This window comes from Megalops cyprinoides, chromosome 22, assembly GCF_013368585.1.
Source record: "Megalops cyprinoides isolate fMegCyp1 chromosome 22, fMegCyp1.pri, whole genome shotgun sequence".
NCBI classification, from domain to species: Eukaryota; Metazoa; Chordata; class Actinopteri; order Elopiformes; family Megalopidae; genus Megalops; species Megalops cyprinoides.
The window spans coordinates 22,242,238-22,314,326 of NC_050604.1; the positions used below are offsets into that span (position 1 = coordinate 22,242,238).

At 42.0% G+C, this 72,089-nt stretch overlaps 1 protein-coding gene across 1 annotated transcript; it reads left to right on the plus strand.

Moving 5' to 3' along the window:
- Window positions 1-17,805: 17,805 nt before the first annotated feature.
- On the plus strand, window positions 17,806-56,914 carry vegfc (vascular endothelial growth factor c). The gene is made up of 7 exons (XM_036517036.1): window positions 17,806-18,298; window positions 35,111-35,324; window positions 35,741-35,931; window positions 38,997-39,136; window positions 48,508-48,617; window positions 51,220-51,541; window positions 56,518-56,914. The coding sequence occupies exons 1-7, from the start codon at window positions 18,185-18,187 to the stop codon at window positions 56,624-56,626; spliced, it is 1,200 nt and encodes a 399-aa protein (XP_036372929.1). The 5' UTR covers window positions 17,806-18,184; the 3' UTR covers window positions 56,627-56,914.
- Window positions 56,915-72,089: the final 15,175 nt, after the last annotated feature.

The window sequence follows — 72,089 nt, forward strand, 5'->3', positions numbered from 1 at the left end:
ATTAGACTGGATCATGATACAGTACATGTGCCGGAGCTGAAGTTCTCAGCATACTTCCATGGGGTATCCATCTTCCTGTAGATTATTAAGAGTGAGCGTCAGTTTTATTACCACTGACAAGACAATTCGGCCTTAATGTCTTATACGTGTGCATGCTTCTCACTCTAACCCTCTGAACCCGTGGAGAACCCCCGAATCTATTCCCATGTGTCAGTACTGAACAAGCTGTACTTGTTATTTTTATCCCCTCATATATGCTCCATATATCTGTGTCTGAATTCACCTGTGTATATATGTATGTGTATGTGTATGTGTTTTACAGCTGGGATGTGATGAAAATGAGTGCTGACAGATGGTCCAGTTGGGAATTGCTTTTGGCCAGGGGCAGCTCGACCAGCCCGAATCGAGCTCGTTTCTGCATTCTCCCGGTGGTCCGTAATTTCAGCTCTCGGCCCCCTCATAAAAAGCATCCTGACAGACCGAAACGCAAAGGCTCATCCTGCGCGACGTCGATTTACGAGAATTAAAATCCAAATGTGTTTTACACAACCCCCCCCTCCCCTAACACGACGACTGCGACCTGCAGTTGCACAACCACCTCGGTTATTATTCAAATTATAAATCACTCGCCGTCTTTAAAATGCTGGAGCGCAAATTAAACATGTTCTGTTTGCTCAGAGTCAGAGTTATAAACTGCAGGAACATCCTGTGAGCACAAGCAACTGGCCACAGTGACGTTTCCTTGGTGACAGCATGTCATCAAGCCAGAGACAACACACGCTAATGCTAATCTGCTAAACAGCCAAGAAACTAGTTTGCCATCACCCTCACTTTTGTGTTTCTGGTGTCTGACACACACACACACACACACACACACACAAAGAAAAAGTCCACCAAAGGGTGACCTTTTCACAGAATTATAGTTATTTATCGGCGGTTAAAGTCAAACGTTTTATGTTAATCCAGCATTTTATTTATTGCACGTTTCCATGTCTATAAAGTGTTTTATATTAGTCTTTAAACTCTAATTAGCAGTAAGGTGAAAATAATTACAGTTGCTCCAAGAGGTTTTTACTTTGATATTATACAGGTCTCATTTAAGTTTGCCACAGAGTGACCATTAGGAGAAATATTAATAGGCAAAACAATACCAGCAATGTAATGGGCCTTAAAAAGAGTATTGTTAGTACTTGCTGTGAGATTAAAGGTAATTATTTAAAAACACTACTGCAATTTAACACAAATGCTATTTTGTTGGGGTGATACAGTATTATATTTCTAGGGGAAGTAATTTTTTCTTTGTGCTACTCAATTTGATTTGAGAAACCATTAAAAGTTGTTATGAGGGAGAATTATTACCAAAGGACTGAAACATATTACTTGTATAGAATTGTGTATGACTTCCCTGAAAGTTTGTATGTATTGCAAAGAGCTTAAAATTCTTCAGATTTCTGTAAGAGGTCACAGGAGTGTTTAAGTGCTATATTACAGCATGACAAGTAAACATAAGCGTTCATCCTTAAGGGAACTAATGAATTTTGAGTATTTTTTCCTTGGATGTACAGTGGAATTTCTCAGAATCATTTTCTCCAGCCTCAGCTGGTCCTGGGTAGGCTTCTAAAAGGTTATAAATGAGTCTTCAAGGAAGGCTGGTTGTAATGTCAGTTTAAAAACATATCCTTTATGCAGTATTTTTAAACATAATGCATTGATTTATGTATACATATAATATACATATTTATATACATAAATACAACAGAACCCCAGGGTAATGCATGGATTATATACATATATGCAATATTTATAACAGAGAATATAACCAAAAAATTTAGGGAAAAACAAAGGTGCTCTGATTCATTGATCCTACAGTTTCTAATGTAATGGAACACACGCAGAGGTACGAGCTGAAATTACCTACAATAATGAGCAATTCGAGAACACAGAACACATCATTCTGACCTATTTTTGTCACACAGTATAATTGCACACGCTTTTTCCATATAAAACGCTTTAGCAGTTAAGCCTGTAAGTGTTTGAAATTTCACATCAACCTCACAGCACACTGTGCTGTTGTCATGATGGCACTTTAAGAGGCCTACATTCCAATTCCAAAGATTAAGCTATTCATTCAGAAAATATGAGCGATATAAGAGTTGGAGGATTCCGTAAGGAATTTGCTCCCAGAAAGTAATCTTTGTCACGGCTTTTAGTTGATTTCAGGAATGCACGCCAGGGGATCAAATTTGTTGTGGTTATCATTACCTAATGATCATTTCCTAAAATGCAATTTCTTTTGCGGCTGTGTTTTATGAATTCGTCTCAATAAACTTGCCATTACTGCATTATTTGACCATGGTGAATAACTACTCGGCCAAATTACATTTGACTTTTATGGAACCTAATTTCCCAGCAGAACGGATAAGCATTGCTTTGTAATGATTGCAAAAGAAGGTCTCTGTTAATCAAACCTATGCATGTACACCTACATCCATTTGCACATCATTTATCTCATTTGTTCATTGTGAGCCTAGTTCAGGCTTTGCATAAGCCCCAACATAAGCGGTTCCCTGAAGAGCTCTACAGCTCTGTTACCACTATGCAAATTCTGACATGGCCACTTAAGTGGCCCATGTGGGAAATGCATGTCTGAAGTGGTGGTTGCCTTAAATGGTGGTGTAACTCATTTACAGCTGAGATATACTCTGACCTGACTCTCATTCTGTCTCATTCTGATGTGTTACACTTAAGACACTCTGCAACCTGTGCATCTTGTCACATTCCATAGCTCCACACTGTTGTCCTTAAACTTTTGAGCATTTTTTTTTTATAAACATGATATTATATCTAAGGTCTGAAAGACAGAAGCACACTTGGCATGTAAAATGTGTCAATAAGATTGTAGGGAAGCTGGCTGATACTTCTCTCATAAACAAGTCAAAAGAACGAAAGGTTAAAAGAAAGCAATAATTTATTTTAAAACCAAACAACGAAAATAAAGGAACCCCACCCTATGCAAGTCATTAGCAGGGATACAGTGAGCCTCTCTCCTGCTCTGCAGCCACACCTGTATTTAATCAGGCCTCAATCAGTAAGGTGTGGCTCGTTATCCAATAGGCTGGTACCCCACACAAACTAGCACACATGCACACAACTAACAAGTGATTGCCACAATTATCAATGATTGACATCAATTAACAATTGACATTTAGGCTAAGGAAGAGGTGGTGAAGGCTCTCCTTCACAAAGATCCACCCCATGGATTAATGAATATAGAAAAAAAATCACTATTGTGATGAGTTCATTTGGCTACCATATGTACTCATTGAAAAGTTTACACAGATTAATTGGAGCAAATAGATTATAAAAAATAAAAAAACCCTTTCAGATCTGTCCTGTAGATGGAGCTATCAGTTTCTTGGAGTGCTCTCTGTTACATCCACTAATTACATTCCCATCCATTGCAAAACTCACAACCAAAGTCTTTGGGAAAAAAGAGATTCAGTTCTTATTCTGGATGCTTACAATACTGCGATGAAAAGGGCATCTGCTGACATTTTCCTTGGCCCAAACTGTGCACTGAATTATAATGAAAAACCCATTAATTTTTAGTGGTCTCAGTGTATTATTTAGCTCATGTGCTAAATGACACGACGTTAATTAACTGTAGTCAGTGGTATTTACATATCATACTCTTATTGTATTACACAATAAACAACAGATGACATCATATTCACTGATTGCAGAATTTCAGTGCATCTATAATTCTTAGCATTTTTTTTTTTCATTCAGAATTTTCAGTGATTTTCCAGGGGCAGCAGAACTACAGGTTTGATCTTGGTTATTTGTCTGTGTCTTACGCCAGCAAAGTCCAGCTGGGCTGTAAATTTTGTAAATTGATAACAACCCAAGGATTTTTCGTAAATATAACACAGGTAGTTTTATTATCTGGCTGCAGAGAGTGCCTCAGGATAAACCTAGCACTACATCAAAATGTTTCTGTGAGTTACAACCAAAAATGAAAATAACAATGCGCTGACGCATGAATTCTGTGTCAAAGGAATTCAGCCCCCTGGATACAAAAGAGAAACGTTTTGTTTCATCTCAAATAAACTTTACTTTTGCCTATGTCTATTTTCACCCTTAAGCAGAAATTTGTCTTGCATCGCAATCGGGTGACTTTGGCAGGCAGCAACCAAACAAATGCATGCTACAGGAAGTAGCCATTCAGAGGAGCATTGTTCATAAATTACACAGTACATATATGTACGCAGATTTACCATGTAATGAATGCATAACCTAAATAATAATTTACCTAAACGTAAATATGTCTTTCTTTAAATTAACACAGATGATGCCGGCTTTTGCTGCCATGGTACTATTACATAGTGCTGCCACGGTACTATTACAATGGTGCTGCCACGGTACTATTACAATGGTGTTGCCACTCTCATTGTCCCGGGCAATCAGTTTGTGTGTGTGGGGGTTATTACTGATCGGCCAACAGAGGAGGCCCCAGAGCTGAAATCCTGCCTAAGGAGATGTATAATCCAGAGCAGTGCATACTGGGAAATGGTCTGGATTCAATTCAGACTGAGGTCTCCTAGAGCAACACAAGTGGGCCTTCCTACACAGAGCCATGCGGACAAAGCTGGTCCAAAAGGGCTGACGATCAATAGCTAATCGTGTAAAGCCTAGCTGCTACCCGCGCTGGAACTCAGGGCCGCAATTAGAATACATCGTGTCAAGGCGGAAGGGGGAAGCCCCCTCTTCACCCATTTAATCGTTAGATCTTGGTTCAATTGATGCAGATTAACATTGGTCATTCCGTACATATGGAGAGTGAAAAGCCCCTGGCCTTTTAATAATGTAAGATAAGAAAATAAAGCAATTCATTGGCTTTGCCTGACACGGTAGGAACTCACCTCGGATTCTGCCTATAAGCCTGATAATCTTCAAAGCCTCATTTCAGGTTGCTTTCTCCATAAAGCATAAAGATGACCCACTCATTCAAACAAATAGTGCAAGTGAACTCAGTACTGAAGAAATGGTGGATGTCTGTTCTCATGATAAAGCCATAGGCAACTGTAAAGTCACAGAGAAAGAAGATAAATATCACTGAGTTGCACCATAAAGATGTTATATGAACTGTGAGCACGAATAATATAACTGTGACAACTGCGACTAATGTCTGTGTATTCATAAGAAACTTGGTTTCTCACATTAAAGATTGAGGAAGGAATTTCTCATTACTCAACTAGGGCTTAGAACAGAGGGTTTGTTTCTCCCAGGGGATTAACATGACAGACTTGGCAACCCTTCCTGGGAAATGGCCTACATAACTCTTTCACTCCATGGCAAGTCTGAAGTGCTGATTTCACATTCATAAGGGTCTGCACTGTCCCACGTTTTTGAAGAAAACTACTTGTTTTGTCGTACTTCTGGCAGCCATAAATTACAGCCCATAATGCAGTCTCATTACAACCTTTCCCATTTTCTCCGAGCGCTTTTTATGGTCTGAGCCAAAGAATAAAACGTCCTGAAAACAGAGTTTGCGTGTCTGTATGTGTGTGCGTTCTTGTGTGTGTGGGTGTGTGAATAATTCAGATTGATCATTCTGCACCCTCATGTATATACATTAAAGTGCTGTTTTATGTCCTAAGGATTTTATTACGATTTCACATGATTGTGGCTTTAAGCCTTTTCCCCTGTGATAGCACCATAAAACAACATGATTGTCTGGATGTGTGAGAAGTACATTGCCCAAGATAAATGAACAGATTTTAGATCTTATAATTTTTTATATTATTATTGATAAAATATGGCAAAAAAAGAGGGTGGCTTCTCCTGTGAAGTCTTTCTGGTGTCAGCAACGTCTGCTGACACCAGAAAGGGGGGGATGACAGTGGCTCAGGAGATAGAGCAGTTGACTGGGGATTGGAAGGTCCCTGGTTCGAATCTGGCTCATCCTGGCAGAGTGTTGAAGTGTCCTTGAGCAAGACACTGAACCCCCAACAGCTCCCAGTGGCCAGTTGGTAAGCCTGTATAGCAGCCTCTGCCACTGGTAGGTAGATGTGAGGCATATAACTGTAAAGTGCTTTGAGTACTCAAATGAGTAGAAAAGCGCTATATAAATGCAGTCCATTTACCATTTGCTTGCCACTGGTGTGAACCTCCTATTGTGTCCTAAGTGGCGTGGAACACAGCTCAGCATGACTGATACCACCTCACTCCAGATTGTGGCTGATGTTTCATCAGACCTCATTGATAATGGTTCCTTGGGGTAACAGCAGGGCCGTGAGGTGTGTGTGTAGGGGGGGGATCCCTGTGGGGTTTGGCAGTGGAAAGCGCCCTGGGATTAATGATGTAACGCTTCCCGAAGCGCCACTGACCCATGGCTCTGTAAATAACCTTGGCAGTGCTGGGTTCTCCATGAATGGCCTCACCTGTGTGAGCGCTAGACCGAGGCTTCCATTCAGCCCATGTGCGCTTTGTCCGTAACTCAGAGTAATGATCTGAGGCAAGCTTTTCTCACCTTCCGTATACTCTCTCAGCCAGCCTGTTTAGGGCAGCAAATAAAAGACACACTTGCTTAAAATTGTTCCAAAATGTCAAGCATTGTTGTTTGATTGAACAGAGCCCTTGTTAAAATGTGCCGTGTCAGAAATGGCTGTCTTTTGATTTTGAAACTTTTTTGAACAATAAATGAAATATTGCATAGTTCCTGTAGCCACTCTCACGTCCCTGGTTTAGGTACCATCCCTTAAACCTGTTACATTTGGTACCGACCTGAAGGGCTGCTTGAAGTTTCAAGAGTGATTAAATCAAAAACAAAGCGAGCAGCCTTGCCATGAACAACAACAACCTCCTTGGTTGAAACGCTTTGAAACTTACTGAAGAGGGTGGAAGCATTACGCCAACAGTTTGAACAGCTCCTGCTTGTTTTGAATGCGGCATACGTGTACGTGCAACTCCGACAGAAAGATGCATATTACTTTGGCTGCTCACCGTACGTCGTTGGGGGGGTGGGGTGGGGTGGGGGATGGGGGGGGGGGGGGGGGGTGCTAACACAAATCCCATCGCCACGGCAGCAGGCCCCATTCCACACTCTGCTGGCACTGGCGTTGGAGGGGCCTGATTATATTCCCACCTCATCTGAGATTAGATAGCATGCCAATGCCCTGGGTAATCAGTGCCTGGATGAGCCTCCAGTATCTTTAAGCCAATTAACGCATCTTTTCATGTCTTCATGCCTGTTTGAAGCGCAGCGATTTGGACGGAGTACTGAGAGTGTTTATATCTGAGCCGGGTTAAATAGCAAAGGATAAGTGATGCGGGGAAGGCAGGGGTGTATGACGGGGGCGAATGGGAATGGCTAACATACGAGAGAATGGCCCCGGTCATGTGAATTCCAGCACCTGACAGACAGCTACAGCAGTACAGTACTGCATGCAAGCTGGTTCAAATGTACACACACATTACCGTATTAAACAAAGGACTCTCCTTGGTGCAGCCCCCGTGCATTTGTCACAAATTAAGACAAAAGTTAGTTTGTTTCAGACACTTTCGTGACATTGAGTTTGCAAAGTAACTAAACAGAGCACATTTTCACACCAGGTATAATGAGCTACATTGAAGAGATGCATCTTTAAAGAATGCCCTTACAAAGGCTATGAGATGGAGACAATGGCAATTTACTACAAAAGAATTTTGCATGAATAGATTATAAATATATATATATGTAAGAAAAAATATAAAAGCTAAATTTTGCAAGAAGCAGGGTGCACCAATCTTTTATCTTCATTACATAAAGAAAAGTAAAAAAAAAAATGTGGAATAAACTGTTGTTCAAAATAAAGGACTAACAACATGCAGCTGGACTGGAAGTCTGTCTTTGTGATGTTCAATTCGGTCCTTATTATGTGACTGACATGCATGGCTTGCCGCTTAATTAAGTTTAAATAAATGTGTCCATCCTATGACCATAGGAAGCTGTCAATCTCTGGAGCGCTGAGCGGTCAGAGCTGCTTACACAGCTGTAGTTTAATTTGTGATCCCTCAGCTCGATTGCATTCTGGACAGGACGGTCGTGGACAAACAGTATCGAATTGTAACATATCTAAATAGAAGAAAGGGGGCCAAAAGTGGCGAGGCCGAGGTTTTATTGGCATTCCTGTCCTGCGGTGCACTTTGGGATTGGATCCTTTTTTGGCAACAGCGATTCGATTTCGCATGAAGCTCATTTCGTATTACCACATTCTTCTTGCCCAATGACCTCTGTGAAGGCTGAGGACACAGAACCTCTGAAAGCAGTTATGACATAAACCCAAAGCAGGCGAGATCATGGGTCCTCTCAATGCATCTCAAGGACAAACAGCCCTGCTTATCGCATAGTTATTAGCAACACTTATGCACTAAAGGTACCTATGATGGATGATAATCCATAAAGGTTCTGTTTCTCTGTGTCACTTGCACCTCCTTCTGCAGAGTTGCTCCTTGTTCATCTTATCAATAAAAAAAAAAAATTAAAAAATGTCGGTACATCTGTCTCACATAAACGGGATCATATATGCTCTTATCATAAATCAGGATGCGGTGATTTATTTTACTTTCGATCTTGGCTGTAAAGTTTAGCTCTGGGAGTTTCTCAGTTTCCCGCTGAAGCCACTTGCATGAGGCTGTGAAAGCAGAGAGATGGAGCCCTCGGTATGCGTCGGCCAGCAGTGCTTCACTCCGGCGGGTTTGTTTGGGTAAAAAGTAAGCTGAGGTCACCCATCGGTGCTGCAGAACCGTCTGCGCTGCTCCCCGACCCCGAAAGGTTAGCCCGCCTGGAATTTCCTGAGGGAAAACCTGGAAATCCAACCGTCGGAGAGTGTCACGGATGGCTCCCCAACTGGGAGAGATCTTTCTGAGCCAGTGACACAAATACGGTCTTTCGTAATTCGAATCCGCCTTTATGAGCGGCGGACCTTCACACCCGAGAACCCCGCTGTTGATTTAGGTTTGTTATGGTGGGACATGCTCACAATAGCTTTTGACCCAGAAAGGCATAAATTGGATGTCCTGCAAGGCCAGTTTACCCTTCGCGAAAGCAATGTGTCACCATAAATTATGTTTACTCAGACCTTGCGCTCAGTGCAACAATGCCATCAAAACATTTGGGAAGCTGTGTGACCACATTTGAAATGTAGACACAACTTAACAACACACTAATCAGTCGCTGCGTAAACACGCCGGCTCAAAGAGCTATATTTTGACATATCCAAATATGTAATTTCGTAAGATATTTAGGGAATTTACAAGTCTTCCGAGGAGACTCTCGTCAGAAGAAATAGTACTGTCAGTCCACACAAATTCCTAAGCAAGACCATTTTATGACATTTTAATAACTCTGGTAGATCGATGGACTGAATCAGCTTGTGCACTCTCACTGACCTCACTGCCATTGTGCTGCAGTTATTCTTAATTTTACAGTCCGCGAGGTAACTGAAGATGACAGTGAATCGGCTTTATCCACACCACCTCCAAGGTTGAATGTCCTTACACAACTTTCATCTGATACGACGTGTTCCTTCTGGCTAGCACTGCAACCCGTCAACATTGTACAGTCTTCAAGTGCAACAGAAAGTCAAACTGTTATTTCACCTTATCGCGCATTTTCATTTACGACGTTGCACCTCTCTATGTGCATTGGGTCATGCTGCCTCTTGGTGCCAAACCCAAATCCATATACAGTATTATGCCACCTATTCGGCCACAGAATATTAGCACACACTGTGCCTTCAGAGGACTGATATTCTTCCATTGAGTGTGGCATTTCACAGAGAGTGGATGGACTAACACAGAAGCAACAGTGCTGCCATGGACGGTCAACAACTTGCAGTCTGCTAAGGGGTGTAATCTCCTTTGATTCCCTCCTGACTGTGGCTTTACTAAATATCCATTTTATTGAGAATGTCAGCTTTTTAACTCCTAGAGTGTGGGTGTTGTAATTTCCATAAACCAATGAAAGTGGAGCAAAGAGTGGCTTTATTTATCCGTTTTTTTTTTTATTTTTTTTTTGCACATTAAGCAAGATCTGATGTATTTCACCGCTGTCAAACCAGACTCCACTCTGACAACCTTACCATTACATGTGCCCTTCTAACATAAACAACCAAAAACCTATGGAACTGGTCTACTGGGTAATGACTTCTTCAAGGCCCCATAATCAAACATGCCCTGGGGCAAGTCAGTTGTCAAAGCTCTTAAGCTAAAGTATAACATTTAAAGAAATGACCTACAAGAAACCATGCACAAACCCCTAAGCCTTTTCTGTTAGTACTACATAAATCCTTAAACTTCTATAAACAACTTGACATTTTCAAGATCATTACGGTGAGCATTGTAATCCTCTAAGTCATTAAAGAAACAATTCTTAACAATTACTGTCAAATGCAGACAAATGTATGTATTGTTTTTTTTTTTTTTTGGGGGGGGGGGGGGGGGGCTACAGAAATAGATTTGATAGTTTTGAATATCTCTCAATGTGTCTGTCAAATTTGAAATCTGGAAAGAATTGGATTACTTTACATTGTAAACACCTTTATCAAAAATAATGGACAATCTAGCTGAGTACAATGAATTCTGTGTAATATATTAAACCTGGAATGAATATTTTCTTGAACCAACAATGCTAAATATCTTGCATAGCTGTCCAGTGAAAAATATATGTGTTGTGAACATATTCAATTATATATATATATATATATATATATATATATATATATATATATATATGTATATATGAATCATAAAAACATTGCCTGAACATATGCCTAGTTTGTACTACTTCTGAATCAGAATTGTGAATAAAAGTTATGATATTAGACCTACATTTATGGTCTTTGTAGATTTTCAGTGCACCAAAGTATGTTGTTTGGTATACTCTGCAAAATGAACAGGTCTCTTCCTTGCTCTGGGGAGGGATTGTCCATACAATTATGTAAAAAAAGACGTGACTTATTTAGAATTTTTGTAAAAATGACATTTCAACAAATTTACAGGGATTGTCAAAGTTAGGAAAGTCTATCTTCCGTGACCATAGGCTTTCATGAACAGGGAGTCACGCTGTTCCTTTTTCAGGACTTTTAACCAACTGCCCACAGTGAGTTATTTCCATACAAATGAGGCCAGGCAACAGAAGAATCTATCCATCTTGTGCACTGCTGTGCTTGGGACAAATCACTTGCTTCGTGTATTGGAAGAACCTCACTGAGAGTGAATTGCCCAGTGAATATATCAGCATCGCATGGGTCAAATGCTGAAACGAGGCCATGAGCTATAAACCTGCTTTTATGATACTTTTGATAAAACGTTACACTATTTGTGATGTTTTGTGTCACGGCTGGCAAATCGTCAGCTGATTCTCAGATTCACATATATTCCATTTGACTGATACGCCAAACAGAGGCGAATTCTGAGAGCGATGGAGTCATTCTGGCGAATTCCAAATTGCCCCACGGTCGGTACGTTTTGACAGGACCGAAAGTACACTGACAGACTACACTCCCCCTGTCCACCGCATTGTTTAAAGTTGGATTGAGGGGATTTGTTCAGGCATTCGAATGTGAACAGCGTCCAGACGTGGAATTACACAGCCCTTTTTTTTTTTTTTTGAGACAGACGAGCTGACCAACAAGTGTCCTGGCAGGAACTCACAGAAGAGAGAAGTGAGATCTGTATCCTGCTCACTCAGCAGGGGTATGTGCTGATCTGGGTGTTCCCAAGATGCAACATTCATAATGTAATATGACGTTTTAATCCTGACATGTCCATCTGTTTCTATAGGATACAACACAGCATTTCCTATGGATGGGAGCTTGATGCTTTGTGAACTTTCGAATGGGTGGAGCCTCCATAAAATGTCAATCACTGAATTATCATCACTGACCAATGCAGCATTTTCTATGGATCTGAGTATGAGGCTTGGTGAACTTTGGAATGGGTGACGCTACCATGACCTGTCGGTCCATGAATTACGTAAGTCAAAAGAAAAAAAAAAACACTTTACTCTCCACTGCAAGACAGATAATAACTAATCACCAATGCTTCAGCGGTTTGTGACACCTCATTATTCCATCACGGGTGTTTTTCCTCATCAGTAATGGGATTTTAAACTAACTGCCTTTGCATGTTACTGTCCAGGCCCAGCAAGACAGCAGGGGTGCTCTGGTGGATGAACTTTGCTGCGTGAGACCAAAAATTGCAAGTTTCAGCTGAGAATTTCATTTTTTTTTTACCCTCCCGTTATAGAAAGACACACTGCTCCCTTATGAAAAAAAGAATGTCTCGATACACAGTGAAATTCATAATTCAAAACTAAAGGAATGTACTTTGAATATGTGCCCAAATATACAGAATATGTTACAAAAATATGATGTTTTACAGTATATTCTACAACAATAATTTACATACCTTCTAACATACACATTGTATTTTGATGTATCATAAATTCTATATTTGGTGAAATATTGATTTTGCATTTTGACATATATTAGATTTCTATAAGGGAAGAGCAGGCCCACCGAAGTAGAAGGGAATGCTCTCGACTGGGCGAGGAGCATTCATGGGCAAGGACTATTGGTGGCCACACACAGTGAGTGTTTGGATGTTTGGCCGATTAATTGTGCTTGGTGTCGACTTCCTAAAAAAGGAGTCCCAGAGCAGCCTTATCAGACCCTGCACACTCTGTAGATTACTACACAGCAACACCCCAGTTGTCTTTAATTATGCTAGTCGCACTCAGCGCTGTAAGCACAGGGTTTCAAAGACAATGTGAAAATTGTTCATATTCCCTACTCGGTTTCCTTCACATAAACAGACCGAGGCAGTGCGCTTGCTCTGATGAGCGTACAGCTTGTCCACCAGTCTGGAAGTGCTGCATGAAACTGTATGTAGAAGAAATGCTGGAAGCAAGGCCTTGCCTCTCCACATTTGTCTTTCAAAAGAGGAACACAAGGTTTCACTATCAGCACCTGTGCCAAGGTTTGAGGGAGGCTCAAGGCCATGGCATTCCAGAGTCGAAATAAACATGTGTTGCTTGTAGCTTTAAATGAAGATGAGAGCCAAGTGCAAGTTCTTCTAAAGTGAACATCTGAGAACCAAAAAACATTTTAAAATTATAGCTGACTCATACACGAAGACTTTCAAAATATAACTGACAGTTTTATTTGCACTCTGCTAAGCCCCATCTTTGACTCTCTTTCCCTACCCAAGTTGCTTGCATAAACCTTCATTTGTGTGGATGCTGCCCCATACAAATGATGGCAGGACACATGGATGCATGGATTATTGGACTATTCTAGGGTACCGGATATTAAAAACACCACACTTTTTGTATATTAGCATCTATAAGTACATCATTTTCACACTATAAAAGGACATTTTTTCTTGAAAGGAGTGTGATCCTATAACTTTATACTGAATGCAAATCCAGCAGGGATGATAATAATAAATAAGAAAGATTTAGGTTTCAGATGCTGTGTGTGTATGGGTGCATACTTGTGCTTTTCCATTTGTGTGTGTGTGTATGCGTATTGATTTCTCTGCCTTTGCTAAAGAAGTTTTTATTTGTTTTTCTGTTTGAAAGTTTCAAACTTCCAATTTAGGGTGATATATACCTTTTTTGGATCCTACTGGTGTGTTTGGGCAAAGCCACATGGGAAATCTGTACTGAGGTGACTGCAGAATGACTCTCTCTCTCCCTGCCCCCACAGTGAAACCAGGCTGACCCGAGATGTTTTCAAAGCTAAAGCGATGCGGTGAATTCCGTCTTTAACAGGGGCCACCAATTCCGGAACACAGAGGCGACGGGTCTCGCATAGTGCCTCCCTTTGTCAGCCAGTTCCATTAGGGCAATTCCTATTGGAGGGGACCAAGCTGTGCACACATCTCCAGACAAGCAGAGAGGTCTGGCTTCACTGGTTCAGGATCCTACAAGAACCCTCGTATACATTCCTCGTTGGCCACTTCCTTTAGTTTCCAGCTTGACTCTAGTGCTTGTGTTTAATAGCACGTGACAGTCCCTTCCTCGTTTGTTTCTGGAGTTTGCTGAGGTGGGACCGCAACCCTTTTCTGCAAGAAGAGGCAAGCACATCAGCTGAGGGGGTTGTGTAAAGACTTAAACTGCTTCACAGATGAGTGGCTGCTCCATTGTGCTGTTATCTGTGGGTAAACCTTTTTGGCATAAAAGGACCTCAAGGCCTAATTCTGAATGAATACTGTTATACTTAATCCAGCTGCAGACACTCAGAAATGAAAAGCATAACCAGAAAACCAATCACCTTTGATTACATTTACTGAGCCATTTAAGGCAAACAAACATGACACCCAGTTTGAAAACTTACTACAGTGAATCATCATGCTAAAAATAGGGCATCTTTTATATATAATTTTTTTTAAATTTTGTCTGCTTTTAAAAATCTACAATATAAGATTGTTATGATTTGTTTATAATGCCTTTTGGTCACTGCGTAATTCCATTTGAGTTATTTCATAGTTTGATGTCTGTACCATTATTCTAAAATTTGGAAAACAGTAAAAATGAAGACAGAAAAGTGTGTCCAAACTTTTGACCGGTACTGCATATAATACTATTCTATTGGAATACTCTGCATAGAACCCCGAAGACAGAGAATTATGAGTGACAGCTCAGATACTTAAGGATTAGAACCACATTGCTTGTCAGCGAGGTGGCTTTCAGTGAGTTCAGTTTAGTTCAGCTTTGCATGCTAGCGAGAAGGCTTCATTCCTCAGGCGCAGGTTTGATCCATGGCCACATTCTCCGGTGCCATCAAGCCCTGGACTTCCCAGTCCAGCATTCCAGCCAGCTTCCAGCTCCGGCTGGTTAACCCCTCAACCTTGGAGCTCGAAACATTGCACTGACGTCAGGCGTGCACTGCTGGGCTGAGGAAAACATGCCATTTGTCAGGTATGGAAAAATGAAAAAAATGAAGCCCCTGGGAACGCGCAAGGGGAATTGCAGTGGTCAGCATATCAATGTCAAAATGTTTCCATTGTAAACTTCTGCTGGGTCCCATAACGGATGCAGCAAGGATCAAGAGGAAAGCAGCAGCAAAATAAATGTCTTCGCAAAAAAATGAGCCTGGAACAGAATCGTGGGGTCAAAGGTCATTATGTGCATAAAGGTTAAAATGGGACGGATTGGATTACAGGGCTCTGTTGAAAATACATTTTGACAAGCTGGGCTAAAGGCGCATATGAGCATTTTTTGTGTCCAAAAACAAGATGATTCACTTAAATTCAGCCTTGCACTCGAAGCCACCAACTTTTGCCAGCTGCAGCGACCTTGGAAAGGCTTGATGGAAGCCTATGTAAACAGGCAAGCAAATTTAAGACCATTTTGGACCTTGCAACGAGACATAATTAATATTTACACATATTTATGACATTTTTTATCACCCTCATCAAAAATGTTTACCATCATAGCCTAGGCCCCTCAATAATTTCCATAGCTATGCACTTCATTTTTCATTTGCATTAAAGCAAACTGACAACAAGCGTTCTAAGGAGCATTGATAGAATCCTACAAATATAAATAAGTCTGTAGTCAAGAACTTCATAGGCTATAGACATGTTCAACAATACCTTAGTTAATAGCCTTTTCTTTTTCTTCAAAAGTACTGCAAGCAATATTGTACCATTGCTCCACATGATGAATGGTAAATCTAAATGGTAAAGCTCAGTCTAAAGGCAAAAGGCTTTGTCTTTAATTGTGTACGAATTTTGAGAAAGTGTTCCATCTTACACAACATCATAAGCTCATCTGTGGCTGAAACGACAAAAGTACTTAAAAAGGTATCAATGTGCAAAATTAGGACTCAGTAGAGGCCCCTTTTATCTGTTTTATAAGGAGCAGCTTTCCTGTACCTATTGGGGCATGGAGTTCATAAGGGGTGTGGTCATTTGATATAACTATTTACATATGCTTTATGATAGCATATGTAAAGGTAGTAAACAGGTTCAATGTGGCAGCAACTGCAGTGAATTATCCTTAATACTCTTCAAATACCTCAATACACACACAACACTCCATGAGTGTATTTAATTGTCTTAAACCATTTTACCAAGAAGCCCCTGGCTTATGTTTTGAATTAGATGTATACTGAGAGCAAGATTAAGAACGTGAAACATTTGTACAAATGTGAGGTGGTCTGTATGTGTTTATCAATTTATTCATTTTGGCAGCATATCTTAAAGAAACAATAAATAAAATGATACTGATATTTGTGTTAGTGGTAGGTGATGAATTTGCATTTCATCCCACACATAGTCGCCGATCATGTGCAGTAGTCTGATCTTTAAAGCACTAGTAATGGAAATCAGACAAACTGGTGTAAAACCAGTGTAATAGTGTAACCTCTTTCCCCAGAGTCACTGTCCACTGACTGGTACCCAGGGGAGCAGAGTGACTCAGTTGTAATCACGCATACTGGAGTCCATTCATTGCACAATCAAAACATGACAGGGCATCTCCAACAGACAACTAGACAATTCTGAGGGGTATGATCACTGATGAGCCTTTGACAAAGCATTTGTGCTCTATCATGCAGATGGTGTTGTTCTGAATCACGCTAAGCCAGGTCATATACGAACATCTGCCGCAGTAATCATCCACACTCACGGTGCACTTGCAAGGACACTGACCGATTAGTAAGCCTGCGTAAGTCACGGGTCTGTATGTTCACTGTGGTTCAAAGTTTTAATTCGATCTCATTATAAACCTTTCGGTTCTAACAAGTTACATCTTTGGGGAGGAAAGGTAACACAGACAGTGAAACCCTTTGATCCAAGGCATTTGTAATGACTGGCTGAACTTGAATAAAGATCATAGGATGTCTCTCAAACAGACAGATAGCTATATAGGGATGGGACATGGGCCAATAAAAACAACACTACAACATCAGATCTACAGATTTTTATTGCCCCTTGTGTTTCATATGCTATGAAAACAGTCTAAGGAGGGTAATTAACTGTTTGAATCGTGTGGTGTTTGTATGATAAAGAACAGGCACTCTAGAAGCTGAAACTGCGGCTGAAATACTTGACAGTGAGAAAAATGTAACAGCTATTCAGCACCACGTAGGCTATAGTAACGTGTCGTCATTGCAAGGAAGATCTGAACAACGGACTTATCCTAACCGTTGACAAGTTTAGAAAGTCACTTTTCACCCGACAACATACATGAGGTGAAACGGATGTCGTGCGGGTCGTGTCATTGGTATGTTTGCTTGGATTAGTTAATAAACATCACGTTTGTACGAAGCAAAGGACGTTTACTATGCGTAGTTGCTTACTAAAGTGAAAATAACACAGGACGGCAGTAATACCCGGGGCATTCCGAATCCCAAATTAACATAAAATAACGGAATGTCGAAAGGCTTGGCACTGCGACAATACGCTGCTGAAAATCCTGTCTGGATTTCGTGTTTAAGCGGCGTGTTAGCCTTTAATAATCAATATGCGTTTCAATTATTTGATAAAGGCACACGCTGATGTTCTCATACTGTCAGAACGATCACAGTTTATGAATAAATGACACACATGAATCCAATTCTAAAATATCGTAACTGCATGAAAATACTGCTCAAACCCAATTATGCTCAACGTTCGTGTAACCGCAAGGGATTTGTGTAAAAACGTCTCCTGGAGAAGGCGCACGTGTCCCAACTCATATTTCTTTTCCCCAAACCTCCTGCTTTGTATAAATAGTAAGTAGCAGCAATCCTGCGCAGACCAGACCCGAAAAAGGGGGAGGAGAAGGCAGGCAGGCCAGGGACACCGTGAAATTGCATTAAACATGCCATTCTCCGCTCTCTGCACTTTCACGCCATCTGAAGTTTTTGCCTACTGGATGTCTAGCGCTGTTTTGAAAGCCTCATTCCAACAAACACGTGAAAAGGTTGCATACTGAACGTCTCATTTTTTTCCACAAGCGAGTCCATCGAGCTCACGACTATTACCGCAGCTCCGATTTCTTTAATGAGTGTCTGCTCTTGAAAACTTGGATACCCTCTTGAATTTTAATTTGTCTGGAGGAGAACTACGCTTGAGAAACTGTGAATAACCAAGAAGCGTCAAATCTGAAAGGAGGAATTATTGCCTCGGATTTCTGAGACTTTATAAAATGCACCTTTGGGGATTACCTCTTTTCTTGGTCTATACCGCATTTTACACAAACCTCGCAACTGAATCAGTCCATGACTATTATGAATATGACCAAGATGAAGGAGATATCAGGGTATGTATGTCTATTTTTCATTTTTAATAATTTGCTTTTGGAAAGCAAAGTAACATTATTCACATTCAACCTACTGTGTGGTAACCTCGGTGGCTATAAGCTGCATGTACAGCTACCGTATCATTTTAGGACAACCAAAACACAGCATTTAGGTAGCCTGTTTGTACATTTTACCACTGTCTTGTTTATGGATAACTTTTTTTCCCTAAAGCAGAATCCTTTTATGTGCGACAGCGGATCTGAATATTTCTGTTTAGAGTGATCGTATCGCTAGCCGCTTCATGCTGCGCTGTAGGTCATAAAGGTTTAGTAAAAATGCCTTTATGTATGACTTTTTGGTGGCCAGATACGACTTCGTGAGCCATGGTTTCTTTATTTAGTTGAACATAGATGAGTAAAGTATGAATATGTCGGCGGTGTACCTGTTAAAACCTCTAATTTAGGGCACTCATGATGCGCTGCAGTCTGCAGACGGAATTAAACTCCCCTCGACGGCGGGACACTGAGGTAATAGAGGGGAAAGTTTTCAAGGAACGGAATCGAATAGGAGGAGGCAGGTGTCGGGGGGTCAAAGCCCCGATGTGTGGGTGCGCTCTTTCGGAGAAGCATTAGAGAAAGAGATAAGAGGTAATCTCTAACACGTGGTCTTTTGATCGTCTAACACACTCAGGGAGAGATTTTTTTTCCCCACTTTATTCACGTTTCCTTTTAAAATGCAGTAGCACACTAGGGGTATTTTATCTGTTTTGCCTCATATTGACCCATCTTCTTTTATTTCATTGATACTAATAACCAATATAGAGTAGCTGTATTCCAAAAAAAGCTTTTTTTTGTGCTGGAGCTATTCATCCGTATATTGGTATTACACAGATTTTTTTTTTTTTTTACTTTTTCAGCCCAGGTTTTAAATATTTATTTATTTATTTATTGGTGATTTATGAAAGTGTTTTCCTAAACAACAGTTTCTTAACAACAAATAACATTGAATATCCAGGAACAGAAAACAGGTCTAAGGATCAAATAACGTGTCATTATATGAATTACGACAGATGTGTTGGAAAATATATTTATGCAAGATGCATAAATCGGTAATGAATGAGTTTACATCAAATTAACGGATGTGAAACATGAAGCAGCATCCATGGATGTTGAAAAAACTTTGTTTGCATCTGCATATTCTTGCTTCAGACAACAGGATATGCGGGGCATTTTGAAATTAGCATGCTACCTAGTGTGTGCCTTTGGAGAATGCAGATTATGAAGTCATACCATATACTGTTTGAGGTTAAAGTCTGTCTTTTTCATCATGTTTTCAGTGTTTTAACCCTGTGTCTCTTTAGATTTGACATGCCTGCTTTAAACAGCCATTTGTGTCAGAAGTGGTGTAATGTTTTTTTTTTTTTTCCATATCACAATATTTACATACACTACTAATAAAGTCTCAGTTTGTAATTAATGTTCTACACACTTATTCTGCAATTGCAAATCATAATTGCCTCTATTGCATTAATGAGGTAGCTGAGCTTTTCAGCTGTTATTGCAGGAGTTGCTGTCATTACCCTTGACATCTCTGTAAAAAGCCACAAAAATGCGCCTGCTCTACAAGTAGTTTATGCAATTCTGCCAGTACATATCACAATACTGTCAGATTACAAAAGTAGTTGGTTTGGATGGGACGCCAGTGTTTAAGTGTCCGACAAGCAGAAGTACAGCTTCTTTGAGTCAAAGTCTGTCCAGAAACTGTCCCAAACTGCTCTGCTCCTGCGTTTGTGGTAACACTCGAGTGGATGTGGCCCGGCACTCTACATCCATCATCCAACTACAGATCAGGTCTCCACAGACCACAAGATGGATTGCTTTGGCCTTATCTGACCCTCCATCGTAGACAGAAACATCAGACTTTCTCAGCATAGGAAATTAAGTTTTATCACATGTGACAACATACATTAAGCCTCCTCGCCAATATGCATTGGGAATTTAAAAATCGTATCATTTACTGCAGTGTTTTTAGCCCCCACCCCCATAAACATTAGGACACATTACCTAGTCTTGTGCCACAGAATCTTGGTACTTTGCCTGAAAATGTCTCTTACATTCTTAACATCCACTCAGGCTGTGGAACTTGAAGTTCCTGTCAGGCGTCTAATGTTTCATGATCACGTATGAAGTAAACCTCGCTCAAGTGATTTTAATGAACTTGTAAGGTGTGAGACATGATCCTTCGAGCCCTATACACATGGCTACATGTTTAGAATAAAAGTCCCTTCCATGATTGTAAACAGAGGGTGACGGTCGACTTCCCTTGTTAGAAAATATAGAATTTGAGTTTATACAATTTATAATGACTATAAATGATTCCATATGCAATGTATTGCTGACAGCATGACAAAAGTTGGAATACCTTTTAATATGTTTGCACTGTTAATCATGTAGGGTATTCAAGTGCAGACCTAATATTCTTGTTTTTTTAAGGAGTTTAACCCCTGGGGTCAACATACTATACTAATATAATTATAATTAATTTGTTTGGAATTCCATATGCATAGGTAGAAAATGGCTCAAAAAACAAGAGCTCTTAAATGTGCAATCTGTTCTTTATCCTACTCAGGGAATATTTATATTACAGTTAATGGTACAGCTCTGGATTTTTTTACTCACAAACCCAAAGTACACGTGACCACATAAAGGATTATTGCCTCTCAGTGATTCATCTGATATTGCTCTAAATTACACTGTGCACTCAATTATATTTTCTACCCACGCTTTGTTGCTCCGCTACACCACTTCTAATGTTCATACATGTATGGAATTTTTCTCAGACAAGTCATATGACAGATAGTGCAATGACTTTGCTGAGTGTATTTTCTCATAAAGCACTGACTGAGAATTTATAAATCACTAATCACTTTTTCTGGAGGCCATTAAAACAAGAAGAACATAATTACTGTGTTAAAAAAAAAAGTTTCAGAGTCTAATTATATATACACATTTAATGGAAATTTTGATGTGAACCACAGATCATTTTCCAGAGGACAGACAGGGGGCGAAAGACTCGTAGATGACCTCGAGAGCAGGCAGGGGAGCAGATTTGTAATTTGTGATCAGCGAGGGGTTTGAGGTTACTTCATCCCGGCCGTGCTACTCGCAGAGAGACGTTGGCGTTGAGGGCCGAGTGTCACAATACTGCCGAGTGGAATCTTTGCTGCCGGGCGGCAATTGCTTCGTGGCTGTGCTCCTGATTTCGTCACTCCCTCCACACCTCAGGTTTGCATTGGTTTGCTGAAAAATTCAGCCCAAAGGGCAGGGCAGTAACACACGACGCAGGGTGTAAAATCAAATGATACATTTTTTTTGGTCTAGTAAAATATCCTGGACCACTGAATATTTTATTTCAGTGAGCTGTTATGATTGTGGGGTGATGTCAAGACTGCCATCACACTCAGCTTGTTGAGTGTCCCAGTGATATTCAAGGAGGACCACAAACAAACAACAGGTGGACTCTTTAACTATTTCAAGATCAGATGTGTCAGCAGAACAAGAGGACACAAATGGGAATTAATTAGAGGTAAATTTCATAATGATACTAGGAAGTACTTTTTTTTCCCCTCTCAGAGAGTTATGGGATAGCTTGGCAGGATTTGTAGCGCGAAGCAGAAACACTTGGGATTGTACAAGGCCAGGACTGACACACTTCTAGACATACCATAGACATCTAGACTATAGACACAAGGACGAGCTTAGCTGGGCAGAGTTGCCTGCTGTCATCATTGAACTTCCCATGTTCTCATACATTGCACTACATCCCCTTTCCTTATCTCTGTGGTGCAGCCGTGGAGAGTCCAGAAACCTCAACTGTCATCCAGCTTGGCTGACTCCGATAGTGTTCTGTCTAAATGTGACTCTGGAAGACAGTACTGATGGCTGACAGGGACAGAAACTGAAACAAGGCTCTTTTCATGCTGTGCTCATCTGTTCGAAATGCAGCTATACCCAAACTGGAAACAGTGCCCTCGGGATAGTTTGAATCGTCACCGATTCAAGAGAAACTAATCCTCAGCAGCGTTCCGCGAATGTTCAATCCCAGCAATTGTGGCGCGGTTCATTGTTCGCACATGAAATATTATAACTGGAGGTGACTCATAAAGGAAGCGATGGGTGTAACTCCAGTTCCTGCACTACCTGAAGATGACGTGATTTGAAACGTGTTGCATGCATGTCGTGCAGATACGGCCACTGCATCCGTTCTTGTGCGGAGACAGCCACCTTCATTTCCTTTGCTCCGTTGCAATCGTGTGGAATAGTTTAGCATTATCTAATTATCTAGTAATAATGAATATTTGTGTATTAATGGCCTCTGCCCTCCAGTACACTCAACATTTTAAGCTAAAGAGAAGCAGGATTTTTTAAGAAGAAAAAAAAAAGGTGTGCAGCATGTGATGGAGTTCACAGTGATGCTGCAACACTGGTCATGGCCCCTCTGTTCCGGGATCAGCACCCGTGATGTCAGTACACAAGCAGTCAATGAACCCCAGTCTCTGCAAGCCAAGGAATGCGCCTTTGGACTGTGGCCCTCGGCTGGGGGGCTCAGCATCTGCCAGACTGCATCTGCAGACTGCCTCCCTCATGGCGGCCTTAAAGTCACATGACTGACAGACCAGCAGCAGAGGCATTGTTAGGTGAGTGACATTCAGGCTTGGCCAGGGATCATCATTCATAGACAAAAATAGAAGTCTTATAGCATATTTTGCCTTTTCAGGTAGGAGTTTTTTTCCCCCTCTAACACCCATGCTTTAATAATATGTCCATATCAACATGGTGATACTAATATTTTTAAACAGACAGCCTTGTGTTGAAAAATCTACTAGCGCTTTGTTGATTCTGCAAACACGCATTACTGACAACATTTCCTTGTCCAGTTTTCTAACTGCTTGAATTGTTCCTGGAACACGGAGATGTACATTCCTTCTGCTCATCAAAACAAATGATGTTTCCCCGATACCTCAATCCCCTCATGTTCCAAGAAGTGCTTGAAGTGGAGGAGAATGGAGGAAGGCATTGCTCTGGCTGACATCAGCTCGGCAAATGCAGTAAGACGTGCTAGTTTTGAATTCAGGGGCCAGCAGAATGGAGCTCTATGGCAGCAAACTAAGCAACACTGTTTATTGAGAGAAGTGCAGCAAAGCTTCCATAATTCCAGTCCTGAAAGTGATGCAACCGATATTTAACGAGCGCATACATTCGTTACAATGTTTCCTTAGTGTGCACGGGGCCAAGCGTTTATATCTCAAATAGTGGCAATAAAAAAGCAAATTGCTTTATGTTTGCCCCGGCAAGCAGCACTAAGGATATTATTGTTTTAAACATCTGGCCTGGAGTGTTTTGCTGATTTACTGACACTGTTTCTTGCTGTGTAATGCCTAAGACTTTCATGAACCTACTTTAGCAAACATTAATACCATAATCGGCTTCTTTCAGCACATTGTGTGTAGACTGGTTAACAAAGAACACACAACTCTATTAATAAATGAAATACCAAAACTGAGTCTATTCACAAGGTATTAGCGCCCTTGGGTTGAGTCCCAGATGAACAAATACACATGTACTGTAGCACCAAGAGGGGAAAAAAACTATGGTTGTAAAGGCGTTAACACAAACCTACATGCTGTTTCAACGGTGATCTCCAGTGCTCTGTAACCTTTATGGCAGAGGTTCAGAGGGGTCAGATTTGCAGTCCAGCTCTCTCTCGCTAGCGCTTCCAGAATCAGGAAGATGGTTAAAATGATTAAGTCAAGGCTCTGAACTTGCACAAACCACATGTGATGCTGGAACAGTAGGCAAGAGACCATGACAGACTGATCCAGCATCACAATAGTAGAATCTTTGTAGCCAAAACACAAGGCATGTCTCAACTGGTATTTTCCCCCCAGAATATGATGTCAGACATTTCACAGTGTGTTATCTCTCATACTTTTTTGGTTTGTTTTGCTGCCAGTAACTGATACACAGATAACAGCTCTTCCCTGCAATCACAGTAAAAAGAAACAACCTTATACTGCCAGCCTGTCCTCATAACATTGCATAATACATCAATAACTGTTACTTCCATACCGTACGCATCATCCTGGACAAATACGACAGAGTAAATTTTAATGTACTGATAGTTGTTATGAGGTTGACCAAAGTGGAGAGATATTTCATTGAGAGAATACACAGTTTGATTCAAATGGGGCCTGAGAAAGCCACCAGTTACAGGAATGCAAGCGCATCCATCAGACCTCCCTTTCCCCTTTCTCATGTGGTTCTTTAAACAATGGGATGGTGTTTGGATAGTTCTTGCTGATGGAGACGAGCTCCGCATCCATGCTGTTAGCTTAGTGTAGGAGGCAAACACTCCTACCATCTGGTGCAATTAGGTCCACCCATGCAACGGTAGCCATTAAGAATCAAAACTCCTCCCGTTTCAGAGCTCTTCCGCAAACAGGGCAGCTCGGGACTATATATCCTCCTGAAGAAAGTAAACCATTAAACTCAGAGGGTGAACTTTTGTTTGCTCTGAAATTGACCCACAGCAGAAGCGAAACACTCAAGTGAGGATGAATGCACAAGGGCAGGCTTCTTGCGTTCCCACACCTTCTCCTCAACTTTCGACCTCGGGGTGTTTGCTTGTGTACATACGGATTTCAGTGGAGTTGGACAGAGGGAGGTGAGTGAGGTTTGTCTCCGGTAATCATTTTAATGAACTGGCAAACAGGAGAACGTGCCATTTAGAAGTGCGTAAAGAGTAAAAAAAACTCACGAAGTTTGGTTTGTATATTTTTTTCGGTGTCACATTTAAAGATTTGTTTCAGAGATTGGTAGGAGCTCTGGGAGGGGGCTGAGGCCTGCTGGCTTGTCTTTTATTTTGCCTCTTATTTTTCTTTTTTTTTTCTGGTCTGAACTTTCCAGTAAGAGCAATGGAACTAAGCAGTCCTGTGTTTTCCTGTTTTGACTTTGATGGTTGTTTTGTTGGTTTGCTTATGATGGTCTGCTCCTTGTCCTGTAGAAAGCAGTCTGATTATCAACAGTCGCATCTTATTTTCTTTCATTGAGACGAATCTGTTAAATAGTTTACTTCAAGCTTTACTCTGCTGTTGTAATCTTAACAATTAGACCTTTGGCCATAAAGGAAGTTGCAGCTTATCTTGACAAATGCGTTGTATTACTGCTTTTCCCTCTAAGCCACTGAGATATCAGTAATAAACAACTGCGCAAAGCAGGTGGTCTTTACTTGAAGGCCTTTTTTGTTTGTAAAGTCTTCAGTGGTGGTTGGCAACCCGTGACACTGTAAGCCCTCTTCAGATGTCGGCTGAGGGGACAAGAGCTCTGGGTGCCTAGGGAGGCAACTGGCTAGAATGGGACACCTGAATCCTTTACTGACGTGCTTCCCAAAGCACAGTTTTCCTGTGGCGGTTTGTTTAACATAGCAACACACTGTCCGGGTCTGCTGCCACACCAGAATCCTGAAACTCATGCACTTCCTGTCCAGGGAGGGTACAAATTGCACGGAGCAGTGTGATGTAACAGTAAGGAAGCAGTCACATGGCAACCACGGGGAGATGTTCTAGAAGGCACCATTGACTGTAGTGGAATGTGACTGTTTTTTAATAATAATAATAATAATAATAATACCCTGAAAAAAGTGCCCATTGTTGTGGAAGGTAGATGGCACCACTCAAAGTGTGACCCACAATATTTGAGTGGCCTGCTGAAAGTGAAACCACACGTAATTATGCTGTGGTAGCAATTGCCACCTCTGTTGTTGATGCAGGCTTTAAAATAGTTGCATAGGGTTTCATCCCAGAGCGCCCAGCCGGTAGCCAAGGGCGCTGCTCTCCTCAGACTCACCTCAGTGAGCAGAGTGAAGGCCAAAGGCCGATCACAAGACCCTATGCTCATCTCCTCCTCGGGGATGAGTGAACACGAAAACACGCAGGGTGGTCAGCAGCAGGAGGCAGCTGCAGTGCTTTCCTGGTAATCGGCATTCCCAGTGTTCCTGATTGTGATAACGTAGACGTATGAGAAGCCAGCCCTCGCAGAAAAAACAGGTGGGAATGCAGAAACAAACACAGATCATTTTGTTTTATTGGAATTTCTCAGAAGTTTCATTGGATTTCTTAGAAGATGATTTAAAGAGAAACTAGTCTTATCTAGTTATGAGCTAGCAGGCTACATTTGCTCCTTTAGTCAGACTTTTGTCTGGTCAGAAAACACAGTGAGTCAAAGGTTCTTCCTTTGGCATAGGCTTCTTTAATTTTGCTTAGTCATTAATGTTTCAAATAGCCAACCTTTGATGTCATCAAACCAAAATGAACTCTTCCTTGGTGACTGTGAGAGTGAAGTGTGGTCTGAGAAAACACTTCAGACGTGTTTTGTGTATTTAATCTCACATAATACAGCTGAATTAGTCTTCCTAATATCCTTATGGACCCTAGAGGGATACCAGTTTATTTGAGCTACAGTGAAATTATTCATGTAATTTGACTTTTCATTAGCGAATTGCATCAAGTTGAAACAATGGACAGTCTCTTAGGGCTGCTGTGCTTGTACTTGATCCTGTTGAACGCCTAGGGCACTTTTTTTTTTTATCTCACAGTAACCCGTCTCTAACAAGGACACCACGGCAGAAGAGTTCCGACTTGTACTGCAATTTAAACCATTGCCAGGACTCCCGCAGCAACTGGGTTTTCTGATCTAAGAAGGACAGGGGCAATTCAAAGATGGTGAGCGCAGAGAGAAAAGAGAGCCCAGCGTGTGCCAGATAGGACTAGCAGAAGCAGATGTGGTGCTTCTCTTTGTGGGATGGCAGGCGCATGGTTTAACACTTAACTGGTGCAAACAAGGCGCGCACGTGACTTCACTTTAAATGTGAAATTAGCTGGCCAAGTGATGGAGTCTGGGAATACTGGTGTAAAGTAAAAGGCGGATGGGTGTGCGTTCACATTTTGCTTCAGTTTTCCTTCATTTGCAGTTATTTCTGTGCAATTACGCATTTTTTAGAAGGCATAAAACTTGCCCATGGAAAAATTATGAAGTCAGCGTGGGACCAATAAATATTAAACAGCCCCTATGTCACTGTGTGCTGATATCTTCATGTCAGTAACAGGTATTTCAAGCCCACACATATACAGTCTAAAATCTCTCTAAGCAGACACTCATGGGCTTCCGCTCACAATTAATATCCACACATAGGAATTGACTATCACCATTAGCAACATTCAAGCTACAACAAGCACTGTGGTGAAAAAGAGAAATTCTGCCTTAAATTTGTTATCGAAAGCTTTGGCCAGAGTGACATTGTTTGAGATATTCCACTACAGAGAAGTAGTAGTGTCGGTCACTGTTGATAGTGGCTGTGATTTTGACACAAACATGGCTCTGCTTGGGATACCATCCTGCAGTATCACAACGTTATATTAAGCACTCATGATGTACTCAGTTCTCCCCCCTGGACATGCTTTAATTCTTTCCAAGGAACTTAACCACCTGTATTAATGAATTATGGTCTCCACTGAAACCCACTTTGAGCATCAGAGGGTTCAAAGAGAGCTACAAACCGCTTTGACTGTAGCTCCGCAGGGGCCAAAGCCAAGCAGCCCTGCTGTAGGAGGTTAGGTTTAGTTAAGCCATTTAAGGATGTGCAGCAATGTTAGAGAGACCGATGTTCTGTGATGTGGTGTTGGCGAGAGGAATGCCTCGGCCTGGAGCTCAGAAGAAATGCTACATTAGCTCTGACATCCCTGCGGAGCAGGGAAAGGAGTGAAGTATGGAGAGTTAATTGCTTTATTGGACCAGAGTAACCTAAACCACGCAGGAATTCGCAGTAGGCACATATAATCATGATAAAGCACATCTTATATCTTGTTGATGTCATTACCCCTCCCAGAAAATATTATAAAAATATGACATACCTTTCCAAAATTTCCAAATAGGTTCATGCGTCAGTAATTTTTTTGTTATTTTGTGATGCATGGTACATGTTGCGCAATGCGTTCAAACAAGTATTGTTTCCATTTTAGTTGCATCCCTGTGCCATCAGAACCAGATGAAGCTGAGCATACTTGACAAGTTAATATGCATTTGTTTTTATGAACGAGTGTTTATGTGTTTGCAAGTCTTACATTTAATTGCCATCGTCAGTACTGTTTCTTATTTGTGCTTGTTGTGGTGCTGTGTGTGTTCGGATGGATATAACAGCTTATTCTGTGGCTGGAAAAGTAATTTCCAACAACTGGAATTGGATGAAAGTGCTGAACTGTAACCTAACATACATAGCGTGTCTATTACAGTTTACATCTCAACGACACCAGAGCAGAACCAAGACCGCGTCGTATTTAATTGAAAAAGGAAACCAATGTTCCAGTTTCTCATTTTTATATGATTGTTTTTTTTTTTTTTGGTCATTTCTGCAGCATTGAATGCAGGCTGAGCTCACACTGTTATGCAGAAACAGAAACAAACAGCAGCAACATAGCACTCGCTGAAAGTCATTGCTCGAAGAGAATGGCAATAAGCATTGTGTTTAGGCTGAATGGGGAGGCCTGTTACTCCAGCGAATCGCTTGATCCAGCAACGGTCCAGCTGGCTGCAGATACGGGTTATCCTTCTGAGTTTGCCAGCGTCATTTTTCACATGTAATTGGAATCAGTTTACCCCTTGGCAGCGCCGAATATTGTAGCCGAAGGGTACTCAGGAGATGCTGATGAATGTCTGGCGTGCCTGACTGTATTTCGCTTGAACAACAAATTAGCACTGCCGCTGCACCACAAGTCGGGCCCGCTCAGTCACCCAGAGAGCGTGTGTGTGTGTAAAGCCCAACGACCATTTGAATCCATTTATCTCCGCGCTGTTATCAGCGCTAATCCCGCGATTCATAAATAACGAACAAATGAAACAGCTGCATTGGGTGGTGCTGCTGGAGCCCCCCCGGCCGCCTGTATCAGCTGCAGACTGGCGTGCGGGTGCCACATCGTATTCCCTGACCTCACCTCTCCTCGAATGCCCCGCCGCAGCCTTCGATTTCTCCTCCATTTCACCCGGCACTCACTCTGTGAGATTTTGTTTGGCTTCGCTTTGATTTATCGTCACACTCTGAAGATAAGAGTATTTAATCTATGTCTTTTTCTCTGTCTCGGGGGGGTTTAAGCCTGCGTGGCTAGACTGTAATGCCTTTAACTTCAGCTCTGCCTGACGGATTGTGGACTGGGGACGGCTTTGATCTGGGCTGGCCTTTTCCCTACGCAAAAAAGTACCGTATCAGCGTTTTGTGAAAGGCACCACTCTGCTGTTTCGATGCAAATGGTTGCATCTCACTGGTGCAAGTGGAGAAGTGGTGAAAGGCTCACATTTCTGTGAAAAATCTGTTAAAACAATTTGATGTTTTTGGACGGGGAATCAACCAGATGGAATGTATTTGTCCGAAGTAAACGGAAAAATTAAAAGGTGGTGCTGTGAGGGGGCGCGAAAAATTTGCAAATAGTGTAGTTACCATGTGTGGGAAGAGTGAGCTGGAATAAGATGTAGTGTAACGCCTCGGTGGGGTGTGTGGTGTGTGGTGTGTTAATTTGATGCTTATGCATTATCTGTGAATTCTGCTACCTTTGCTTGCACTCCTAAGCCATTTTACCTGGGTGGGATGTTAGGTGCCAACAAGCTGCATGAGCATGCACATATTATGCATCACATTCTCTCAAAACTTGAGATCTGAATTGTTTTATGGCTTACTGCATATACTGTTGCATGCTTAATGCACAGTGTGCATATTTTATCAAGGGATAAAACAAAATCACCTCAAACTGTAGGCATGCAAACAACGTTTGGCAAGTATTTTGGTCACCTGTCTGCAATATTGTGAGTATCTGGTTAGCTCTTAATGATGAAAGTGGAGTTCCCCACCTCAGTGCAATTCACTTTAAAAGTCATTTCGCCCATCCTGTCTTTGAAAGAGCAGTGCGGTGAGTTGTCTTCACTGAGAGCTCGACGCCGCAGCGCGACGGCGTGTTGAGAGGGAACAGTGACAGAACATGAGCTTTATCATTCAGAGATGTTCTTACATCCTTCTCTTGACAGGCAACAGTTCCCGTTGACGTGCACCGTATGACGACAACTCAGCAGCCCAAGATTAGCTGGTTGTGCTACTGGCCACCCTGCTATCGCATGGCTGAGCTTCTCACCTGCCTCTGTCCTATAGACGTTATTAAAGAGCTGTGAACCAGAACTGAAAGCTAAGGCCCTGCTGGCCTTGTTTCACTTAATCCCATATGGTTGTTACATAGTCCAGCAAAGTATTTTTCATTACCCTTTAAGCATCACAGGTTGAGTATCCGTTAGAGAGTGACCTCAAAACCTGTTATACTCATTAACATCTCTGTTGAGTTGTCGATAGCTTATCCATCACTTTGATTGACATTTAGACCCCACACCACTTCTAGCATTAGAGCTTCTAGCATCTCTGTCAAACATCCATCAGCAATTGATATTGTCTACAGATACAGCATGTTACAGCATGCGCGACTCACAAAAGTGTTATCTGCTGTGAATGAGTTACGTTTGAATGTGTGTGAGATAAAACAGACCACAGGTGAAATAGTTTGACTGCAAGTAAATGAGGAAGGGCGATAGTAAGTGAGTTATTAGTTGTGAGGGAGCCTGCTGGCTGCTGGATCCAAGGACATCTGGGGAGTGTGTGATCCGGAGGTTGAATGCAAGCTCCTGACCCGTGCACTTGCGAGTTCCCTGTGGCAGCACAAACAGTGCTTTGTGTCCCGGACAAAAACGCAATTGCCATTTACGGTCAGAGTAGGAAATATCTACGGACCATGAAAAGGACGGCCCATTTACCAGCACAATCTGGTGCTGCCCCCCAATTCCAAGCCCTTTGTGTTGAGGTCAATCTTCCTAGCAGGTGCTGGAAAGAACACTGGAATTGAGTGAAGGTTCCGCTGCATTGTGATGCGGCACACACAACATTCGGGCAGAGGTGTAAAGCAGCGAAAGTGAAAATGGAATCCAAACAACAGCAATGCGTTGCGGTTCCAGAACAGCTGTTCGTTAGAGCTGGAACGTGCACAACCGTTATTAATTGGTAACACATGTCAGCAGAAAAAAAATGGCTGACCATCCTTGACTGCAGTCTATTAATCGCCGGGTTTTCGTGCTAACCCATGTGTCACGATACTTCCCACCACTATATCCAGCCATTATGTCCCTGTTTCCTGCATTCTAAAAATAGTTTCGTTATAAAACAAAAATTCAATGTTTTAGCTGACTGCACTTATGCCTTAATAGCAGTTTAAATACATTTTCAGTCATTGATGGATAGAGTTTTTAAACTTTTCACCACATACAACCCCGGTAATACTTTTCTCTGCATTGTCTACATAGCAAATGGTTTGGTCTCAGGTTGTTTTTACAGGACTAAGGTGATGTGGTATGTCTAATTTGTTTCCATTGTTCAGAATAAGCCTTACTGCACTGCAGTATGTTTTAATGATTGGCGATTAAATAATTGTAAATTATAAATGATATTAAAAAAATTGAAGATTAAATCATTGAATTGACTCATGCTTGTCCAGCTTAAATAGGCTACCACTGACTTCTATTAGTGTCGACATAACAAAAGGTGCTATTTTGGGTTTATTACAGACGCAGCACAACATTTTTGAGATTCAGAAATGATTTACTGTGTCAAGGACTTGAGAAAATAACAGATTGTGTTCAAACAATAAAAAAAGTACCTTAACCTGGGGCCTGGGACCAAGTAATGTGTGAACATGTTTATACACCCTAGTTTCTATTGTTCCTGGTAGGAAACTGACTATGGATGTTATCTCAGGAACTGTTATAAACAAAGACATGGAAGAAACCGAACACAATAGCGTTGCTGGGTCTTTTCTGTAGTATTCAAGTTTCCTGAACAAATAAAGTAAATGTGGGAAGGAATGTTCACTTCCTTCTAGGATTGCGGTCTTCCTCCTTAATGCAGCACTTCGATGAGAAAAGTTTGCCTCCGAGCGGGCTGTTTTTTGAACCCTGTAACCTCCTCAGGACACACCGGTAAACCTTGTAAAACGAGGCAGGCGGGCCTCTTGTCTTAAAGCTCCATTAGTAAATTAAGCAATTAGCGCACTTTGCCATGATCGGCGGAGACTGTGTCAGTGCCTGTCTGACGCGCTACAGCTTGTGAAATCCACTGACACATACTTAATTGCTGACTGGCCCGCTTTCAGGATATGAGTCAAGGCAGGATCTTAAATAGCGAGGGGGGGAAAGGGATACAAATATATATATGGCTCAGTGCCAACCCAGAGAGCAGAGGCAACTGAGACTGCTAAAGTATCATGTCTGCATTAATTTAGCCCAATGCTAAAAGTGCTGGCAGATGCTGGTTAATATGAAGTGATGATTTAAGTCCATTTACACCCACATCTGTTCTCTCCGCAGGCGCTCTCTGGGTTATCTTGTTTCCTCCGTGGCTTTTTCCTAGAACGTCTTTGCGGACACTGCACAGTTATTTTCCTCCCCTACAGTTTCTCTTGGGTATCAGTTTGTCTACTGGACAATTCGTGCTCCACATTCCTGTCATCTGAAAAAATTGGGCTTGGAATCAAACCAGTTGTGTTCAATACTATCCACGCCGATCTTTGAAGACCTGGCTTTTAATTTCTTGCTGCATTCACCAACGTCCAGGCTAATATCTGAAGACCCGGCGTTTGATTCCTCCCAACGTTTGCCATGAGCTCTCTGGAATCTCTCACTCTCTCCCCCTTCGCCCTCTGAGAAATGTCCCAGGGGTTGCTCAAGACTGCCCCCTGTCCTCTCCATGACACATTACCCCCCTTTGACTGACTGCTGCTTCTTTTAAAGAATTTGCCTCTGCCCAGCTCTTTGTCTCCGTGGCGGTCGGGTTTCACCTTTGATACTGTAATGTTCTCTTGGGTGGCCCTCCCGCCTGTCCACTGTATCCATCTGCATTCAACTAATGTGGAATTCTGCTCCTTGGCTCATCTCTTCCTTGCGACCTTGTGTCCCTCCCTCTTTCTGTCTCTGTCTCTCCCCTTCTCTCTCTTTAGAGATAGATTGATAGATATCTTAAGAGATGCAAAAAAAATTTTTTTTTTTTTCTGTGAGTTTTTTCCATTTAGTCCCCCTTGCTGCCAGAACATGTTTAAAAATACTTATTCTTGTTCTCTACTGCTGTAACAGTTTTGCTCCCCTGTCTTCAGGCTTCAGCTATTGTTACTGCTACTAAAAACAATAATAAAAACATTATAAATAATAATAGAAAATCTATGAGGCACCTTTCATGCAGGGTGCTCAAAGTGCCTTCCACATTCCAGATTTCCTCGTAAATTCCATCTCATCTCCTGAGAGTAACATCTACTGCTGGACTACCTCGTCCATCTTTTCTTCCCTCCACTGCTAAATCTTGCTCTCCCTAGCAGTGGAATGAACTGCTTGCCAAGATGTGTGTGCAGTCCTGTATCTGTATGCTTATCTTGTGGTTTGAAAAAGGCCATTCGAAACCATTTAACTATATTTCTAACTCTAAACATGACTGCCAAGGCAAAGTGAGACATTCAGTGCAGGATCACATTAGCTCTTTAATAATCTCAACATAGTCTAGAGAAGACCACTCACATGTAATAAAATATAATGGATTGCCGAGATAAAGGGGAAGAATCAATTACAGGGGTTTTGTGGTTTTTAAATTTATTTAATTTTTTTTTTAGTTTGTCGACGCCTCCGAGATGAATCTCTGGAGTTTTTTTTTTTTTTTAATCATGGGGGCCAATCAGTCATGAGGGTAACTGGGCATGTTTCCTGGAATGTTCCAGACAGGAGTATCGCTTTTCATCAGCACCTCCTCAGCCCCCGGCTGCCCGGAGACACTCGCTCGGGTTTTCACACTTTGCGTATCGGGAGTCCCAGCGGAGCCGCGCGGTGCGGAGTACCTCCCCGTCCCAGACATCGGTTGCCGTCAGCTCCCACACCAGCTCGAACCCGGATCCCTTTACTGAAAAAGCACTCTCTTAATCACCAGTCAGGTTAGGGTGAATTGGGTGTGAAAATGGTGCACGGCTCGGGAGGGCTTTAACAAAGCATCTGTCTGTGTGGACAGCTTCACTCCTGCCAGAAAGTGCATAGCAGGTCTCACCATCTATTGGTCTGCTGTGGTGTCATAGACTGAAAAGTGTAGAGCATTTGATTCGGTATTTATATGTAGGCATGATAATGTTGTAGCTGTGTTGAATGTGTGACAGGCAGCTGGAATCAATTTCCTCAAATAGACAATGCTATCATAACTGAGTGAGCTGTTTGCTTACATCGTAGCTGATGTAAAATTTCATGGGTTATTTCTTTTGCCTGTTTGTGTTCAGATGTATGTAAATCTTTAGCTCCCTACGTCCTATGGGCATCTGTATCCAGTGACAACATGATATCATTTAGTGAGTTGACTGAAGGAAGAAGTCTCATTCGCTGTTTGCGATACCAGTAAAAAGTGTCATGTGATACCACCTGAACGTTTTGCTCTCTCATCGCAACCAATTGCATTCATATTGCATAATGTTTCAAAATATGTAACGTTATATTCTGTTGAATGTATGAAAGTGACAATACTACGTTGAATCTAGGCAACAGTTTGACACTTCAGGACATATTCCTGAAATGCGGAGCTTTCATTTTTTCAAGGTTATCATATCAGCCTGTATGGCGCGCAACTACAGTAGCACTACGCTCCTAATCTTCTTCTTGTGTTTTCCTTTTTATTCCCAGGAACACTCAGAGCCGGATATAGAGCAGCAGTTGCGCTCCGCGTCGAGCGTAGACGAGCTGATGAAAATAGTCTACCCAAACTATTGGACTATGATGAAGTGCCGCTCGAAGCGGGGATTGCGTTTCGCCCCCCGGGAACGCTTCTCCTCTGAGGCTCGGAATGAGGAGCCTCTTGTGTACGCGGCGGCATACTTCAACTTCGAAATCCTGAAAAGTAAGTGGTTTTTCTCCCCCCCCCCGTTCACGTGCCTTGATTGCTGTCATTTGCATGAGTTGTAGGACAGTTTTTATGTGCACGTAGGGACGTTTTTTTTGTCCTGTTGTTATTCTGACCTTTTGAGGGCTCTGTGCTCAACGGGTTAATGCTGATTCTGTAGACGAAGCACAATCTTAAGAAAACAAGTCAATCTTAAATTTACTGTCAGCAGCTTGGGAAGAGTTCATTTTCATTGTTTTGCTGCAGGTCAAAGTAGCACAGAGTCTACCATTTTACCAGGACTGTACCATTATGTGCTAGGGGGTTTTTAGGTGTAGCATTTGATAACATTTGAACGTGAATGAATTGCGTATTGTGATGTCATTTTAATGCGTCTCCCCTTCCTGTCTGGTCTCTTGCCGTGCATTCAACAGGTATTGAGTCAGAATGGAGAAAGACCCTGTGCATGCCTCGGGAAGTGTGTTTAGATGTGGGGAGAGAGTTTGGGGCGGCTACAAACGTCTTCTATAAACCCCCCTGCGTGTCTGTCTACAGATGTGGAGGCTGTTGCAATAGCGAGGAGCTTCAGTGCAGGAATATCAGCACCTCCTACATCAGCAAGACGGTGAGTTACGCCCGGGGGCGGGGCGGGGCGGGGGTGGGGTGGGACGTTCAGCGGTTCGGCTGGACCTCTGTCAAAAAAGCTCTTAAAGATCTAAGCTGATCTCCACTGAAAGATGTCCGGTTCTGCCGTCTGACTGCGTTGTTTGATTGCAGTTTTCATTGTGTGGTTGACAGGTTGCATGACCGTGGCCGGACATGTCTCGCTTGATGAAACGGGTTTGTCTTGTTTCCCGCGGACAGCAATGCGGCTCGTGTGGTTGTGTCACACAGGTTGTCGAGAGAGTTCCCTGCTGGCGCTGTGGACGCGTTTTGACACCGTGCAAATAAGGATCCATAGGCATCCATAGATCCAAGGATCCATAGATCCATAGAGGTTTCTGATAGAGTGCGTGCAGAGTAAATCCAGTGTGGGTTTGCATTGCGATCTGATGGAAAAGGTGAAAACCCCTGTGTGCTGGAACAGTCTACAGGAAGGCAGCCTTCACTAAGACCCGCTTTTCAAGGCAAGTTGACGATCATGTGTAGACACCAGCTGCAGGATCAGTTAGAGGCCAATCCTTGAACTGTGACAATTTTTGATACGTATCAGCTTGAAACAGGTTTCAGTCAGGGTCTATGTTTATTCAGCAAGAATCTAAGCTAATATAATACTCTACAGTTGTATAGATATCACAGTGAGTAAATCCTAACTCTGTTCTGACCAGTAAAGATAAAAACAAATAAACCTCTGTCAATTGCGGTGGCTTGCTGACTGCAGCAACAGTAAGCTGTGTCTAAGCACACACACACACACACACACACATACACATACACACACACACACACACAGTGGAGATCAAGTTGAACTTATTACCCTGTACGTGAGCTACTGCCTTCGTAATGAAGGACAACCTTTCTAATACTTCCCACTTAGACACATTTCAAGTGCCGACACTTGATGGTGAAAGACAGACCCGCACTCTACACGACAGCAGTCTTTGTACAGCTGTTCGCAAGAGTGTCCCCTTTCTCTGAATTAATAAACCTGTAAAAGCGAGGAGCTTGTGGGCGCCTTGTCCTGTCGGCGTTGCTCACCTGACACCTCAGTCCCAGCAGCGGGGATTACCTGTCTGCGCTGCCTCTATACCCCCGACCAGGTTAGACGCCCAATCAAATAAATCTCCCGTTTCGTCTGACCGCACTCTCACCTGGGACGAATGTGATACACAAGCACAGAGCACTGTTAATTTTAGACGAGGCAGGCAGGCGCTGGTACAGACAGACTAGCTGGATTGTCTAATCGCACAGGGAGTTGATATGGTTAGAAGCCGACAGCGCTTGGCCTTTCACATTTCTCTCAGTCATTCATTCACTGCTTATTGTGGGAAGTCATTGGCAAAGTGTTTTCTAAAGGCAAAAAAAAAAACACAGTCTTATCATGAAACATTAGCCAACATTTAGGTAGAGTATAAGGGCTGGTTTTGTTAACTGTTAACTCAGAACAAAAACAAAAACCCCAGACTACAGTATATTTTTAAATATTTTACCATCTCACTATATTATATATTACATATGTAATCACATTTTCCGGTGAGAATTTATCCCTCATTGTTGTGGATTACTTTGTCTGGCGAGAAAGAGCCGTTCGGAGTCGGCCAACTTGGTTAATGTTTCGTCTCGTTGACATGGGAAACAGTGGGGAGGGGTCGGCAGGACACAGCGAGGACTCACGCAGGGGACTAACGGGCAGAGCGTGTTGCCTTCAGAACGAAGACAATAATCTGCTACTCCCCTGCGTAAGCAAGCCAGTGAAGTGCTTCTGGGCTGCTGGGTGTCGACTGTTCTCAGGTCAGCCTGCAGCGCTGAGATCGTTGTGCTGCTCTGCGATCCCTATCAGGAGCAGAGATGTGGTTTTGATATTTACGTGGAAGCGGTGAGGGGAGCACGCGCCAAGGTTTTGCGGTCGTAAAAAAAAAAAAAAAAAAAAAAATCAGATGTGCTGCCAAGGTATGAAGCGAGTGAACCTCTCGCCATACCAAACCAGCACGGGGGTCGTCTGTGAGCAGCGCTAAGCTGTGGCAGCAGCTGCGCAGAAGCGGTATTCTTACTGGAGCTAAAGAGGGAAAAAAATAACTTAAAAAAAAAAAATAACTTCAAAATTATGAAGAGGCTTCTTCGTTCAAGGCAACTATCCATGCCAGTACAATCAAAACATCAAGCACAAGAATTCAAATATGAAAATCACAAAAATATTCAAAAGTCACGTAACAGCAGAATCTATCACTATGCACTTTCAGCTTATATTTTTAGCCTAGTTGGATTTGTCCTTAATAAGTAATTAGCTTTATAGTATTGAGTAATAATAACTTTTTTGTCCTTGTAAGTAATGTGTTTAGGCATTTGCTACATCTTTGTTGTCCTCTCTTTTTTCCTTTGAATGTAAGTTACCGCTCGGTTCAGGACGTTCAGGATCGGCACGAAAACTTGCGTAGACGTGTTCCTCAAACCTAAGGCCAAAGGTAAACCGATGCAGAGAGAACAGCTCGATGTAAATGCTTTAGTGGAATATCTCATTAAAACGTTTTTACAGCGCGCTCAGATTCCCGGCGGAGGAGTTATGGCATGCTTTCCTAATGGCATCTTTACAGCCGCGTTTATGACAGTGAAAGGAAAGACAATGATATGTGGAGTGTTCTTCCTGTCTGTACTTAATCATAAGATGCGTTATTCCTTTCCTCATTCTTTGCCCCTTTTACCCTTTATATGTCTGTTAATGACAGTGGCCAGGGTTTATATAAAGTTTATATAAAGCGTGGCTTGTAGTCAGCAGTTTATTGACTCAGAATTGCACAACCTCTTAGCACACTCTAACCCAGTGTTATCGGAGTTGCGTTCAGATCGAATCTACGGTCACGCTTATGATCGCTAATAGCACGCAACGACGGACAAAAAAAGGAGAAACGTGAAAGCTTTGTTTGTTTGGAGAGGGCTTGCTGTGTGTTTGGTTGGTATGACAACCACGCTTTCAGCCTCGAGGAGGCTCGTTTCTCTCGTCTGACATTTCTCCACTCTTGTTCTTGCTTGTAGCTCTTTGAGATCACCATACCAATTACGCAAGGAACGAAGCCCGTTACCGTCAGCTTCGCCAACCACACCCTGTGCCGATGCCTGTCGAAGCTGGACGTATACAGACAGGTGCACTCCATCATAAGACGGGCCCTACCAGAGTAAGTGGCTCTTTTATAATATCTATATTATCCTTTTCGCCTTTCATGTTTCCCCCAACAAAGGCAATCATTCGCATTAAAACTGTCAATGTGCTTCCATCTCACAGTGCATAATTTTAAGCCATTATGCCCATGAGTACTTTTGATGTGCGGCACCGAGGTGCCGTAATGTTGACAGCAAGAATGGGCCCATTTAGACCTTACGTAGTACAGTGCTGTTGCTGGTTCTTAGATGAATCTTGGCTGATTAATCGAAGCCAGTATCTGGTTGGCTTTGTAGGTGTATGTCATTAGCCAATGGAAAGGTAACACTGGCCACCGTGGGACTCGTGCTTGGAGTTATCAGCGAGCACCCATTCCAGGTTAATCATTGTGGTGGAGTCCAGCGTGCGCAGGACTCCTTTATAATCTCCCTTTGGCTTTTCTGGCATGCGTCTAGGACGCAGGGGTTTTACTTTGAACGGAAACAATATTTTCCCCTCACACAGTTGTACTGCTTTCATATTCCTATAGGCACTGCGGTTACGGTATCAATTGTTCTTCCAAAAGCCTCACGTTAATGTGCTGTTGTAGGATGCGGTGGCAGGCGGAAATTCCTTGGTGGACTTTAATGAACTTCCCACATTGCGGAGTCTGATAGACTGTACGCTGTAGTTGCTAAAAGGAGTCAGGTCTTCATTGTGTGTGTGTGTGTTTTTTTTTTTTATTTGTAGCCTAGAAAGACCTTAAATCGTTTTTCCATTGTGCCCGTGCCAAAAGCAGCATATACTTTATGAGAATAAACCGACAGTGTAGTGTTTATGTTGTGGCTGCATCTTACACAGAGTGGCCGCTGTAGGCATTTGCTGGGTTAGCGTACGGCTGGATTAGCATCGCCGTTGCAGCCTGGCCTCAGCCTAACGCCACAGACACATTTAGCGGCTTACAATGGTTTTCTTTGACTGCGAGGGTGTTTATGCTGTCGGGCTAATCAGAACATGTTGGGGGAATAGTATTTACAGAGTTTGCAGCAGAACTGCATCAGTGCGGCTGAGATCAGATAGTCAGGCGCAGGGCCCCTAGGCTGTACAGCAGGTGAGCGTGATGGGCTCAGCACCCAGGTCAAAGACAGTAATGTCTGCTCCAGAGTCACCTTTTCAAACCTGAACCGAAGAACTTAAGTGCTATGATGTACATTGCCTTTCTTTTTGGAGATAGCCTTTTAGCCTTAATCTGATGCACTTAATGCACTGAATCATTGTATTTACTTGAGTCTTTGGTTTTTAAAACCAAAGACATTTTAAAGTCAAACCACCACATAGAAAGACAAAGAGCAAGAATCTCATTCAATACATTTTCCGCGTATTGATTTTTTTTTTTTTTCTTTGCTGACAAATTTCATACATGTTAGAGGCAAAATGGTAGCCTGATACTGTTTTGGATTGCACTGAAATGTTTCCTGTGCTACAGTATTTGATATTACTTGCATCATCATTCATTTTTCTAGATTACTTTATATTGCTCTGAGCTTCCAGGCTGCGATTTTCCGGCCAAGCAAGTAATTTTAGTAATCAAGACTCAGAAATACACAACGTTCACTTAATCAGGCCATTCAACATGTTTCTTTTGGGTTCAGCTTTCACTAAAAGTAAAAGCGAGTATTACACTTTTTGCTTTTGGCTTCTGTCGTTTTCCATTTCCAGGCTTGCTCGCACGCTGTTTATGAGCTATTTTTTTTCCTTTTTTAATCCAGCTCTCAGTTTTATCTTGCGTAGAATAAATGTTTACCGCCTTGTATCTATGTCAAAACTGAAGAATAACATTTTTTTCCCCTTTCACTGGGTCGTGACATGTGCATAAGCGTGCTCAGAAATGAGTCATCCTCTAAAATAAGGGCTGTAGTACCCTGGGGCGGTTCCTGGCACGGGCGGAGTACGCTGCTATAATGGCCCTGTGATCGCCAAGGGCCCCACCGATGGCATTTTTTATCAGTTGCAAAACTTTTATTTTCAATTTTGTATTCATTTTCCCAATACAAAAATCCCACAACAGCAAAGGAAAATAAAAGGGGTGTCATTCCAGATGTACCGATGTGCTCTTACTTTCTGCCACTGACAGCTGACCTGGGATCAGCTCTCTGAACACCATTCGTAAATAAGCTATGACTACTATCAGCTGTTCAAAATAAACGAGCCAAAAACAAAAGGTTAAAACCAATAATTTATTTTAAAACCAAACAGACGAAGAAAGCAGCCTATGCAAGCCAACAGCAGGGACACAGTGAGCCCTTCTCCTGCTCTGTAGCCACACCTGTCAGTCACCTGTCAATCAGTAAGGTGTGTCTCCTTATCCAATAGGCCGATTCCCCAAACAAATTAACACAGGTGCACACGACTAACATATGAATGACACAATTAGCTAGTAATCGACAAGTGACATTTAGTCCTTGGGCAGAGATGGTGAAGGCTCTCCTTCACAGTTAGTTATGGGCTAAAAGCAGCTGTAGCTTCCTTGAGTTGCCCTGACATGATTTTGTATTATTTTACTGTATTTATCTTTGATATTTACCTCTTTAATGTTTACCACGGTGTTTACCTCCACAACATTTACTTTCCCTGTCACAACTAAAAACAAGACGACAGTGTGTGACAGCCAATATGTAAGCTATTTCAGAGAGAGAGAGAGAGAGAGAGAGAGAGAGAGAGAGAGAGAGAGAGAGAGAGAGAGAGAGAGAAAAATGATGTCTAAATGGTGTACATACAGTATGTGTCTGGTGCTGAGAAATGTTATGTAGGACAACAGAGTAATGTTGTTTATGGGTCAATAGGAGTGCAATAACGTGATATTCCACGTACTGTTGTGTTTCAAGCTCTGTTTATTAAGTTCTTCTAAACAATAGAAAGTACTTAACCGCGTTTCTATGCAGTGTATGTTTGTGGATATTATTGTGTGCTGCTGCGGGGGGTTGGGCTTTGTTGGGTCGGGGGGTGGGGGAGGTGGGGAGGGGTCCTGAAAAAGCTGGAGCTGGCCCAGGTAGTAACACCGCTAATCCACAAGCCCTCCGCGTTCGTTCTGGGTGCGCTGGTGTCCCTGCGAGCTCTGGTGACTGAGAGGGCTGCCAGGAGCCAAGATCGATCCCACATGGACGGCTCTCGCAGCCAGCTCATTACCGCATCCCCGAATGATGTTTGGGACGAGGCGAGCGCCGGCCTGGAGGCATGAGGAAAACAGGCCTCGCTGCAGCCCGCACGAGGACCCGCTTATTCAACCGGAATGCAATGTGAAAACATGAAGTAATGCAAAAGCAGATCAACAACAAGCTGAAATGCCTTTTCCAAAGGCTGTCAATAAAGGCGCTGAAACGTCTGCTATCCCGCTCTCTGCTTGTGTGTTTACTCTCTGTATAAATGGCTCTCTTCATCAGGATTTGCGCCTCACCTTTGTCTTGGTTAATGTGTACGGTCAGATTTTAACCTTTTGTCCAAGGCCCTTGTCCAATGTCTTTGTACCCTGTCATATTGTGTAACATTTTGCAGATGCTGTTAAGAAAATTCACTCTCGCAATCACTCACCTAAACGGCTTGTGGCACAACCCTGTTTTGGTGTAATGGGAGAACGCTAAAGGGACCGTTTCTGAAATAATGAGGAATTACTCTAATCGAGATCTCCATTTGTCGTGGCAGGCATTAAGTTCAGCTTCAGACTGTGAGCTGCATTACCTGGAAGGCTTGTTTATTAATACTGCGGTGTCGTGGTGGGTTTTTGGTGATTTTTGTGATGTCGGAGTGATTTGCAATAACAAAAGCAAGGGGGAAATGTATCCCTTGGGACAGCCTAGAAAGCCAGGCCTCACGTAAGAAAAAACAGATGTTTTGCAGCAGGCAAATAATATATCATTTCTTTTGTCTGCATTCTGTGGTACGCTGTAAGGCATCTATGCGCTTCCTGATGTAGCTGGGAACCATTTGGAACTGTATCATGTGTTCACATTGTTTGGTGCAGAGGGGTCATACACTGAGTAATGCCGGATGTTCGACTTACATGCTGAGGGTAGACATTTCAAATCCAGCCCTGACCTTAAGAATAGCCTCTCGCAAGCAACCCCCATGCCAGCAGTGGGGTTAATTATGGCGGAGGGTGATACGTTGGTGCCTCTTACATCGCTGTGGATATTGTTTAATGTGCAGGACCTCCAGAACATTTCCAAGCTACCCTGGGCAATTATGTGTGTGTTATAGCCGCCTTCAGTTCTGACCAGCCCACATCTTTGACTCGCCGGAGGTGGAAGTCAATTGGACGCTGGCTCTATGCCATGACATCATAATGGGCCTTGCCCATGAGCCAATGCCCTTGCTGCTTCCAGTTCACAGTCTGACACCACTTTACCGGAGAGTTTCCGCCCAGGAAGGAGCTTGGGCATAGAAGCGTGGGCTTGTTCTGATTATCACCCTGTTTGCAAGGAAAGGGGGCTTTTTGGCATGACCCCCCCCCCCCCCTCCCCATGTCTAATTTGCATGTCATTGTGCCACTACATCAGAAGGAAAACCTGGTGTCTGTAACCCCGGCGGATTTCTTTTCATCCGGTCTTCATCCTGAGTTACGCTTGTGGAAAGTTCCCGAGCACTCAGCCTTCATGTAAACGGTTTGATGGTTGCTGCGCAGGTCTGGAGACCAGCTGTCCAACAGGGATATCTATAGCCGGACACAGGGCCAAAGAGAGGTGATAATACCTTAATTTTTGCAGCCCAAAGGCAGTAATGGGTAGAATGAAGAGTAAAACTGCAGGGGTTATAAAAAGCACAGACGGAACCATTCAAAATTTTGTGTTTGGGAGGAGCAGCATGTTGAGTCAGATACCACACTTGTCTCTGTCTTGTCTGTGCTTGGGGATTTGTAAAAATGATGGTATTAATTATTAAAGTCTGGCAATACATTTTGTACTTTGGGGTATTTGGAACTGAGTCACTGCGTTGGGTGAACAGAGGGTTTTCTTAAGAACAAGGGCCGGTTATCTTAGCTTGCAGGAAGCTCAAAGAGCGCTCCTGCTGTTACCTAAAATGACGTGCTCTGGAGCTTTATCAGTGGAAGACGTGACATTTTGCCAGAGACGGTGCAGGTTACTCTCGATTACACAGCCTAACAAATATGCAACGTGCATTCCTTTTTCTGTCCAATGAGAGCGTCCAATTGGACGATTTACAGGATGAAAAGACAGTGTTGGTGTTAATTTGACAGAGTAATTTCATTGGCCAATACCTCCAAACAATAACAATAATAATATTATGTGTTGTCTATGTCCGTTACTACAGGCAAATGAAATACAGATGAATTACAATGCTTATATGTTTTTCCCTGGACGGGAACTATGCAAAAGATTTTTACAGTACTCAGTGGCCAAGAAGGCTGTTCTAAAACTTGTATCATCATAAATACTAAGAGCTAGTCCATCCACACGCACAACTGCGTAACAGCCAGGGAATTCAAGAATTTCAGTATAGAGACTATTCTTTTCAGGACATTAATGTCACAACTTCCACGCATGTGTGGAATTTGCAAGTTATGTGTTTGGTCGGATTTCAAGATACACACGTATTTTGTTTTTGGTTTTTGTTTTTTTTTCAACTTAGACTATGCAGAATTATAAATCGGGCTGCATTTTCAAGATCTAAATCAGGCTGCAAATGGGAAAATGTGCTTTTGAGATTGCCATGCTTATGCATCATCATGCTGACACCTTGTCAGTCCGACCAGACGCAGCTGCTTAACATTATGCAAGGTGCAAGTGCACATGTTAGTCATCAGGTAACATGTCTTCCACACACATTGCTGGACATGTCATGAAATCCTTTCTGCCGGCAAGAATGTGTTGTCTTTTTAAGCCGCATAGCATATGGTAATTGGAAACACATTGACAAGCGCTGCAGTGGTGTAGTTTGCCACTGAACCGTTACTGGAAATTTCCCCCCTTTTTTTTCACGACAGTCCCCAGTCTGTTTCTGTTTATCTAAATAAACAGCACGAGAACATTAATTATGGCTATGACTGTTTTGAATGAGTACATTTTAAATGAAATGTCTCCAAATTTAAAGCAGATTTAGGCGATTCATTATGTTTCAAAGTGCAATGATCTGAGGTCTTTTTTTTCTGCTCTGCTGTATCATTCGAAAATAAAGGATAATTCTCTCTTTCGAAATGCAACAGTGCTCTCCGACAGTCATCGCGTGGAGAACAGTTGCACTCTCGAGTGATTCATTCTCTGGAAGTGTGAGGCTCCATGAAAACCTCTCCAAGAATTGTCAGGGCCAGCTCTCTTTTTATTTTTTTCATGCACTAACCCCCCCCCCCCCCCCCAAGCGGAGCGCGGTCGCAGTGTCGTACATCACGGGGCTTTTGAAGACGCTGGAATCGTAAACCCGCGGAGCAAACCACCAGGGGGTGGGTGGGGGGGTTAGTACTGAATCTAGACCCCCTGGAGTCTGTGGATGTCTGCAACTGATAAGGTGCTTGAGCCACATGACTCCTCACAGGCCGTTTGCCAGGGCTGTTAACCACAGAACCACAGGGTAACCTTAGCCACGGCTTCCGGCCCTTTCCACACGGTGTGTCCACCTCCGCTGAGGCCGGGAGATAGCGGAGGCCAGGGGCAGCCCTGCCCCAGCGCAAGGCCTGCTGGGAATTAGGTCTGTGCCCGGTGGACTCTGGGTGACACCGGGGGGCAGTGACGGGGGGGCATGAGGTCGTCGCTGGCTTGGCCACAAGCCGATTAAATCACACGGCGGACAGGGGGCCCTCATAAATCAGAGCTGGAGCAGGTAGACCTGTCCTCTTCGCTTCCAGGACGAAGCGTTCCAGTTTTGAAAGAATTGCCCTGCTCTGACAGTTCACCTCTGACAGGTATTTCCTCAGCAGAGGTTTATTATAGAGAGGGCCTTAAGAGGAGAAACATTTTCCAGTGGTCCAGCGTGTTGCCCTAATATTGCGGACCCACCGACCGCGTGCGAGGGGGCCGGTGCACGCACTCTGACTGCACTGTTGTGGGAATTGAAGTGAGATGTGTGGAATTTCAGAACTTCTTTCCTAACCATTATGTCAGCACCTATAGCGGAAACCATATCTCAAAGCTTTCTTGCCCCAGCACGTATAACGCACTCTTGAGTAAACGCAGTAATTAATTTGAGACATATGTTTTTCTTAGCATAAATTTAAACGTTGAGTGCCACCTGTTCCCATCTGTCTTCCAGGGTTTTTTGTAATTATATTTTATAGGATCTCAACAGCTTTCCTTATTTAGAATTATGTTAAGTTAGTTGTTGGTTTCTTGGGGGTTGGAAGTGGTTTTGTTTTGTTTTTTTTTGTGGGCTATGATGAATGTGCATTGGCAGTGATTGCAGGTTTGAGAACTTATTAAACCCCCTCATGAGCCATTTCGATGCAATACCCACCTGTTGTGGAAAATATTGATCTGAAGGTTAACCTCACCCCTTTTGTGTTTTTTTTTTTTTTGGGGGGGGGGGGGGTTGGCATTTTCCCCCTTTTCACCCAAATGTTTGTGATTGCCGGCTGTACTGCTTTAGGCTTGACTCAAAACAACAGCATCTTCACTCACAGGAGGACTGGGGAGGCAAATGCAATCCCCCGATATGCCTGCACACACTAATGTGACTTTTTCACACTACAAGTCCCACAGTGCACTGCTGTAGGTGGGGCGCTGATTGGAGGATAGGTGCTACTCCACTGACATCATCTGAGCAGATTACAGGTGTCCAATGAGTCGCATGATATTGAGGGTTGTTGTGAAGGGGGGGGGGGGGCGGTTATCAGGCTGCCTCCCCTACCTCTGGTGGAACAAGGCTAATTTGTTCCACCGCTGTGGGAATCCCAGTTGCTGTTAACAGATGACACAGCCAATTTTGGGCCGTAGGGCTACAGCCTGCGCTCAAGACAAGTTTGTTGCCATCTGAGTCACTCAGGGGCCCCCTCCCTTTTGTGTTATTTTTGGACTTAAATAGTGAGACCTCCTGAAAGAGCCTGCTTTTCAGTGTCCAATCAAAATGATAACAGAACTGTTGGATAAGCACAACTTATGTTGATTTTTTAAAAATGTCAGTCATCACAGTGGTATTTTCCAGATGGTGAAAAATGTCAGAGATTAGAGTCTTATGTCAGTTACGGAAAACAGGAATGGTATCTGCACCCTTTTATTTGTTCAAATAAACTCAACCCGGACCTATTGTAAATGCTACATTAAACATTGCATGTTGTTATATATGGCTGCTTTATGGTAAAGGTTGACTGAAACCTGTGGTCTTTGAAATGGCTGAAGACAGCAGTTGTGTCTAATAACAGTTTTGGAACTTGATCAAACCAAGATGGCCCCCATGTTCAATGAAGCACCAAAGCCATCACAGGAAAACTGTAAAGCAAACAGATCGGTCAGAGACCCTGTAGGTATATTACAGGTACAGAAAAAAGGCAGCCGTTGAAAGTTTTGCTCATGTAGCTAATGAGTGTATATATTATGGCATTCATGGTGATGTGTCTTTGTACATGACTTTTCATATCCTTTGAAAGATATTTATGTTCTGAATGCGGATGAGCAATGCCAATATTTTTGGTCATAAACACTAGTGAAGAATTTATGGAGTCAGCGCTGGCTTGTTTTTCACAACCAACTGTTTCACAACCATTGTAAACATTTCCAAAAAAACAGAGATAACAAATATAAGACAAAATGTGATATCATTTGTTTTAACAGCTCTTTCAATAGAAAAGGTTGGGCTTTTGGAAACATGCACATAAATTATGTTTTATGCATGGCCTTATAAGTGGGAAAGTGTCTCCAAAGGACCACACTGGAAAGGATCTTTATGCCAATTACATCAGTTCAGTAGAAGGAGGTTTTCAGGTTGTTGTTGTTTTCTTTAATGCTGTATCTGCTTTCCTCTCCTAAATTTATTCCTTACTGACAGACACAGTAGAAATGAGCCAAGGAAGCATATTGTTATTGACCAGGAAGTGTCAAATAACTTTCACAGATCATAAAACACGCAGAGGAGGTGGCTGCACAGAGAGTTGGGCAGAGACGTGGAGCAAATTAGCTAATCGTTAGCTAATCAGAACCAAGAATAATGGCACACGTCCGCTTCCAGGTGTGCTCTCCTGAGACATCGTCTCTGCTTGGCGCCCCTCTCCTCGTCCAGATGCAACCGCCCAGAGAAATCTTAAATAAGATTGATGCGCTAGCCGTTTTTGTCAACAGATGTTAGCGCAGCGCATAAACAAAATATCAAAACATGGGGAGCATGTGGGAGCACGGGAGCATGTTGAACGTGCTCCCTTGTTTCAGGCCTCTGCCTGCCCCCTGAGCTAATGGTTCGTTTCCCCTTTTACAGGTGTAACGTGGTAAACAAAACGTGTCCGAAGAACCACATATGGAATAACCACATATGCCGATGTGCGCTCCAGCACGACATCGCCTTCCCTTCGCAGCACGCTGGATCCGGTGAGTCCCGCCTGCTTTATTCAAACTGGACGCCACCAGCCACCAAACAACGGCTCTTCCCTTTTTTTTTTAAATCAAAGATAACATCAGTATTATAGGAGGAGAAACCTGTGAACTGGAGGTGATAAACTGCTGGTTGTGGAACCTTTTCCAGTTAATTTTTTGACTGGATGAGAGACATCAGTGATATCTGGTCATTTTCATACGATTGTAGTTGAACAGCCTACCCTGTACAAAACCATAAGCAACGAATAATATGAATATGGCACATTTACTTAATGAAGGAACATGCATTGGTAGAGTTGTGCCTCTCACGGTGATTTATGTGTGCAGGCAGGGCTTATTATGAAAATACAGGAGGGAAAAAATGCACAGGGCAGGAGAATTCCCCACTCAGACGGTGCCGTTAGGCTGCTGTGTAATGAGGAAGTGTCCAAAGACAGTGTTAATCAGCCAGGGCTGTCTGAAGGACATGGCTGTAGAGGAGGACAGTGTTGCATTGTGGCGAGTCTGATGGTGCCAGCCTCATTGGCCCCATACCCCCCCACCCCACCGGCTTGGCTGGGTTCCTCGGAGCGCCAGACGGAAGCTGGCACATTTCACACTCTCCCAACACAACGGCGAGTCCTGAGCAGGAAGTGAACGGAGCAGACTGAAGTAGACAGGGCTGTACTGGCGCTGTTCGTGATTGGATGAAACTGAGGCATTGTGCTCATGCGTCTGCCATGGGCCAATAAAAGGCACCGACAGTCCTGCGGGAGAGGGAGTCCTCGCGAATGCGCACAGTACTCACATTTAACATATAACAGCCAAAACGAATATGGATGTTGTAGGGGTATCAGTTGAAAAATACAGTGCTTAGAAAAGACCCAGACGCTCATTGATCAGCTACATTAAAATTATGGCAGTACCAGCACACCCCAAACCCAGTAGAGGGGCTGGTTTTTTAACAAGTAAATAATGTCAGTGATGAATTAAGCAGAGATTTTGGAGGTCTGTGGCCTTGCACAGCTAGGCTGTCTAAGCTTGCCTGTCAAAAATTAGATCTCGCACAGAACTCTGGGGCAATAAAAAACAGATGAATTAAACTGAAAACATGAAGAGATGAGTTAGTTCAGCTGCTGTCTATAGAAACCACTCTGTCTTCACACTATTCAAATCATGATAAATAAAAAGCTAAACATTTGTTACACTGTAATAATAACCATAAATTTTATCTGGATAATGACATACCACAATAGATTGATACAGATTTCCACACTGGAAAAACAGTGAAAAAATTACAGTATACAAATCTTTTGCTATTGTAATCCAAAATGTGTTCATCAAAAACACATAAACACTGTAATGGTAGGAATCTGAGGCTTGCTATAGCCAAATTCCAGGGCATTTTTATAGCCTGTAGAAAACAGTAACAGAATTAGCTATCAAGTTAAATTATTTGCCAGGATAGAAAAGGAAAACATCTGTTTGTGCCACTAGGGGAAAATGTATTGTGAGGAATTTGGAGCAGGAATGTTCTATTTCAAATAGTTTATCATAAAGTCAAACAACAACTGGAACCTGATGCGTGAAGCAAGCGGACCCTTATATAAGCTCTCGGAGAAGGCCTTAAAAAGGGCCACGAAGCATTCCATACCATCAGATGCTGGACCCACCAGACCACAACTCTTAAGCCTAAAATCCACAAGACAGCTGATGACTAATAATAAATAACGAAACCGAAGCAGACGGCTTTCTCTTGGGGAGAGTCAATCATCTGACTGATCACGAACAGCATCATCAATATTTCAATTGTCACGTGTGTAAAAAACAAACTGGTGGATTTTTTCCTATCCTGAATCTAATTTACTGAGCACCATGATCGCCTTTTTTTTTAGACCTTTTTTAGTCTAAAAGGGTAAAGTGTAAAAGATTTGGGAAAATTGTAAAGTACTTTTGAGATGCACAGTCTACTGTGAAGTCTAATTATAAACACCTTGTGTGTAATACTGTTTTTACAGACCTTGGGATACACTTGAAATCACAGAACAGAGAAAGAGGCTGTGATTAGTCATGTGCTAGGTGTATTTACCTTTCTACTCTAAATTTGTTGAAGTGCCTGCCATTGCAATTGCAAAGTCATTGGCTTTGTTTTTCTTTGAAAAAAAGAAAACCCAGTTAAAGTGCTTGGTTGGACACCCTAAAGGCATTAAAAGCCATCCAATTACCTTGTAGTTGCTTAATACTTTTCCTGGGTCTAATATTCACTGAATTTCTTCCCAAGGAACTGTAAGTGTTAAAACAAGAATGTTTCTATAGATAAATCAAAGATAATAAAAAATAAGATAATAAAAAATGGCTGAATCACTGATATTTTCTGAGAAATACCCCACCATACTCCTGAAGTGTAATAAGGTTTCAGATGAATCCCTGATGGACATTTAATTAATGAAATCATCTTTACTATAACCTGTGAACAAAATGAAGAAAGAAGTCATTGCATCAGTTATTTTAACGCCTGCTGGGTACTGTTGTGATTTTTAAGAAATGAAGTAGTGAAAATATAAGTAATAAGTAATAAGCTTACTCATTTCTTTTTTTTTTTTTAAATTCCAATCAGAATCATTCGATGACGATATCTGCGGGCCGAACAAAGAGCTGGACGAGGAGACGTGTCAGTGCGTGTGCAGGAAACACCTGCGGTCGTCCAGCTGCGGACCCAACAAGGAGCTGGACAAACACTCCTGCCAGTGCGTCTGCAAAGGGCCGGCCGCCCCCTGCGGGCCCAACCAGGCCTTCAACAGGGACACCTGCCAGTGCACCTGCGCCAAGGTCTGCCCCAAGCACCAGCCGCTCAACCCCAGCAAGTGCGTCTGCGAGTGCACCGAGTCGCCCAACAAGTGCTTTCTGAAGGGGAAGAGGTTTCATCAAGCCACCTGCAGGTAACCGGAGAAGCTTTTTCAACGATTCTGTGCTAAAACAGTGTAGCGTGGTGGTAAGGAGCAGGGCTCGTAGCCAAAAGGTCGCTGATTTGATTCCCTGCTGGGGCGCTGCTGCTGTACCTTTGAGTAAGGCACTTAACCCGGAATTGCCTCAGGTAATATCCAGCTGTATAAATGGATAGCGTGTCGATAATGTAGCCTATGTAAGTCGCTCTGGATAAGACCGTCTGCTAAATGACAGTAATGTAATGTGAAACTTGCATGCATGTTAAAAACCTTTCCTTTTAAAAGTGATAAAAAAGAGAGTGAGGTTTAGGGAAGTCATAAATGAGTGAAACTGAAGCCATAAATGGGTGAAACTGTCACTGATTTAGTGTTTTCAATCACAGTGTGTTGGTACGGAGAGTAAAGTAAGTATGTATTTTGATCAGTTCATGCAAATTTAGACTTCTTTGTGATGTATAGACTGATGCTTGCAAATTTTACAACAGCAGTCAGCATAATAAATACTGAAATATTATACGTAAATATGTAAATATTCCTTCATATTCTCTCTTCAGATGAGGACTGATTTTCTTACAGTTGTAACAGCAGTGACAGCTAGTGGCTTTTTTTTCAATTCAGAGTTTGAATACTTGATAGAAAGCTGCCAGCTTGTATTATGTACCTATTTGATTGTCTCGTGCATGTTTGCATAGCTCTGGGTTGAGGTAGGAGACAAAAAGTTTTCCAGTAGGACCACTCAGACATAATCAAAGTAGAGTGTATTCACAGTATGCAGTGTGAGCTGTCCACAGATATTAAAGAAAGCCTTGCATAGCTGATAGTCAGAGAGAGCTTCAGTGATGTATGCTTTGAAAGTGCCTCAGGTCTGAGGGTGCCAGATTGTAGTTTTGATTGAATTGATTCGTCAGGGTTCAGAGTTTACAAACCTGAAATAATGTTTGAGTGGCTTAAAGATTGTTGCTTAGTCAGAGAACGTTTCTCTGGACTATGTAACTTCAGCTGAATCTGAGGGATTGCAGTTCTGGTTTAAAGTGTCCATTTTCATTTCCGGTTTAGTTTGGAACTTGGAACTGCCAAGTTATTGTGGCAGTGGCATAGATTCAAATCATGGAACACTACTTATAAAATGGATACAAATATAGATTACTGTTGCATAATCATTTTACATTCAAAATATATGATGTTACACTCTGTCAGTATGTTTCTAACCAACACTAGATTTTACTTCCATGAAAAGGACAATTCAGGAAATTACAAGTCCATGTATATTTTTATAGGAAACGTGATTTTGATTTAAAAAATACTGATAATTTTGTATTTGTTTTTTGACTTGATTACCCAATTATGTGCATCCTATATTATCCGAAAGAGTTCTTCTTGCCAAATCAAACATCTCATGTGCAATATTTCAAAGAAAAATCCAAAACAGCTGTTTTCTATCACAGCCATGGGTTGTGTTTTTAAATGAAGCTGACATGTCTCTGGTTTCAGAAAAATATTTCCAGCAAAATATCCACAATTGTATTTCTCATTAAGAATCTGAACATTCTGCAAACTTCATGAGAAAGCTCCAATGAACATAGTCCTAAAAATTTGATAAAATAAACAATAATTCACCGCTGAAAGATAACAATACTCAACTTCTTTGGATCAAATTAATAGAAAAATATGAAAGAATATACCAAAGAATATTAAAGAATATAAAAAATGAAGTAACGATTTATGGCATAAAAAAGATATTGACTTGTTTATGCAATATCTTTTCATATGCATGTTTCATGTAATTTGTGAAATGAGCCACATTAGAAAACTGAGTCCAACTGATAATTGCATCTAATCTAAGTAAAATGTGGATCTCTGTTGATGAAGGAGACGTCAACTGACTGATTAATCACCGAACTAGGCATTCAGAATCCTTTTCCTGTGGAGTTTGACTGTGTAATTACTTGTCATGGTGTTTGATTTAATCAAGATGTACTTCTACAAAAATGAATCCATCATAAGAAGCATTGCATTATTTTATCTGGGTTTGATTTTTTTTTTTTGGAGTACCATAAGGCAAAAAATCCAATGGCTCATTGAAATTGTTTCAAAATTAAAAGCAGCAGCATTTTGTTGACCGTGCACGGACACAAATATCGCACACCATCACATCGTAAGCTTATCATGCAATCACCAACAACATCCAGGCATTCTTTTCAGAAATCCAAATGTAGCTGCAGAATCGTGCCCCTCTTGACCCATTTGGGACCGAGCCAGGCAATATTTGCCCCTCCCCCCTCCCCCCCCCCGGACTGAGTAATAATAATACGTTTATTGAGAAAGAAAAAAGTGCTTGGGAATTTCATCCTTGCGATATTGTGTGTTCTCGAGCCATGCTTGATCACTGGCTTTAAGATGATGTCTGCTGCCAAAACACTTAATGTAAAACTGAAAGAGCGTCTATCAAATTTCAGCCTTAAGGCAAGGCAGACAATCCGCTCATTCATTCTGCGAAATCCGCTGGAGTGTGGGGACATCATCTGAGAGACACAATGTTTCCAATTAAATTCAGAGTCCACCTAAAATTTTTTAGTGAAATAAGTTTTCAGTAAGCATTAGGTAAACTGTTATTATGGCTTCCCATCAGGCATTAATACTGTACTATACCTGCATGCTCAGGTGGCTGAATTCAGTGGCCGCGATTAAGAGGATGCAAAAAGGCATGGCAAACATCACATGCAAGTGATTAGTGAAATATTGGTATTTTGCAACAGTCCAGACCGAGTAATATGACTCTGCGAGATTGAAATTTCCTCCTTGCTTTTCCCAGCACATGCACTGAGTTGAAGTGACAGGGACGTGACGATTAATTTGGAGCGCGCACTATTGGGCAGTGAGGCTGACTATCCTAAATATTCCACAGGTAACGATGCAGTGTGTAGGTAATAACAGAAAACTTGACAGGGGAAAAATTAGGTACAAAAAAGATACAAATAGAATATGATGAATAGAATGAACACAATGCGGTGGAGGCGTCCACAGGCAGATACCGCTTAATATGTAAATCTGTTATAGCAAAACAAATAATTACATCCATTTGTTTCCCAACCGTTGTAGTGTCTGTGTGTGTATGCATATTGCACACCCCACGAATCCAAAACAGCTATTTTTCCAGTCGTCAGCTGTCAGTGGCACATTGTGTTAGTGAGGTTTGGGGAAAGCTCACTGTGCTTTTCAGATGTTTGCACAGGTGGGGGGGGTACACATATGAAATGTATTGCCTTTTCCGGGAATTTTTTCTGCATTTGAATCTCTGCATAACTGCAATGGGAGCTGGACACAAGTGCGGAACAGCAAACCCTTTATTCTGGAACGGGGCAGGATACAAACAGGGCACGAGCAGAAGATCAGACGGGATACAGGCGGGAATCGAGGCGTTTGAGAAACCGGGCTTAGCATACCCTTACGCGAGAGTAGACTTCGCACCGGTGAACTAAACACAAGGGCTTATATAGGGGAACAAATCAAAGCTAACGAGGTGGAGACAGGTGTGGGAGATAATTGCTGATCAGACCGGTGATTAGCAGGTCGGCAATGCTGAGCGCTGAATGGCTGAAGCCGAAGTGGGAGGGGGCGACGTCGTTACAATAAGTTCGTTTCACACAATGTTAGCATATGGTGATGTCACATAAAATTCACTTAACAATAAGAAAGTACGTATACGACAAACTGCAAGTAAATAAACAACGAGGATGAAAACATTTTCTCAATAGCGATTGTGATTCTACTGTATTTATTCAGTGTACCCCTTGTGTCTGCTTCTGAGAACTGAGTCTCGACTGCCTAAGTTCAGTATCTTTTCCAATACCTTTTACCTTTTTTACACAGCAAAGAATTCAACTTATATTGTGAGGAATGGTTTACAAGGTAAGCTGTCTGGATGACAGGAGGTCAGCCTGCTTGGCTGCAGTCTGTGTAAAGTAGGAGCCCTTAACAAGCCTGTCATCATGTTAGGGAGTAATTAGCCAAAGGGGCAGCTGCCAACACAGTGGTGACATCATTCTCTCTCTTGCCAGTGATCATGCTGTGGTCCTGCTTTACTAACTCCAAACATGTCGGTCAACAAGAACGCCTATTCATATATACATGTATATGTATATATATATATATATATATATATACACACACACACACACACACACACACACACACACACACACACACACATTATACACATATGTGCATATATCACATTTCAGTGCCTTTGTGTGGTTTCCAGATGGCAGCCTGTAGGTGTCAAATTCTGGTATCCCATACCTAAAAAGGAATAAGCACTGCTTTCTCATTACGCATGATTTATGGTCTATTGACAGAAGCAAGACCTGCATGTCCACAATGGACATTGATGTCATCTGAAACGTTCTGGCCTTGGGGTCCCAGTACTTCATACCACTCAATGAAATCAATGAAGTCTCCAGCCTCCACCAGTAATATTTGCTTAATGTTTCGGCCCACCTTTAGTTTGTTACAGTCTTTTAGAGTGTGTACTGATTATTGTGTACTTTGATTAATTACTGTTTATGTGCAGCTAACCTCAAAAATGCTTTTCAGTGAGTCAGTTTGTCTGCACTTTGCAGTGTTTTTTGGAGAACAGTCAACTCCTTGTAACTGCATATTCTGTTTTATTGCATAGTATGCTGCTGTTCTTAGTTTAATCCCATTTACTTTACTTATTCCTTTTTACGTGCGTATACAGGTTAAGTGCACAACAGTTCAGAGCACATGATGAGGTGACTGTAAGACTATGGGCAATGCCTGTGCTATAACTAATTACAAAATAGAAAGAACTGAAAACCAGAATGTGAAAGAAACACAAGTAAAACCAAACATTTGAAAGCAACAAAAAAAAAAAAAAAAAAAAAAACATCACGAAGCTCATGTTTATAAATGTCAGAAAGAAAACTAAGGCTTCTCTTCTCACTCAACAGCTGCTACCGGCCACCGTGCGAAGTTCGGAGGAGAAAGTGCGAGGCCGGACTTTACTTCAGCGAGGAAGTGTGCCGCTGCATACCAACGTACTGGCGGAGACTGGACTGAGCATAACGACGCGGTGTAACAAACTGGTCAATTTAAAGACACTATAATGTGGACCAAAGTTAAGGTCACAAACAGCCCGATGGACACAGAATATGTGCATTACCTTGGCAAATTTGGGGAAACAGCGCAAACATTAAGGTTCACCCCAGCATCACGTCACGAACTTTCTGAAGACCTGAATATTGGGGAGAGATCAAAGGCATAAGCCTTTTATTTGTATTTTTTTTTTTTGGTTGGTTGGTTTTGTTATTTGTCAGATAATGATTATATAATTTATTGCCACTAAATGTTTGCAACATTCTTGTTTATAGCAATTTCAATCTTTTCAAGAAAATACACTGTGATCAATATTTTTGTATCATGTGAAGTACCTTTAAAATAAAATATAAAGTTGTATTATATATTGCTAACTTATTTGTAGTCAAGTATGGGATTGTAGATGAACACATATCTCTATTCTGTCACAAATCTGGCAGACATTATTTACAGTTATATAATATAGAAAACCTTTGTTTTTTCATAATATTTTCTCTAATGGAAGGCACAAAATGTAGTCTAGAATCTACCCACCAACTCAAAATGCTTGAAAAGTAACAAAAACATATGTAAATGCATTTTATCCTTAGATTTTCCTGAACACACTGCTCACAATGTATGGCCTAAACAACATTTAGCATTTCACTTTATGACTAATTTGTCCTCAAAATTGCCCTGGCAACATATAAAGCCCACTTGGTGGAAGGACTTTGCTGTTGCTCAGCTGTGACATTGGCCACCATGACACAATGTACCTGTACTACATTTCCCAGAAACCACCCTGGCTTATTGGATTATGATTAACCATGTGACAGTCAGCAGAAGATGATTTAGGAAGTCTGAAGAGGCTGATGCTTTTCCCGTAAATCTGAAGGTCAACCCATCAGACAGAGATAAAGAAAGGAAGAGAGAGTGAGAGCGTGAGGTCAAGCTAAAGATGACAGAGGACTGTACTGAGATATTCCCACAGGAGGAAGTGCCATAAATTGCCATAAAGCTGGAAGAGCCACAGGCACCCAGAAACCAAGGGGGGGGGACTGCAGTTGCTTTGGAGCTCCACCTGAGAGAGTTCTTTGGTGTCAAGGTGCAATGAAATCAAAATAAGTCTCGGAAAATGGGGGGGGGGCAGAGGCTGAATGGCATACATTTTAGTCTGACTAGATGTGCCTGTTGTGCCCCTTGTTTCTTTGCTATCCCTAAAACCAAAGTCTGTACTCCGCAGACACTGCAGTGAATAACCCTGATCTTGAGTTTGTGATAGCTTAATTGAGGTGATGTCAACAATGCTGCAAATGCGTTTCGGAAGCGTGGAAAAGCTAAACCCAGGTCACCATATGCCCTGTCCGCTGCATGCCTTCAAACATCAGTCTGTGTCCAGCATCATAGGTTTATCCAGAAAAATGCCAGACCTTATGTACTTCAATGGGGATATTTATTATAAACACACAGGTGATTATCAATAGTGTAATTAGACATGTATGATGAAAATAGACTTTGTGCTCCTGTGATGTAAAATGTTGATGGGCGTTCTGTGTTTTTTTTTTTTTCTTTTTTGTTTGTATCCAGTGAACATACAAAGTTCGTTACATTTTTTTACTAATATTATTGAGTTTGTACAATTTGGCACGAGGTCCTTTTTTCCTTTGTGGTTTTCCATTTTCAAATGATTGTTCTTCATGGACCTGGTTATGTGACGTCATTCTTAAAATAAATATTGATAAAAAACAGAACATTTATGCTGAAAATAAATCTTGATTTCATCTGTTAAAACGGAAAAAAAAAGAATCTGGGCAGTACTGGTTTCCCCTGATATTCAGGCTCAATTTTCACCATATGCGGTTCACGGGATAAATCAGTCCAGTTTCCAGCTCATGACGGTGCTGCTTACCACGTCTGCATGCAGGTATCTGTGTGTGTGCGCGCTCTCTATCTTTTTGGCTTGGTGTTTTTACGTAGCATTCATCATCGTGCACACGTGAATCTTGGAACATAGGGCGTGCAAATCACAATGCAGCAGGTTAGAGTTCATCGCCTCTCACAAAGTCTGTTTGGGGAGAGACGCGACATTGTAGCACTGCTCCTCCTTTATCTTGTGCTTTTAATCACCAGGTGGCCCCTTATCCTCCAGAGCCCCCCCACCCCCACCCCCACCCCACCCCACCCTCCCCGAACCACAGGTCAGGTCATCCGTCAGGTCCGTGCGGCCGCGCTACATCTGGTGTGCGTTTACCCTCGCCTCTCTGGTTCCGTCCGGACGCATCCTGTTGCGGTTTGCTCGAGATACGGCGTGTCCGTACAAAATCTGTCCCCCCCCCCCCCCCAACACACTCTCGGATGGGGTGAGCTAGACAGCCGGCCACGACGCCGCCGATTTGTTGATTGTCCGTCCCCAGGAGGAGGTCTGGAAAACAAAGGATATGGATCCTGACACCATGAAATAACCAGTAACAGACATTAAAACAGAATGGAAAAAAAGATCACATCTAGCCTTTCAGTGGAATTGCTCTGCCTCTTTGGGCCTCCAATGAGGTGGATGTTTGAGTGGCATATCTGAAATCTGCTGGTTTTAGCTTATTATACTGTTGCTGTATTTTCCAGTAAATATGAAACAGAAATAGCAGTGGGATAGAGCAGGCAGATGACTAAATAAATCTCTGTCTTTGTTCTTGTTTTAAAATACTATATTTCCAGAATTGGGGATGTCTATTCAGTCAGAAACCAAAATAAACTTTAGGTGAAACAAAGAATCTTAACAAAAATACATAACCATAGAAAATAGACCATAGAACCCAAAATTAGTAGTAATAACTAACAATGCTCTGTAGATATCTGAAACTGAGATGTCTCCAATTGTATATGGTCTACTCCACAGACCAGAATCGTGCGACAGGGTAGCATTTTCTACCCATGGGAGAAGTTTTTTTTTGTCTGCTAAATTGCCAAGCCCCACCTACAAAGAATGAATCATCTCCCAGACTGACTGATGTTCAACTTCTGCAGATACACAAATCCTTCAGAGAAAGGTGTTGCCACCTGGCTGAAATGATTTGGATGTCGAATGCTGGATTTGGAAGCCAGTCAGTACGAACGCTATGTTGCCTAGCAGATGACATGAAGTTATGTCAATATTTAGTACTGACCCGATTAACTTAGCTCAGTAAATAGCGCATACCTGTTGCGAGCCAGTCAAGCAAGAGCACAACATGATCGTTCTTGTGCACATTAATAAATTGCCTTGGGTCTGCTATTGAAAGTGAATACGGCAAAATGCAAATACATATTGAATGCTGTGTCGTATGAATGATCCATCTGCTCTGGGTTATCATTACACCCTTGGCAGGAGTAAGGACACATGCTCTGTTCTGTATCTGTTGAATATGTGCAATTGGATCAGCTCTGTTCATTCTTCCTGATTCAAGTGTAATTTTCCATTTGCACCCCTCACTCATGCCAGTCAAATGGTCTGTTCCAGAGCTCCATAGCTACAAAACATAAATAACTGGCTTCAAAAACAAATCTTTCTTACAATATGTCAATCACTCAGCAATGTGCAATTTGCTTCCTCTACACAAAGGTATGGCACAGAGTTGTTAGCTGTTGCCGGTGGCTCATAGGTGGGTTATGAAACTACGTTGTCGCCTTTCTCTGTAGGTTATACACGTAGTCACATCACACTTTGTTTACATTACATTAAACACAAGTGTAACCGTTCAAGTTAAATGAGCAACAGGGTCAGATAAGGCTAACAATGCTTCCAAACTAGTGAGTGTGAGCATAACACCATTAAAGCTCTACCACAAGTTAACTTGTGCAATCTGACTAGGCATTGTTTAAGACGTCCAGCACAGTTCATTTGAAGGACCCATTTATGAAATGATTTAGACATCTTTTACATTATTACATTATTTTCATTTAGCAGATCCTCTTCTCTAGTGCGAATTACATAGCTTACATAGGGCTTAAAAATTTATTCCTTAAATGTCTTCATTTATTGCTATGAATGTCACATCACCTCCTGACAAAAACGGTATGCCAAGTCAGTAGAAATTTTCTTACCTCTTATTTCCAATTATTACTCATCCTTGCTTTTCTTAAATTACTATAAATAACACTATTAATAAATAGTAGTGTGTGCTAAACAAACACATAGAAACATGCCCTTAAAATAACACGGTACCAGTATGTTAGACCGGTTCTGTGGCTGTGTTCTCACATCCATAAACATTGTCCGTTCCCAAAGACAAAGTGGGCCCTCCATCCATTTTTCAAAGCACACCAATTATGCGAAAGAATTGGTGGAAACCCTCCCATAGATTAGTGTACAAAGCTGTTTACTATGTGCCCGGCGTTGCACTAACAGCGCTGGAAGCCAGCGAGCCGTCCCTTAATGCTTTCCAAACAATTCAGACACCAGGAAGAGCCCTTCAGAGATTCTCAGCCATTTTTCATTGCTCTCTGAGACTGCTAGGCGACAGCCTCAGATAACGTCAAATTCAGCGTGTCCGTGTGATCTTGCGTTCACAGTGGTGTGGCGCTAAGCTCTGTGTGTTTACCATGTTCTTCCGTTGAAATGTGAGCCGTGAAGCCTTGCAAAACAGTTCAAATATGAGGGGGATTTACCGCTGTACCTGACTAACAGGCTTTCATCAACTGTACCACAGGTGATGAATCAAATGTGTGACCATCAATTATAAGAATTCCTAAGAATGAAAGTATGCTAATCCATCAGAGGCATATTGTCCAGTTCAATTTATATCAACCAACAATGCAGAAACACAATGAACAAACATGACTCTGGATAGTTTGGGTTTCATTGTTTGGTATTATGAGTTTAATATGTGTTTTTCAAAAAAGGCATTTTTTCAGTTCTTGCTGAAGGTTGCCTGATGGCTACAACATAAGAGTTTTAAACATAGAATGGCTCTAAAATGGAATAATGCTTAAATAGTATCTATGTGGACATTTGCTTGATGTTGTTCGTTGACACTTCCCTTTACATGTATATCAGAGCACAGTGGCTTTTCCTAAATTCAGGTTATTTGGTGGCAGTGGCCAAAATATGGGTTTATAAAACCACTAATTCATTTAGCTTGTGTCCTCAGTCTTTCGGGGCTTTCTTAGTAGTCTATATAGCACATGTTTTCAGCTCCTGGCTCGAGGATTTGTCATTTCTGTTCCAGGTTTAGCCATGTGTGTTTTATTTGAAGGAAGCCTCTTGTCATTGCCTGTGCCAGCGGTATGTCCGTGCAATGCTACCTCTGATCGCAAAAGGCGAGGCCTTCTGCCGTGGAAAGTCTTAGGCAGGGACCGACATCATGATCCGGAGCGGCTAACCACATCCGTATGCAAAAAGCGATGTGTCATTGTGACCAAAATGCTGTGCAAATCCAAAGGAATGTACGTCATATTTTGATCTGAAACACAAATGGCTCATTGTAAAACCAGATAAAGGACACTTGAATAATTAAATTGGCTAGCATTTGTACAGTGACATTCATTTGTACAGTGGCATTTTAAAGTGTTTTGCAGTGAATAAGGAGAGAGTTAAATCACCTCATCTATCACTAGTTATTAACTGAGTTATAGTATGTATGTGTGGGTGCGCGTGTGTGTGTGTGTGTGTGTGTTGGGGGTGGTGGTTAGTTTGCCGTAATGGGAATTTGGCCAGGACACTGGGGCACCCCTACTGTGGGGCCATGGGATCTGAACCTTGCCAGTCTGGAATTTGGCATTTATGTTTCATCCAAACCACAGCATCTTACAACATGCTGTACCCATCATTGCTATGGGACATTGGTTATCTGCTTGATCTAGAGGGAAGACTGCCCCCTACTGACCCATCAACACCACTAACAGCCATAGACTGGTTTCCAATCCAAGTCCTAACCAAGTCCAGCCCAACCTGACTTCAGCTATCAGGTACAATACACAGGGAGTTATTGCTGCAAAGCCTAACTGTAACTTCAATTAAGTATTGAAGAATTCATTTCATATGTAGAATTGATAAATTATGCAGCAATATGCAACATATGCAGACAGACAACAACATATATTAAAATAGCAGTAACTGACATTTTGGATTTGATACTTCAGCATTCATTGGTTTTTCATTAGAAGGAATAGTTCTCTTCTCAATGGAATAAAAAATCCCTATAAATTCCTTTGAGGTAATTACACAAAGGAGTGTGTGATGTATACATCTTGGCAGAGATTTATTTTATTGCACAGGTTTCATGTTACTCTTTATGCTCTTGGGTTTGATTTAGTCTGAGAACATGTATTGTCTGTTCGTTCATATAAACATCTACAGACCGTTGCTTATTTTCTTGGCTGATTTGTGTGTCTGGTTCTTCTCCTCATACAATCACAAAGAGAGAAGAGTACATGCACGCCAGCTTTCCAAAGACAGAATGGATTTCCTTCCCACATTGATCCAATATCTAAGCGGAATGGTAGAAATTACCACCTTGCAGCAGGTTAGTCAATAGCATGTCCTTGGAGTAATTTCTGGACAGCCTCACTGGCATAAGAAGGAGGCTATGTCTCATCTTTACATTGCTCGTAGATTACTGTGGGATTCAACGTTTGAAATCCATTTTGCTCTGGCCGTATTTCAGGATAATGGATCCCTCCATGGAAGGTGATTTATTGTCATTTTGGCAGTCCAATGCCATTCATTTCCGTGTTTTAATTCAATTTCATGTGAAATTTTTGACAGTCGCAGCAAATGACAGTTCATCAATTCTCCTACTGAAGCGTAGTATGTATCTGTTCATCATTCTCGCTATGGCTGCAGTCTAGGTCGAGTTAGCATAGTATAATCCTTAACATAAAATTGGGCCAAGGCTGTCCATCTGGTTTAGTTTGGAAATAGGGAGTTCTGCACTTGAGACACTGTTTTAAAGCTTTCACCCATGTAGAGGTATTCCTCTTTGGTTTCTTTTAAAGGTCAATTTACTGTTTACCCAACCTCCTGTAATCCAACACAAGCTGCAGTCTAACACAAGAGACATATGCTTGTATTCCAAATAGACGAAATTCACATTTTTTAACCACGAAACAGCAGCTTCTCTTCAACATAGTTCCCTTTTGTTAATGAATATTACAACTCTTCCAGCTGAGCCAATGGATTACATCTGAAATTGCCAAACACATTTACCAAATTGCGTTCACCACAGAATGCTGTTTGTGTTTGATATGATGTGTGTTTGTGCGTGTATATATTTTGTGTACGTTTTGTATATTTTGTGCGCGTGTGCATGCATGAGTGCGGCTTTGTGCCACTATGTCTCCATAAGTGTTTGCAAGTACATGCACAGGTCATATCAGCTTATCTCCAGGAGGGACATATGAATATTAGAAACATTTCCCTCGGTACCAGCCCATTCCTGTTCTCGGTCCCCACTCCTCCGCTGGTTCTCAGGCGGCGGCGCAGAGGGAAACTCAATCTCCACCTCGCAGAGAGGAAAGGGGTTTCCTTTAGAATCCCACCCTGCGGAGGAGTTATCTCTCCCGGGCCACAGGAAGGCAGCTCCAGCCAGCTGTCCCCCCTGCAGCCCGACCTCACCCTCTTCCTCCCAGAGGCCTTTTCCTTGAGACCTGGACCACAATAAACAAAACCAATAAAAGCGTATCCTCGGCTGGCCGCCGCGGATTTCTCTTGGGAGGGGTGAGCAATGCGTTACCCAGGCCAGCTTCTGCCAGGGCGGGAGGGAGAGAGAGGGAGGTAGGGAGGGGATCGGATTTGGCGGGCCCCTTTTTTCCAAAGCTTGCTTCAAGCTTAGACTCCCTGCCTCCAACCAGACAGCAATCGCTAGCATCAACACCAATTCAAATCTATTAAAACGAATAGATTTTGTAACAAAAAAAGAGAGAACACGTCAGGCAATTATAGAGCAATCGTTAGTCCCGGGTCGGGCTAATCTCTCTCAGAAACTCAAGAACAGTTTGAACTTATCTGTGGTGGTTAAACCTGTGGGCCAGAATAAGCAACGGTTTTTCTGCTGGTGGTATTTGTTTAGGCTGTGGGAAAGGAAACCATTAAGTGCTAATGAAAAATTAATCTAAAGCAAAGAAAAGGAGGATGTGGACATTGGCAAGTGGGCAACTGTTTTTCTCTCCCCGCTGAAACGGGTTTTTTCGCGTCCACCTGTAAAGAAAACAAATAAATAATTAGAAAAGCCGTGCCCTAACCCTAATTAGAATGTGACCTTTAGCGGTATGCTGCTGTGAGCGCGTTGCTATGGCTGTGTTGGTCACCATTGTATGCGTCTCTGGGAGGTGTTTCAATAACATAAAATGTTTTTTTATTGTCAGGCCTGCATACAAGGAAACCTAAGAGTGACTCAATTTCCTATGTTAATTAGGTCGATCCATGCCAGTCTCTGCGAGTTGAGTGGGCAATGTTTGCAATTTGACCGACCAGGGTACAGCTTATAGTTTGAACGGATAGAGCATTCATGAGATCTATGAGTACCTAAATTCCAGTACCAGGATCCTACAGCTAAACAATGCTTTGGGTCAACAGCTTGCAAATGACCCACTCACTCACTAAGGTCACTCACCTCTAATATGGTTTCTGATTATTTTGCCAGCCTACACCTCTCTACCATCTTGCAAATGCTTAGGTCAAAAATACTCTAAATCTATTATCTATGGATGGTGTATTATAATATTTGCTATGTTGATTTGCTATAGTAATGCTAATATGCTATGCTAATGCAAATATTTGACATCATTACAGTGTATAGATTCTCCCTGGACACAAGGCAATACCATAACTTCTGAATCACATACTCAGTGCGTTTGCTGCCTCACCAGCTGTGGGGAATCTATGGGTGAAAACCCTGCATATGAAGAAGACAGAGTAAATGCTGGTGGTCCCAAAACGGGTTTGATTCATAAACTGCTTATCAAGAAAACCAAACAACGGCCACTCCAAGACGTGAAGGTCATCCACCGATTTACTCCACAGTGGGGTACCCACTGTTTTTCTGTCGAAAAACAAAGTAAACGTGATATTAATCAAATTTTCTAAAAATGTTTGGCTCTTTAGTAGTCTCGCTCCCACTCCTTCAAATTTTATTGCTCCCAGTCACTTTCCTCTTGTTTTGCTTGGCAATACATGTCTGCTTTAATCTTAATTTGTGTTGAGCAATGATGGATTTCTTCTGGTTACCGTAAAAGTGTAACACTTGGTATTTTTTCAGATTGTTTTTTTTTTTAAACTTCAAAGATCTCAAAATAGGTCCAGGCTGGTGTAAAATCTGAGAGATCTTCAACTGTGTCCAAATCATTGTAAATATTTTCTGTACAGCACATTACTGTTGCATATTAGATGTATGTGTATATACATATATACAGAAACACAGGGTCAAAATACAGTCAGTGTAGTCACATGCCTCTGTAAATTTAGGCTAGTAGGCTAAAAGTAGGCCAATTCATTGTGAATGTGCTATTTAACAATGTACACACACAATTGTCGTGAATCATTCAAAACTATGTTCATCTCCACGATGAGAAGCTCACATTTTTCAGTAAATAAAAAGAGAAAAAACAACTGATCAGTATCATACTGAAGTTTCTGAACTTGATCAGCTTTTAGCAAAAGAAACTGACATGCCAAGACAGACCTCTGACATCCCACTCATTACACTCACTCAGTGAATTTCTTCAAATCAATAACCAGTAATTCATGTTTATATGAAACGGGTCAAACTGTCTGCGTGTGCCAGTGCCATGGTTCAGTCTTCTGGGAAATCAAAATGACTGTTTTCCCCGTTTCAGGGGACATGTTTACGTACACAAATGGTTTTGGAGGCGACTCTGAACAGCGCCGCATTGTGAAACTTGTCTAAGCCACAATTGCAAATGACAGAAACTCTCATTCAGGCCCTGTGAATTTCAGTGCTGTGGTGATGCTGCTTACAAAGGACTGCCCTGTTAAAACAACAGCTCCACTAAACCAGACATACTTTGAAAAAAAAAATAAAATAAAATAAATGTGTATATTATTGCGTGTGGTCTTTATTTTTGACAAAGTGTGCAGTCGGCACAAAAAGCCACAGTGTGTCACACCATTCTATAAATACAACCTAAATAAACAGAATTACAATGGCAGCAACAAGTCCCCTGCTTGAAATATGAAAAAAAAAATATATTATTTCAAAGGAAAGGTCTCAAATCTCCAGCCACAAACTGGTACCATTTAAAAGGCATAAAAACAATGCCATTTATGAACAGGGAGATAATCTGTTTTTATGATCATGAGGGAAAAAAAATTTTTTTCGCAATATTACCTACCAATGGATCAAAAGGTTATAAAACATTGTTCTTTTGTGTGGCAGCTTATCTGTACTACTGCCAAGGTTATTCTAAATCACTGGGGAAAGATGCTTATAATGTCTTAGATCTGTTTGCCAGCCAAAGGGAGGTCAGACCTTTAAGTGTGCTGGTGGGAACTGGGAAGTTTTTTTTTGTTGTTGTTGCTTTTTTTTCCACTTTCTTTTTTAATGATAGGGACTAACTCCAGGTTTGTGTCCACAAGAATGAACATGCACATTTTTGAAGGTGGAGTTCGTTGTTATTTGTTGACACTGCAGTTTCTCTTACTCTTTCGGTTGTCCATCTTTTAGTCAGCTATATCTTTGTGCTTATTAAAGTCTCATCCCACAAAGTAACTGCAACAGGGAATTACATTGAGCCGTATTGGTCTGCGAAAATTTGCTTGGGTCAGAACTGTCATTCTCAATGACAAGTCTCATCATGGGATTGATCCAGTTTGAATTTGTCCCATAACTGTCAGTTTGGGTTAAGGAAGTCAAGGGCACAATATTATACCCTAATATCATAACATATTTAAATGTAACATGTCACACCTGAGGGGAGGTCAACAGGCAAACTTTCAGCAACACCAGAGCCATGCAAGGTGAAGTCCAACGTTGGAGACTGAGGAGTGTTTTATACCAGCTGTGGACTTCATCTCCCATCAGCACCTTTGTGAAATGTTTTGCCCTTTGAACTTGACATAACCTTCACAGTTGGCAGTGACCTCATTGAAGGGTCTTGAATCTTTTGGCTACAGTGGTAGTGTGAGGTTACAGGCCCCCGCAAAAGGTCTCTAAACCTTGCGCCCCCCCCGATCACTACGCCACGCTAAATGGAAACCTGCTGTTCCTTCTGCATTTCATTAAAAAGGTAAACCTGCAGCGATGACACTGTGCAGTCAGTCTCTTTGGATCCCGGTGTCCTTTCCACTTCCTACTCCACAGCAGATCGTGGCAAGCGTCCCCCTCCCCCCGGGGCTAGGAGCACGCTCCACTGAGTCACATGATCTATGATTCATTGTTTCACAGTTCACTTCATATCATATTCATATCCTCCAACTTCGCTGGAGTGAAAAAGCCTCCGAGACCCTCCAGGATCTGAGCTGTGCTCTTAAGAGGAGAATATTGTGTTCCGATGCCCCCCCCCCCCCCCCCCCCCCCCCCCCCACTTAATTCAAGAGAGTTTTCGTGCATCGTGCGTTTTTATGCCTGAGCTATGACCCTCCATTTCCAAAGCTGTCTGATAACTTCCATCTGTCCAGAAGTTATGGCTGCTTCTGGCCCGCTCTGGACCCCATAAAGGATTTTTCTTGGACAGAAATTTAGAAAGAATTACTGGCATGTGCCCCATTTACAACAGAGTGGAGTAGGCCGTAAAAACAGAACACAGCTTAAGGAAGCACCTTCCCAGTGCTTTAGTATTTATCTTCACACATACGAGAATCATTTCATTGCAACGGCCTATTGTTGGGATTTGGATCTCCAGAAATGGGTCGCTTTTTCTTACGTATACAAGGAACAGTCCAGTATTTCCCCTCTTGGCATTGCAGGTTCATAGTTAAAACAGGGCTGATAGGAGTTTTGCATATTTTGGAGAGCTATTTGAATTAACCATCAAATCTCAGGGCAGGGTGTATATATTTTTTTTTCAACAACGCAGTGTAGCCCTTTATGTGGCATTGTTGTAAACGATGTACGTAAATGGCATTCATATTCATACTTTTTATTTTACTTTTATTTATACAGGCAAGTCCCTTTGAGATAGAAGACCCTTTTCCCAAGGATACCTGGCCTGGCCCATACCTTTAACTCTTAATGATCTTACTGACACCACCATAAAAAGTAACTTTTTGTCCTATTTCAGCAGTTCAACACTGCCAAAATTTCTGTGCAGACCAGGAGGTTGCATAAGTGTTGAAAGTCAAATGCAAATCATGCGAATAACATAATAAAATGCGATTAGCCGAAGAACGGCCAATAATTCTAGCCTATTTTTGCGGGCCAACTTTTGAAATCAGCAGCAGACCTGCTGTTCTTCCCTGACATCAGCTTCTGCCGCCATGCTATGCTGTAACTGTATTTGCAACAGAGTCGTAACAAAGCAGGAGCAAGCTGGCCAATGCTTACTCAAAGGGAAGGATTTTTACAAATAATGTCCATGTTTACAAGTGGATTGGAAGTGGTTTGGAAAACAAACATGTGGCTGGATACAAGCCAAACGTGGAAGAAAAGATGAGAAGACGCCAACCTTGACTTGCACTCACCACCTACCACCTGCATTCATGGGCTGTGTAAAAAAATCAGCAGGTCCATCAGTTAGAAACAATCAACCTTAGCTTGCACCAGCCATAACTGGAAGACTTCAGCACTAAACAGGAATGCAGCTGATAATACCAGCACTCTGAAGCTAGGCACATACTGAAGTCATTGCTCATTAGAAAAGTGTTCAAAATGACAGACAGACAGCCATTTTCATGAAGGCAAATGTTTCAATCTGTCACTGACTACACCTATGCAGTACGTCCCTCTCTTGCAACTGGCAGCCAGGTCTGAATCACAATACAGAAAGACACTTATTTCACAGGCGCATTTAGAGCTACCTGTGTCAAATTTTCCACGTTGCTCAAAGAAACGGCAGTTACGAGAAGGGAAATGCGCCGTGAAAAGAGGGTGCGTTTGTTTCAATCAGGAGCCTACATCGTTCTGTCACTGGGTTCTGTGGGTGTGCTGAAGAATTATTTGACAGGTGCACAGAGCGGACTCCGTTCCGCCACAGTGTTTTCCCTCCCTGTTTCGAGCCAAGAAGGAATGAGTCAGACTTTCTCAAAGGGATGTAATAACAATAACATATTTAGATCGCCCTTATAATGTTTAAACCTGGAAAATACAGTGCCGAGCGCGAGGTCATAAAACACAGCACAACAAAGGGACAGGCTTCCATTGCTGCCATTATAAAGTTCCTCTATTAGATTACCATGAATAGCTTGCTGTGTCGGTAATGATTTCAAAGCTACTGAGTGCTGCACAGTCTCTTTCCTTCTTCTGTGGGAGACCATTTTGCCTGCAGAAAATTAAATGCAACAACCAGTAGCTTGAAAAATGTTTATAATGCAACGAAACGAGAAGAATCACGTTCAACAGACAAAGTCACGCTATTCACATCCAAAATCAACTTCTGCAAAATGTTGATTTAGCAGGGTTTGCATGTAAAGTTATGGACTTTTATGGAGTATTGAGCAATCTAAGTGCTGTGATTGAAATTAACAATGCATGGAAGTGTTTTGCCACTGCACGCAAGTTTCGCCGGAGTTTCTTAGCAACAAAATGAGAGAATTTAGAGCAACTAATATGTGACCTTTCTTAAATGTCATTTAAGCAGACCACTGCAATGGGATGTTCTCTGAAAACAATTCATTGTCTCCTGGATACCGTTTGACTTTAACAACAGACTTAGCCACCCTGATGATGCCTTCAAGGATGGCCAATATCCTCCAGGACAGGAAGGAAACTGTGCAAAGTGCCAGAATTCCAGATTACAGGGCAATATATCACAGCGTTACAAGTGTTCACACCGTATATTACATCAGCGAGCCCGTAATTTACCATCATACGTCTTTCCTGCCATTGAAATTCCCACGCGACCTCTGACCTTGGTTTTAGGGGGTCACCTGAGATTGTCATTAGGCGTGGCGCTTCGTTTGAGGGACAGGGTGTGGTCTCTCTTCAGTCCACAACTACGACAAAAGCGGTTTGTTGTGCGCACAACTGCACAGTAATCACAAACACATCAGGCCCTGAGTCTGAACACGATCAGGACAATATGCTGCTCTTAACGCCTGCTGCCTTTGCAGACTTAATTAACGACTTAAGCAGATAGCAGTGCAGGATGTGCAGAAATACCACATGAAAACATCCTGCGTTCTCCCTGTCTTTGTTCATTTCAGTTCATTTATGGCACCTTTGGTGGTGCAATTACAGAATTAAACACACAGGAAGCCTTTGGTCGGATGCACCGATCCTTTATGGATCAGCTTTCAACACGTCAGAGCATAGGCTGCAATCACTGGAAGACAAAATTCCAGAAAGACAAAACTGAGACAATGAATTTTAAATAAAAAAAAAACAACAACAATACACTATGCAACTGTGAAACAGATGCAGCACTGTTTGCAAGGCTTCTGTGTTAAACCATTAGACACATAGCCTGTTGTTTTGGAAGTCAGCTCGGGGGTTAGCCATTTTTTTCTTTCAGTTAATGGATCGAGACAATGCAAGTTGTCTTAGTTGTCTAGCCTACTATCTGCAGTACACGGTGCTAGCATCATATTGGAGTTCTGACATCAGGATAAAGCATTCAACCTTCAACTTCAACAAGATGTGTTTTTGTCAGGTTGTGAATCACATCCATCATCCATATTGAACAAAGCTATTGTTTTCATGAATAAATGTCACAGTGCTGGTTTATGTACTAAATAATAGGACCAGTCCTCTGAAGATGAAGATGGTCACAACATACACTCATCTTGCTAGTTTATGGGGTTATGAGGGGCAAGAATAAATTTGGAGGGCACTGCAATATCATATATTGAAAGGAATTACTGGAGTAAATTTCAGCAGTCTTTGAAATTGTAGACCCTTCATATTGTGAATGGCACGACATTTCCAATGTCTCTGTGATGTTGACTATTGTATGCAACGGAAAGCAGAAAGCAAATTGCAGCTGGACTGGATCTCTCTCTCTATTTATGGAATGTATGACCAAACAACAGCAAAGGGAGCAAATGTTATTTCATACACTTCCTAAAAATGTCAGCTATTTGTAACGTCATGCTGTTGAAGGTTGAATTGCACCAACCCGCGGAGTCGCTATGACCAGTATGCATGCCCCATTCAATATCAATGGGAAGGACACGCTTTCCTGTATTCTTCAGTTGGGACCCGCATGAAAAGGAAACTATTTGAATGAAAATAAATTCTTGAGATGCCTCAGTTGATGTAACCTCTGTCCAGGCGTGGGCAACACAAAGAGTGGCATTGAGACGGTTTGAGTGAGATCACATCATGCCTGGCGACAGAGGAGTCCCACAAACATCACAAGCTCT

Excerpts from the sequence above, each read along its gene's own strand:
- vegfc (XM_036517036.1), top strand. The coding sequence starts at position 18,185 with ATGCACCTTTGGGGATTACCTCTTTTCTTGGTCTATACCGCATTTTAC. Across the intron at positions 48,618-51,219 it reads TTCGCAGCACGCTGGATCCG|AATCATTCGATGACGATATC; the intron begins GTGAGTCCCGCC and ends AATTCCAATCAG. Across the intron at positions 51,542-56,517 it reads TTTCATCAAGCCACCTGCAG|CTGCTACCGGCCACCGTGCG; the intron begins GTAACCGGAGAA and ends CTCACTCAACAG.